General features: G+C 43.8%; 1 protein-coding gene across 1 annotated transcript; it reads left to right on the forward strand.

Moving 5' to 3' along the window:
- Positions 1–8,991: 8,991 nt before the first annotated feature.
- On the forward strand, positions 8,992–59,230 carry LOC141127992 (E3 ubiquitin-protein ligase RMND5A; the record flags this gene model as incomplete). The annotated part of the gene is made up of 8 exons (XM_073614996.1): positions 8,992–9,174; positions 13,801–13,935; positions 27,763–27,863; positions 28,149–28,315; positions 40,891–41,056; positions 43,171–43,273; positions 48,397–48,551; positions 57,046–59,230. Coding segments are annotated over 8 exons (1,074 nt in total), but the record flags the coding sequence as incomplete, so codon positions are not given.
- Positions 59,231–72,089: the final 12,859 nt, after the last annotated feature.

Consider the following 72,089-nt stretch of genomic DNA (forward strand, 5'->3'; position numbering starts at 1 on the left):
GCATCTCCTCCGCGGCGTCTTCTATCTTCTTCTCCTCGGGCCGCTCCGCACCCATGGCATGGGGGGGAGGCTCCCGCTCTTCTCTTCATCTTCTTCTTCATCTTCTTCTTCTTCTTCTCTTCTTCATCTCTTCTTCCTTCTTCATTTCTTCTGCGGGCCGCTCCGCATCCATGCATGGAGGGAGGCTCCCGCTGTGTGACGGCGTCTCTTCGTCTGACGGTTCTTAAATAACGGGGGGCGGGGCCACCCGGTGACCCCGCCCCCCTCTGACGCACGGGACATGACGGGACTTCCCTGTGGCATTCCCCGTGACGTCACAGGGAAGTCCCGTCAATTCACCGTGCGTCAGAGGGGGGCGGGGTCACCGGATGGCCCCGCCCCCCGTTATTTAAGAACCGTCAGACGAAGAGACGCCGTCACACAGCGGGAGCCTCCCTCCATGCATGGATGCGGAGCGGCCCGCAGAAGAAATGAAGAAGGAAGAAGAGATGAAGAAGAAGATGAAGAAGAAGAAGATGAAGATGAAGAAGAAGATGAAGAGAAGAGCGGGAGCCTCCCCCCTCATGCCATGGGTGCGGAGCGGCCCGAGGAGAAGAAGATAGAAGACGCCGCGGAGGAGATGCTGGACGAGAACGCCGGAGGAAGAACCAGAAGAGCCAGAAGAACCAGAAGAAGAAGAAGATGAAGGAAGAAAGAAGAAGCATTTAAATAAAGGAATTGTCAAAAACTGTCTCTTGTCATTTTTAACATTTTTGACAGTTTTTTAGTGAAATGGTAGGGGTAAGTAACCCCTTACCATTTCACACAGGGGGGGGGGCCGGGATCTGGGGGTCCCCTTGGTAAAGGGGGCTTCCAGATTCCGATAAGCCCCCCGCCCGCAGACCCCCACAACCACCGGCCACGGTTGTGGGGATGAGGCCCTTGTCTTCATCAACATGGGGACAAGGTGCTTTGGGGGGCTACCCCCAAAGCACCCTCCCAATGTTGAGGGCATGTGGCCTGGTACGGTTCAGGAGGGGGGGGGGGCCGCACTCTCGTCCCCCCCTCTTTTCCTGCGGCCTGCCAGGTTGCGTGCTCGGATAAGGGTCTGGTATGGATTTTTAGGGGGACCCCACGCCGTTTTTTTTTTTTTTTTTTGGCGCGGGGTTCCCCTTAAAATCCATACCAGACCTGAAGGGTCTGGTATGGAATTTAGGGGGAACCCCACGTCAATTTTTTTTTTAAATTTTGGCTGGGGTTCCCCTTAATATCCATACCAGACCCGAAGGGCCTTGTATGGAATTTAGGGGGACCCCCACATCATTTTTTTTTTTTTTATTTTGGTTCGGGGTTGCCCTGTGGGGAATTCCCATGCCGTTTTTATCAATGAACTTCTATGTGTATTGTCGGCAATGCAATAGCCGCGGGTAGTTTTAAATGAGTTTTTTCCTTCCAAATGTCATTTTGCTGTCAGACTGTTCTAAACACAGGAAACATGCGCCCCTTTACAGGCATACTATAGACACCCCCCAGGTACGAAATTTAAAGGGATATTACACTTTTATTGTTTGACTTTAAGCATTAATAAAATCACTGCTCCTGAAAAAACGTCCGTTTTTAAAACTTTTTTTTTTGCATTGATCCATGTCCCCTGGGGCAGGACCCGGGTCCCCAAACACTTTTTATGACAATAACTTGCATATAAGCCTTTAAAATTAGCACTTTTGATTTCTCCCATAGACTTTTAAAGGGTGTTCCGCGGAATTCGAATTTGCCGCGAACACCCCAAATTGTTCGCTGTTCGGCGAACTTGCGAACAGCCAATGTTCGAGTAGAACATGAGTTCGACTCGAACTCGAAGCTCATCCCTACTGATGACGGGTGCTATGCTTTCCAGGCTCCTAATTGATAAATAAAATTAAATGCACTTTTTTTTTTTTCTTTAAAAGGCGAACTTATCCTTTTTAATTTATTAACACATCTCCTCCCCCCACACTCCCCTACTTCTTGTTCTGCTGCTGTTTTACCAAACAGAAAATGCTCAGGTGACAAATATCTGACGGGAAATCAAATATCAACCAGGAAAAAAAAAAACATTTATTTTTCTCTGTGCTTCCTTCGGAGATTTGTCCTTACCTGCTGTCTGAAATCGCTGTCAGCTGAACAGGAAGTGAGGGGAAATCTTTATAATGTTTTTCTGGATAGCAGTAAAACTGGACAGGGGTTCTAACCCTTCCTTCGTTTACACAGTTAGCTATTACTTTCCATTTGTCCCCAATAATTCACTTAGGCTCCATTCACACCTGATTTGCGGGAGGAATCTCCACGATTCCAAATCACTGCAAAACCCGGGACACGCTTGCGACGCCATTACTTCTAATGGCACCCCAATCGTGCCTCAAATCGTGCTGCAATCGCAGCAAATCGCAAACACTGTCACACAAAAGAAGCTCATGTTCCTGTGAAAATTTTTGCGCGATTGGGGTGCCATTGACAAGTATTGACATCGGAAAAGCATCCCGTGATTTGGAACCTCATTCAGAATCGTGGCGATTCTGCCCACGATCGTGTGTGAATAAAGCCATATGCCCCGTACACACGGTCAGATTTTCCGACGGAAAATGTGTGATAGGACCTTGTTGTCGGAAATTCCGACCGTGTGTACACAAATCCGACGGACAAAGTGCCACGCATGCTCAGAATAAATAAAGAGATGAAAGCTATTGGCCACTGCCCCGTTTATAGTCCCGACGTACGTGTTTTACGTCACCGCGTTCAGAACGATCGGATTGTGTGACCGTGTGTATGCAAGACAAGTTTGAGCCAACATCTGTCGGAAAAAATCCTAGGATTTTGTTGTCTGAATGTCCGAACAAAGTCCGACCGTGTGTACAGGGCATTAGAGTGTGTGTGTGTGTGTGTGTGTGTGTGTGATTTTAATATATATATATATATGTATGTATGTGTTTATAAGCACCAAAATGCATATTACACCTGGTGATCCCACAAGAGTCCTTCATTAACACCCCTTTTTTGTTTCCTTCTGACCACACTAGCTACTTCAGCTCTGAAAGATTTACCCCCCTTCATGACCAGGCCGTTTTTTTTGGCGGTGTGACACTGCTTTCCTTTATCTGACAATTGCGCAGTTGTGCGACATTGTAAACAAAATAATTACATAGAAAATACCTCGCTATAAACCAAATGAGTGAAATAAAAAAAATATAGAAAATATTCTTGGGTGGTGAAAATATTGTGGGAAAACAATAATAGGAAATAAAAACTATAAACCAGAAGCAGCTGCTAGAAAGGAGATACACACAATAATAGTTTGGAAAAGTTGGTAGCAGATCTAAAAATAAATAAGCTAACTAGTAGCAGTGATATTTGACACCAGTGCTTCAATATAAACTGTAATGATTACCATAAAAGTACATGAATTATAGAAAAAAACGTCCATCTATATATAATCAAATAGTGCTCAAAATCGTTAACCAAATGTGGATAAACTTCATATACATTGATTGAATAAATCCTCCACCGCAACCACAGTGATGACACCACACAGAATGCTCGCTTACCCTAAGGCAAGCTCTATAAGCCTGCGACCTGTTACCCGGCCAGGGCCTTTATCCTGGAGAAAATCAGGAGGGTGATATATCCCAGCAAACCCTACGGAAGTGGTCAGCATATGGCACAGATCTCGCCAATCACGGGTCAAGCGGGTAGCCAGATTAAATACCATTCAGATGTTCCCCAAATGGGAGGAGCTGACGTTTCGCGTGTGCCGTTCGTGGGATTGGTGTTTGCACTAGCCGGCCGGCTGCTTTGCTTTTATACTTCCTTGATATCTGTAATGCCCCGTACACACGGTCAGACATTGATCGGAAATTTCGACAACAAAATCCTTGTTTTTTTTCTGACGGATGTTGGCTCATACTTGTCTTGCATACACACGGTCACACAAAGTTGTCTGAAAATCCGATCATTCTGAACGCGGTGACATAAAACACGTACGTCGGGACTATAAACGGGGCAGTAGCCAATAGCTTTCATCCCTTTATTTATTCTGAGCATGCGTGGCACTTTGTCCGTCGGATTTGTGTACACACGATCGGAAATTCCGACAACGGATTTTGTTGTCGGAGAATTTTATATCCTGCTCTCAAACTTTGTGTGTCGGAAAATCCGATGGGAAAATGTGTGATGGAGCCCACACACGGTCGGAATTTCCGACAACAAGGTCCTATCACACATTTTCCGTCGGAAAATCCGACCGTGTGTACGGGGCATTAATGTTATTCTATTCTTAAATAAATGATGGTTATCGGTATTACGCTATGGTGAACCTTTTCATTCTGGGGAACATCTGAATGGTATTTAATCTGGCTACCCGTTTGACCTGTGATTGGCAAGATCTGTGCCATATGCTGACCACTTCCGTAGGGTTTGCTGGGATATCACCCTCCTGATTTTCTCCGGGATAAAGGCCCTGGCCGTGTAACAGGTCGCAGGCTTATAGAGCTTGCCTTAGCCCCGGTTCACACTGGGACGACTTGTCAGGCGACCTAGTCGCCTGACAAGTAGCGTCCCGTTCTGTACAATGGAACCGTTCTAATTGCGTCGCTCCGACTTAGAAAAAGGTTCCTGTACTACCTTGGGGCGACTTGCATAGACTTCTATACAGAAGTCGTTTTGCAAGTCGCCGTGGCAGTCGTGTGCAGGTCGCCTCTGTGAGGCGACCTGCAAGTCGTGCCGCCCCTGTGTGAACCGGGGCTTAGGGTAAGCGAGCATTCTGTGTGGTGTCATCACTGTGGTTGCGGTGGAGGATTTATTCAATCATTGTATATGAAGTTTATCCACATTTGGTTAATGATTTTGAGCACTATTTGATTATATATAGATGGATGTTTTTTTCTATAATTCATGTACTTTTATGGTAATCATTACAGTTTACATTGAAGCACTGGTGTCAAATATCACTGCTACTAGTTAGCTTAATTATTTTTAGCGCTGCTACCAACTTTTCCAACTATTATTGTAAACAAAATGTTTGTCCTCTTTTTCCCACAAATTGAGCTTTCTGTTGGTGGTATTCGATCACTTCTGCAGGTGTTGTGTGTGTGGTGTGTGGTTTTTTTTTTTTTTTTTTTTTTTTTTTTGCGGTGTAAACCAGAAAAGACCGACAATTTTGAAAAAAAAAAAAAAAGCAGTATTTTTTTACTTTCTGCTATAAAACACATCCAATAAATTGTAAAAAATCGAATTTCTTCATCAATATGTATTCTACATATTTTTGTTAAAAAAAAAAAATCTCAATAAGCTTATATTGATTGGTTTGCAAAAAAAGTTACATTGTCTATAAACTATGGGATATTTTTTCTTTTATTTTCTTCATTTTTTTTTTTTACTAGTATTGGCGGCGATCAGCAACTTATAGCGCGATATTGCGGTGGACAAATCGGACTCCTAACCTGCCACTTTTTAGGGACCAGTGACACTAATACAGTGATCAGTGCTAAAAAAAATATGCACTGTCACTGTACTAATGACACTGGCAGGGAATGGAGTTAACATCAGGGGCGTTCAAAGAGTTAAATGTGTCCCTAGGAAATGTTTGTTAACTGTGTGGGGGAGGTGCTTTTAACTGTGGGAAGGCAAAGATCCGTGTTCCTGCTTAGCAGAAACTCAGGATCTCTGTCTTCCCCACTAACAGAACGGCGATCTGCCTTGTTTACATAGGCAGACCGCCGTTTTTGCCTGTCTCCCGAACAATGCTGATTGGCTCCCACTGTGTCCAGTCACAGCGGGAGTGGGTCGCCGGCGGTGTGCCCCAGACCCGGAAGTGTCAGATCATGTACTGGGTATGTGATCTGGCACAGAGCGGTTGCCCCACCACAGTATATGTGCGTGGGGCGAATGTACGCTCCTTGCTATTTTATCAAGTTGTTATTACTGGTAAAGTTCTGTTGTAAACTTGTGTGTAGTGGACCTTTTGAAGAGTGCTGCAATTTTCTACTACTCCTGATTACTTCTCACCCCCCCCCCCCTTTTTTTTTTTTTTTTCTTTCTTCTCTTTGGCTCTGCAGATTTCCAATTCAAATGTTTATAAACTAGGAAAATAGTATTTTGGAAATTGGGCAAAGTACAGAAAAAGTAAAGGATTATTTTGCTGATCTATATACAAAGCTGTCATTGAACACATCACAGAGCGGCCTCTCAGCTGAGCGCAGTCTCCCGCCTCCAGCAAATAGTTCCTATAATAAGATTGCACTGTCTAGTTGGGGAAGGGGGTGGGGATTGGTGGGGGGCGCTGCAGTCCAGGGCTGGATGACAGGTGGCTCTGTACACTATTATGGGAAACAGATGGTCGGGAGTATGTAGAAAAACATGCAACATAGGGGGGAAAAACTGAAAATAAAGTGCAAAAAATATTTTTGGGTCTCTTGGACATTCATGACCCTGCACTACATTACTGCTCAAACAGACCATATTTAGGCCACATGCAAACTGGACGTTAAAAAAAGCCAGTAGTGTTCCCTGTAGAAAGCTGTAGAATTATTTTTTCAGCATTTTTGCAGTAGCATTTTTAAGTGTGGTTTCTTTTTGTTAAAAAAAAAAAAAAAAAAAAAAAATTATACTCCCACAAAAGCTTGACTCAATGCAGAATAGCTGCGGGGTTTTTTTTTCCAGCATTTTTGAGAGTCTGGGCTGGTTCACACTGCTGCGTGGCGCTTTATCGCATGTGATTTGTACTGCAGTTTGGTGCCATTCCACAAGTGTGCACAATTTTAAAGCATGACATGTTGGGTATCTATTTACTCGGCCTAACATCATTCACATTATCTAAAAAAATTGGGCTGACTTTACTGATTTTTTTTTTTTTTTTTTTGGTTTTGTTTTGTTTTTGTTTTTTTTCCCCAAAAAAAGTGTTTGAAAAATTGCTGCGCAAATACAGTGTGAGATAAAGTTGCAGCGACCACCATTTTATTCCCTAGGGTCTCTGCTAAAAAAACATATATAATGTTTTGGGGTTTTCAGTAATTAACGAAAAAAAAAAAAAAAAAAAAAAAAAAATCATTTTTACATGTAGGAGAGGAGTGTCAGAATTGGCACGGTAGTTAAAGCGGAGTTCCGCCCACCGCCGGAAAAATTTTAAAGCCAGCAGCTACACATACTGCAGCTGCTCACTCTTAATAATGGGACACACACCTGTCCTGGAGTCCAGTGATGTCGGCACCGCAGGCGATGTTTTCATTAGCTGCCACCGCCATTGCGGGTAAGGGAACCCGGCCGTGTAGCATTACGGCATTATTATTATTATTATACAGGATTTATATAGCGCCGACAGTTTACGCAGTGCTTTACAACATTAGGGCAGACAGTACAAGTACAATACAATTCAATATAGGAGGAATCAGAGGGCCCTGCTTGTTAGAGCTTACAATCTAGGAGGGAGGGTCAAGTTATACAAAAGGGTAATAGCTGTGGGGGATGAGCTAATGGAGAAAATAGTGCAGTTGTTAGATGGAGGCAGGATAGGCTTCTCTGAAGAGGAAAGTTTTCAGGGATCGCCTAAAAGTGGATAAAGTTGGAGACAGTCTGACAGATTGGGGTAGGGAATTCCAGAGGATGGGCGAGGCTCGGGAGAAGTCCCGGAGGCGGATATGGGAGGAGGTGATGAGGGAGCTAGAGAGCAGGAGATCTTGGGAGGAACGGAGATGGCGATTAGGTTGGTATTTTGAGACTAGGTTAGTGATGTAGCTGGGGGCACAGTTGTGGATGGCTTTGTAACTTATTGTTAGTATTTTTAATTTAATTCGTTGGGCGAGTGGTAGCCAATGGAGGGATTGGCAGAGAGGGGTAGCAGACACTGAGCAGTTTGTAAGGTGGATGAGTCTGGCAGCAGCATTCATGATGGACTGAAGGGGGGATAATCTGTTTAAAGGTAAGCCAATGAGGAGTGAGTTGCAGTAGTCAAGGCGAGAGATAACCAGGGAGTGAATCAGGAGCTTTGTGGTTTTATTGGTTAGAAAGGGACGTAGTTTAGAGATGTTGCGGAGGTTGAGGCGGCAAGCTTTGGAAAGTGATTGGACGTGTGGCTGAAAGGAGAGTTCAGAGTCCAGGATAACACCTAGCACCCTGACATGTGGGGACGGGTGGATGGTTGTGCCATTGCTCTTGACAGAGAAGTCGGGGGAAGAGGAACGTGGGGGAGGAAATATTATAAGCTCGGTTTTGGACAAGTTGAGTTTGAGGAAGTGGTGTGACATCCATACAGATATGTCTGTTAGTAAGTTAGTGATGCGTGAGGAGACTGATGGGGTGAGTTGAGGGGTGGAGAGCTAGATTTGTGTGTCATCAGCATAGAAATGATATTGAAAGCCGTGAGAGGCTATCAGCTGACCCAGGGAAGAGGTGTAGATTGAAAATAAAAGAGGTCCAAGAACAGAACCTTGGGGGACCCCGACAGAGAAGGGAAGAGGAGTGGAGGAAGTAGAATTGTAAGTGACACTGAAGGTGCGTTGGGATAGGTAGGCATCACTCCGGGTCCCTACTGTGCATTCGCGAGAGGCACCGCTGCACTCTCCTACTGGCCCAGCGGCAGGGGAAGGAGGAAGAGGGAGCAGAGCTTTGACTCCCAGAAGTGGGGACAGGATCCACTATCCCCCCCCCCAAATATGGCACCGGAGGGGGGAGGAGACAAATGAGCAGAAGTTCCACTTTTGGGTGGAACTCTGCTTTTAATATTTAATGGTGGATTTACTGTTATTAAAGCCAAATAGCCTGTTCACTTTACAAGGGAACTTCCCAGAGCTTTGTGAATGTAGTGAAATGTCACTTTCCAAAGCATACACGTGCGAGGAAGGAGGAAAATGTAAAAAAAAAAACAATAACCCAAATACAGTATTTTTGCTTGCACGTGCAGAGCTTCACCTCATTCACTTTAATTCTGGGGGAAAATTACTTACAAAGTCTAACTTCGCTTAGTAAACCAACCCCTTTGTTTCCTATTGTGGTGTTCCTAAAGTGTTGGCACCTTCTTTCCTAGACCAAGATGGTGAATTATCGGGGACGTTATCGCTGGTCTTAACACAGTGTTGTAAGAGGATAAAGGACACTGTGCAGAAGCTGGCCTCTGACCATAAAGACATCCACAGCAGCGTGTCCAGGGTGGGGAAGGCCATTGATAAGGTATGTCTGTATTCTTTGTGCTTTATCTCTCTGTGGTCTGTATTAGAGCCGAACGCCATGTTTTAGTAACCTTTTAAAGGGGTTATAAAGGTTTGTGTAAAAAAAAAAAAAAAAAAAAAAAAAAAAAAAAAAAAAAAAAAAATTTTTTTAATAACAAACCATGCCATACTTACCTCCTCCTGTGCAAGGGTTTTGCACAGAGTGGCCCCCATCCTCCTCTTCTGGGGTCCCTCAGTGGCCTTCCTAGCTCCTCCTCCTTCTTGGGTGCCCTCAAGGAGAGCCGCATTCCATGGGGGCACTCATGCAGGTGCACTCCCGAGTCCTGCTGCGTCCATTGAGACAGACAACAGGACTCAGCCCCACCCCCGGCTCCGTGTCACTGGATTTAATTGACTGCAGCGGGAGCCAAATGGCTGGGCTGCTATCAGTCTATTCACCAAGGACCCGAGACATCGGCTGGATCTGCTGTGCTTGTCCCCATCGCTGGAACGATCCGGTTCAGGTAAGTTAAAGGGGAGCTCTGGGGGACTGAGGTTTTTTCACCTTAATGCATACAATGCATTAAGGTGGAAAACCTTGAGGGTTTACAACACCTTTTAACTGCTTGCCGCCCGCCCGCCTGCCCGCCCACCCACCGTCAAATGACGGTGGGGCGGTGCGGCTCTCATTCTGGGATGACGTCATATGATGGCGTCCAAGAACGCCTGGTCTCGCGGGGGAGCGCAGCGGCCGCGCCGGGTTGTTAGGACACGTTGCGACTCCTATCTCTGTAAAGGGCCGCGTCCGCTGCTCTTTAACCATGTGATCGGCTGTATCCAATCACAGCCAGTCACATGTAAACAAGGAGATCCCGGTAATCTGCTCTGTTCGCCTCACACTGACAGAATATGAGGAGAGCCGATCAGCGGCATCTCCTCACAGGGGGACCTCTAGGGATGTAATCAGGGGACATCAGTCTCCTGATCACAATAAATAAATACAGTGTCGCAAAACAGTGCCTACCAGTGGCAGCAATCAGTGCCCATTAGCGACGCCAGTCAGTGATGCCCACCAGTGCCACCCAACAGTGCCTCCTCATCAGTGCACATCAGTTAAGGCGAAAAATTACTTAGTTACAACATTTACTGAGAGAAAAAAAAGTAAAAAACATATTTTTTTCAAAATGTTTTGTCTTTTTATTTTTTACACAAAAAACCCAGCGGTGATTAAATACCACCAAAAGAAACCTTTATTTGTGTGAAGAAAATTATAAAAAATGTGTTTGGGTACAGTGTAGCATGACCGCGCAATTTGTCATTCAAAGTGCGACAGCGCTGAAAGCTGAAAAATGGCCTGGGCAGGAAGGGGTTGTAAGTGCCCTGTAGGCAAGTGGTTAAAGAGGTTGTAAACCCTTCCAGTGAAGTGATTGGCCTCAGGTGATACACAGAGAATAAACAATTAAAGAGATCCTCCTACATAAGTTGAACCTGTCCTCCCCCACCTCCCCTACCCCTGAGTGATCGTATCCATCACCATTGTGTGACATTCAGTTGGCATTTTGCTTCCCTTGGGCCTATGCTGTGTGAAAGGAGGAAAGTAGAATAGTCATAAAACCATTGGAGCTCATGCATGCTGGACATTATAAAAACACCAGTAGTTTTAGCTGTAGAATGCTGCGTAAAAAAATGTTAGTGTTTTTTTTTTTTTTTGTTTTGTTTTTAGCGTTTTGCAGCGTTTTGCAGCATTTTTCGCATTAGCATTTTTAACTATACTCCCACTAAAGCTTATGGCTCAAAGACACTAATAAACGAAGAATAAGCCGCATTTTTCAGAGTTAAAGCATTTTCCAGCTGAAAAACTCACTAGTTTTGGTGTGTGTGTTTTTTTTTTTTTTCCCAGCCAAAAAACACTGATAAAGCACCTGTGTACGTGGACACATAGGATATACATGCTGGGGAATTTACTGGCTGTAGAAAAAAAACGCCTGAAACCAAAAACAGCAGCTGTAAAAACGCCCAGTGTGCATTATACATTCTATTTAGGCAAACAAAGCATACATTTGGAAAAGCTTGTGTTCTCCTTAAGATGGCTCTCTTCGCAGGAAGTATGTCACCGGGTCATTTATTTTCATCAAGGAGTATCTTTAGCATACACCTGTAGGGTAAATATTTACACGTTGGTAAAGGAATGATAATTCTATGGTATTATTTTAGAAGTGGTAATTGCTAGTCATGTTGTCAGACCGGTATCTGTGGGCGGTACACATTATTATGGAGGAAGTATTGTGTTTGTGCCACGTGTATAAGGCCAGCTCTGTTAATGTAATCACACAATTTGCCTAGTTTATAAAAGTTGTGGAGGAGCAGCTCATAGCAACCAGATCAATCCATCCATCAGGTTATTAAAGCTTGTATGGGGTGTTGCTTTGAGCACTTTTTTTCTTTTTTTTAAATCTGCTTAATTTTTATTAGTAAAATGGATTTTTTTTTTTTTTTTTAAATTTGCTTTCTTCTGGGGTTTTAGGGTGACGAGTTACCCATTTCAGGACCTAGGAGTTTTAAAAGGCCATTGATCATGTGATTGCATATAAAGCAGAGATGAAATAAATCCTTCTATCCTTTAGACCTGGTTCAAACTGGTGCAATTTCAGATGCAACTTGAGTGCAGATTTGCATGACAAGGAAAATCAAATTTTTTTTTTCAATGGTGTCCGTTCACATCAATGCATTAGGGCTGGGAGATTTTCTTAAAAAAAAAAAAAAAAAAACTTGATTCACGATTTTTTTTTTTTTTTTTTTGTGGACACCGCGCCGGTCCCGAGGAGCTGCAGGCAGGAGTTTTTAGGCGAGGCCGCGGCTTCGGCCTAATCCGCGACGTCCGATCTCACGGACTAGGCCGAAGCCGCGGCCTTGCCTAAAAACTCCTGCCTGCAGCTCCTTGGGACCGGCGCGGTGAAAAAAAAAATCGATTTGCTTAAATTTTGAATAGATTTGACCTCTCAACTCGATTCAAGATTTAAATCGATTTTTTTTTTCCCCAGCCCTACTCACCATATAGTGATTTTGGAAAAGGTTCCTTTATGACTTTGGTGCGATTTCAGTGTCATTTTGGCCCTGTAGAATAAGGAAACCTTATCAAAGGTGCATCCATGTAGCACTACATAATCACACTAAAAGTCTGATCTAAATCGTATCGCAGCATTGTGAACCTAGCCTTACAGCTGAAGACCTCATCCTCATAGCTTCTCTTTATTAATACTAGGTGTTTATGTAGCACAAACCATTTACCTGCAAGCATGTCAAGTGTGGAAGGAAACCCATGCAAGCACAGGGAGGACATAAAAACCTCATGCAGGTAGTGGAGGCAGGTCAAGGCAACGTCCTCCTTAGCTTGCGAGGATTGATGAAGTGGCAGCGGTTACTGACAAAGTAAGACTTGTCCCTATTCACTGAAGTCTATGGGGGTTATTTACGAAGGCCAAATCCACTTTGCAGTAGCTGTAAATCTGAGGGGAAGATCTGAAATGAGGGGAAGCTCTGCTGATTTTATCTTCCAGTCATGTGCAAGCTAAAATGCTTGTTTTTTATTTTCCTTGCATATCCCCCTCAGATCTACAGCGACTGCACTTCCAAGTGCACTCTCAGTGCAATTTCAAGTGCACTTTGCACTTGTAGTTTGCTCTTGTAGTGCAAAGTGGATTTGCCTTTCATAAATAACTCCCAATGTGTCTATGCCTCACCATTTGCATTACAAATGTGGAAGTTCCCCACAGCCCCCTGTAATACTCACATGAGCCCCCTCTCAATCCAGTGATGTGCACAGGAGCCTCGGCTGTTTCGGGTCTCTCACTCATTGGCTGAGACATAGCAGCTGGAGCCGTTGGCTCCCACTGCTGTCAATCATAGCCAGTGAGCTAATGAGTGGAGTGGGGTGGGGCCGAGCCGCAACTCTCTTATGGATGCATAGAGCAGGGCTCGGGAGCGAGCGCACAACACCATTGCCCTCATGGCAAGCGACTTACTATTGGGGCACTGGTCAAGTTGGAGGAGTCAGTAGTGCCAGTGGGGAACCTGAGAAGAGGAGGATCGGGGCTGCTCTTTGCAAAAATGTATTTTAAAGCCCTCCATGTATGTGCATATGTAAACGTGTGTTGAATACGGCTGTGGATAAAAACAACTTGCAGTAAGAGTTTTTAACTGTAATCTTTGTATAGTCTGGAAGTGTTTTCGTTCTTTCAACTTCTGATGGAGTTATATTTTTGGTCTTATTAGAGACCTCCCTCAAAATGAGGCAGAACAGCTTCAGCTTCACTAATTTTGAAAGTATGTCTGTGTATCAGGAGTTGAAGCTGATCCACTTCCATCTAATACTTTTCCTGAGCTGCATTATAATCGTTTTAATATAACAGCTGATTAGAGTTACAAGCACTTTCAGGAAACCGTGTCCTTGTGACATGTACATGTATAAATTCATTTATATGTCGGTGTAAAGTGAATTAATAATGTGCAAATAGCTGTCACCTACAGAAAACCATGTATTCATCCTTTCAAATTGTCAGAACAATGAAATCTAGCCATTGGATGGATTGTTGATGAATCGTTCCTCTATAATGTCCGTATACCATCATTTTATCCTTCTTTTATTTAGAATTTCGATGCGGACATCAGCAGCGTGGGCATTGATGGCTGCTGGCAGGCCGACAGTCAGCGTATCCTTAATGAAGTAATGGTAGAGCACTTCTTCAGGCAAGGAATGTTGGATGTGGCTGAAGAACTGTGTCAGGTATGTTCATAGAACAGGACTTCTTCCTTTATTTCCTTAATGTGTGTACAGAGTATGTATAGATAAATGTGAATCCTGTTTATTTGCATGTTAATTTATTTTCAGTATCGGGCATATGTGATGATGGTGTCTGAGGGGGAATGTATAATGTTTGTGTGCTTTAGAACCACCAATGAAATTCTCAACTTCTGTCAAATTCATGCTGTAGAGGCAGACTATAGTCTCCCCTCCCAAAGTCATGTCAGGGCTGGGCTCCTGCTATTTACGAGCAGCTCTTCCTTTTTTTTTTTTTTTTTTTTTTTTCTTTCAGTGCACAGGAGCTGCTCAGCTGTTGGTTAATTACCTGCCTCATTAATCCAGCCTACAGCCATACCCTTTTGGCTATTTAAACAGCTTAGCTCATTTCTTCCTTGCCCTTGTGTGGTCTATGATCTCCAGTGTGTTCCTGTGTCTGACTTGGCCTGGCTGACTTCTCTTTCGACACCTGCTTCTGTTTTATGCTGACTTCTGGTTTCCTGACCCCGGCTCATCTGATTACCCGCTCTCTCTGCCTGGTTTATGGTTTCTGACATTACGCAAGGGCTTTTAATTCAGAATTAGTTGTAATATTTTTCCCAGATTGGATGAGCAGGACCACCGCATGGATCAGTTTGCCATAGGGTTACTAACACTCCCGATTCAAACTGCTTATCTGGATCCTCCCACTCTGGCTGCTCTGTTACAACCAGTGTTGTAAGCCATTCCTGCTGCTGCTCCTGTCTCTGTTCAGGCAGCCGCCTCTAATACTACCAATGTAAAAGATATGGCAGGTTCTGCTCCACTTCCCCAGCGTTTTGGGGGAAATCCAGCTCACTGCAGAGGGTTTCAGGTTTCAGTCAGGTTGAAATATATTTTAGGATGCTGCTCCAGACGTTTCCTACGGACAGAACCAAAGTAGGCTTCATTATTTCTTTGCTTTCTGAGAGCCTTGGCTTGGGCAAACCCTCTATGGGAGACACAAAAACCTGTTGTCCAGAATTACCTTGAGTTTGGGGCTTACTTTAAAAGGGTATTTGGTATTCCCACTTGCTCCACCTCTTCTGCCAAAAGCCTCATGTCCACTAAACTGAGTACGAGAGCTGCTGCCGACAACACAATTGATTTCTGTTTTCAGCCAGCAGAGGTTAGTTGGAACAATTGAGGATCTTGTGGCTTTTTCCCATGGCCTCTCTGATAACATTAAAGATGAGATTGCAGTTCGAGATATAGCTAGGAATCTTGAGTTGATATCGTTTGCCATTCTCATTGATACCAGACCTCTGAGAGAGACCTTCACACGTCTCGCTTCTGAAGAGAGGGCCTTTAGGAGGAGGGTGAGATTGTGCCTTTATTGTGGCCAGGCTGGTCCTTTTTTGAAGTCTTGTCCTACCTGTCTGGGAAACACTTGCACCTGAGGTCCTGTAGGGGACAGACCTTAAGTGGCGTTGTTATATCCCCAGTTACCTGAAGAATAAGCCTCTAGTTCCGGTTACGCTTTCTTGGTCTGAGTTGTCCATCGATGCACAGGCTCTAATCGACTCTGGGGCTGCAGGTCTGTTCATAGATAGTGCCTTTGTGTCTAAGCAATGGATTCCGCTGCAGCTTCGTGCCACTCCACTTGCCATTGAGGCTATTGATGGGAGACCTCTACAGCCTGCCAATGTGACTCATGAGACTGCTCCATTGACCGTGGCCGTAGGGAACTGTGGCCAGGCAGGTCACTTATTAAAATCTTGTCCAACCCACCTGGGAAACGACTGCACCTGAGGTCCTGTAGGGGACAGACATTAGGTGGCGTCTTTGCTATCCTGAAGGATTAGCTTATAGTTCTGGTTAGCCTTTCCTGGTGTGATATTATTATTATTATTATTATTTTTTTTTTTTTTTGCATCAATACCTAGGCACTAATCGATTCGAGGGCTGCAGGCTTGTTGATTGATAGTGCCTTCGTGTTGAAGTACTCAAATCCACTACAGCCTCTTGCCTCCCCACTTGCCATTTGAGGCTATTGATGGGAGACCTCTACAGCCTGCCCATGTGACCCATGAAACCGCTTTGTTGACCATGGATGTAGGAGCCATTTACCATGATATAATCCAATTCCAAGTCATTTCCTCCCCCTCCGTTTAATGGGGCCGCAGAACGGGCCAACCGAGCCTTGGAGCAGTTCCTACGTTGCTATATTTCTGACCACCATAACTGGTCAGACCTGCCTTGGGCGGAGTTTGCTCACAATAGCGAGAGAAATAGACTCCATGCTGACCACCAATGCCTACCTACCCCCTCCAACCAATTTGGGGCGAGGATCTGGCTGTCTTCCTGTAACCTCTGACCCTGTGTTCCCGCACTAAAACTGGCGTCTCTGTACATTGGGCCTTTCTGCATACTCCGTAAGGTTAACCCAGTGGCCTACATATTAGATCTTTCTTTCAACATGCGTATTTCCAATCTATTCCATGTTTTCTTAAAACCTTTTTTGGTGCGCAACCGCTGTACCACCTCGGTACCACACCCTCGCCCAGTTCAGGTTGACAACCATGGGGAATATGAGATACAGTTTTTATTTAGCTTTTTCTATACTTGCCTCGGAAGGGAGTGGAGAACTTGACAGTACAAACGATTTTTATGCCCTGTACACACGACTGGTTTTCCCGTCGGAATAAACTCTGAAGGTATTTCCGACGGAATTCCGCTCAAGCTGTCTTGCGTACACACGGTCACACCAAATTCCGACTGTCAAGAACGCAGTGACATACAACGGGACTATAAAACTGAACTTCAATAGCCAGTGCGCCACCCTTTGGACTCCTTCTGCTAATCTCATGTTAGTAGAAGTTTGGTGAGAGACGATTCACGCTTTTCAGACTCGTGACTATAAAAAATAATTCTAAACATTATTATGGAGATCTGGCTTTAAAAAAATAAAAGATTATTCATGAGATGACGAGAAATAATAAAGAAATAAGTTTGTCAGAACTCTGTGTGAATATCAGCAGCAAAACAACTTCATTATTCTAGCATTATAAAGCACAAAAGAATGCGCTGCATTAAAAGATCACAGAATTTGCAGCGTGAGAAATGTGCTATCTCCATTATAAATGCTAGTTTTACCAGACCGAGTGCTTCCGCCTCGTACTTGCTTCAGAGCATGCGTCGTTTTTGGTACATCGGAACAGCATACAGACGAACGGTTTTCCCGATAGGAATTTGTTCTGTCGGAAAAATATAGAACATGTTCTCTATCTAAGTCCGTCTGAATTTTCGACGTAAAAAGTCCAATAAGGCATACACACGGTCGGAATATACGATGAAAAGCTCCCATCGGACTTTTTCTGTCGGAAATTCTGACCGTGTGTACGGGGCATAATACTGTGAGATGACGTCTTATGTCCTTTATCAGTATTTTGTTTACGCACATATGTTGATATGCAAATCAGGATATACTACATGCTCTTTTATGGCTCCCTACTGTATGCAATTGTAGTGATATATACATGTCCCACTACTGTTGTATGACTGTAAAAACTTGTTTTACTAAACCCAGGACCCTGCATTCACTATATCTGGTCTCCCACAGTACATAGAAATGTCATTATTTTAGTAAATATAAACTAAATACCTTTTCTCATCAGCAGTATATAGAAGTCACAAAGACTGCTATCGGTGCCTGGTTAAAGCTTGTAGTAGGAGTTTTCATTCTCCTCTGACTGTAATATAAGGCTGCATGACCCCTGACCCTCTGTCTGGACAGTGCTGATTGGCCCTGTGCTGATCACACACACTCTCCAAAAAAAAAAAAAAGCAACTCTAGCAATACACACCAAACTGAGCATGTGCAGAGTGCCTCCTAGGGCTCTGTTCTATCAGCAGATGGATTGGGGACAGTAAAAGGAGGATCAGGGAAGACAGGATCAAACAGTCTTTTTACACAATGCAGAGGATTAACCCCTTAGGTTCCACAGTGGGTATAACAAGCATGCTTTACTGCATGCAAACTGATTTTACTGTTGTGGTTTTAGTAACGCTTTCGCAAGGGAAAAAAAAAGGTGCATGTGTCCTCAATTCACTAATGTAACAAAGAATTATGCTGCCCACCAGGGTAAGAGGTCTACCTTTTTGTTTCCTTGCTGGCCATAATTATTTTGATTAATTTAATTTTGTGAATGTGACTTAAAACCATTTAGTCTAATAGAGAAGGGGCATGATAAAATATGATCCGCCTTGGGTGTCAAATACTCTGGGTATACCACTTTTATTTTTCTCATGGGTTTTATTTATTTATTTTTGGTATATCTACATCTTATGCTGAGGATGTGATCGTTTTTAGCATGGTTCCCTAAGGCCCCATTCACACCTGCCAGTTAAGGGAACGTGCACAGAAATGCGTGTTTCTAAATGTGTGTCAAGGATAAAACCAATTTTAATGCCTAAGCACAATGTTGCAATTTTGATACGTGTTGGTAAAACTGTACAGTTCATTTTCTTGTTCATCTTCTTGCGCAAGGAAAACTGGCCCAAAATAGTAAAAATCCATCCAACATTTTACTGCTGCCGTAACCTTCCACCAAATAACCCAAAATAAATTCTCCTGCTCCTGGCGATTACCACATATGTGTATGTTAGTTGTTGGTACTTCTCCCTTTTTTTTTTTTATCCTACCTAAAAGACACGGATACTAACTATATATATATATATATAACTCCTGTCCAAAAAAATACTCGCCCTTTTGACACAAACACTAACCCTGGCACTGACCTAGCCACTTAACAACCGGCCCATAGCCAAATGACGGCTACAGGGCGGTTGTTTAACTCTGGGAGGACGTCCAGGGACGTCCTCCCAGAATTCTGCTCTCGCGCGCCCCCTAGGGCGTGCACTCGAGAGCATCCGTGATCGCCGGGTCCACAGGACCCGGCGCATCACAGATCCCGGTAAATGGCCGCTGATCGCGGCCGTTTACCATGTGATCGCTCCGTCAAATGACGGAGCGATCACATGTAAACAAACTGGCGTCATCTGATGACGCCGGTTCCTCTCCTCCCCCTCTCCTCCTGTGTACCGATCGGTACACAGTGACCGAAGAGGCGGATGGATGGATGGCTGCAGCGTTGTGGGCTGCATCTGTAGTGCCTACAGCGCTGCACAGAGACATCCAGCCATCCATCCATCCATGCTCAGCCATCCCTACTACTCTGCATGCCCTGCAATGCTGTGCAATACTCTGCAATTCCCTCTGCAATACCCCGCAATACTCTGCCATACCCTGCAATACCCCTGCAATACTCTGCAATACCCTGCAATACTCTGCCATACCCCGCAATACTCTGCCATACCCCGCAATACTCTGCCATACCCTGGAATACCCCACAATACTCTGCCATACCCTGCAATACCCCAAAATACTCTGCCATACCCTACAATACCCCGAAATACTCTGCCATACCCTGCAATACCCTGAAATACCCCGCAATACTCTGCCATACCCCGCAATACTCTGCAATACTCTGCCATACCCCGCGATACTCTGCCATACCCCGCAATACTCTGCCATACCCCGCAATACTCTGCCATACCCCGCAATACCCCGCAATACTCTGCCATACCCTGCAATACCCTGAAATACCCTGAAATATCCCGCAATACCCAGCCATACTCTGCAATACTCAGTGATACCCAGCCATACTCTGCAATACTCAGTGATACCCAGCCATACTCTGCCATACCCAGCCATGCTCTGCAATACCCCACAAAAATCTGCAATACTCTGCCATAACCCGCAATACTCTGCCATAACCCGCAATACTCTGCCATAACCCGCAATACTCTGCCATAACCCGCAATACTCTGCCATACCCAGCCATACTCTGCCATACCCAGCCATACTCTGCAATACTCGGTGATACCCAGCCATACTCTGCCATACCCAGTCATACTCGGCGATACTCTGCAATACCCAGCCATGCTCAGCCATACCCAGTCATACTCGGCGATACTCTGCAATACCCAGCCATGCTCAGCCATACCCAGCCTCTGTATGTGGCCAGGCTGTGGAAGTCTCACACAATCTATTTTGGGGTGTCATTTTTGGTATGTACATGTTATGTGTTAGAAATATTGTATAAATGGATAACTTTGTGTTAAAAAAAAAAAAAAGCGTTTTAACCACTTCCCGCCTTCCGTCATACGACGTCCTTGACTTTGTGCGGGGATATCTGAATGATGGGTGCAGCTACAGGCATCATTCAGATATCATCTTTTTCAGCCGGCGATTCCCTACACCATAAGAATGATCGTAGCGGCTGTTACACTGCTTGATCGTTCTTACGGGAGGCGAGAGGGGACGACCCCCCCTCCCGCCGCCCTCCGGTGCTTCTACCGACTCACCGCTACGATCGAAGCCAGGATCTTTTTTTTTTTTTTTTTTTTTTTTTTTATTTCAGGAACAGCCTAGAGGTGAGATGTGGGGTCTTATTGACCCCATATCTCACTGTAAAGAGGACCTGTCATGCCATATTCCTATTACAAGGGATGTTTACATTCCTTGTAATAGGAATAAAAGTGATCAAAACATTTTTTTTTTTGGAAAAAAGTGTCAAACTAAAATAAATAAAGTAAAATGAACAATAAAAAAAAATAAAAATTTTTTAAAGCGCCCCTGTCCGTGTGCTCGCATGCAGAAGCGAACGCATACGTAAGTCCCGCCCACATATGAAAACGGTGTTCAAACCACACATGTGAGGTATCGCTGCGATCGGTAGAGCGAGAGCAATAATTTTGGCCCTAGACCTCCTCTGTAACTCAAAATTTGTAACCAGTAGAAAATTTTAAAGCGTCGCCTATGGGGATTTTTAAGTGGTGAAGTTTGGCGCCATTCCACAAGCGTGTGCAATTTTGAAAGGTGACATGTTAGGTATCTATTAACTCGGCGTAACTTCATCTTTCATATTATGCAAAAACATTGGGCTAACCTTACTGTTTTTTGTTTTTTTTTAAAGCAAAAAACTGTTTTTTTTCCAAAAAAAACGCGTTCCAAAAATTGCTGCGCAAATATCGTGCGAGATAAAAAGTTGCAATGACCGCTATTGTATTCTCTAGGGTCTTTGCTAAAAAAACATATATAATGTTTTGGGGTTCTATGTAATTTTCTAGCAAATAAATGATGATTTTTACATGTAGGAGAGAAATGTCAGAATTGGCCTGGGTGCTCCAGAACGCCTGAAGGTGCTCCCCTGCATGTTGGGCCTCTGTATGTGGCCACGCTGTGTAAAAGTCTCACACATGTGGTATCGCCATACTCGGGAGTAATAGCAGAATGTGTTTTGGGGTGTAATTTGTGGTATGCATATGCGGTGTGTGAGAAATAACCTGCTAATATGACAATTTTGTGAAAAAAAAAAAAGAAAAAAAAAAAACTTGATTTTGCAAAGAATTGTGGGAAAAAATGACAACTTCAAAAAACTCATCATGCATCTTTCTAAATACCTTGAAATGTCTTCTTTCCAAAAAGGGGTCATTTGGGGGGTATTTGTACTTTTCTGGCATGTTAGGGTCTCAAGAAATGAGATAGGCCGTCAGTACTTCAGGTGTGATCAATTTTCAGATATTGGTACCATAGCTTGTGGACGCTATAACTTTCACAAAGACCAAATAATATACACTAATTTGGGTTATTTTTACCAAAGATATGTAGCGGTATAAATTTTGGCCAAAATATATGAAGAAAAATTACTAATTTTCAAAATTTTATAACAGAAACGAAGAAAATTTTATTTTTTTACAGATTTTTCGGTCTTTTTTCTAAAAATAAAGAACCCAGCGGTGATTAAATACCACCAAAAGAAAGCTCTATTTGTGTGAAAAAAAGGACAAAAAATTCATATAGATACAGTGTTGCATGACTGAGTAATTGTCATTCAAAATGTGAGAGCACCAAAAGCTGAAAATTGGTCTGGTTATTAAGGGGGTTTAAGTGCCCAGTGGTCAAGTGGCTAGATCAAGCTTTGATCAAGGTATTATTATTTATTTTTTTTTTTTCTCTGCATGGAATATGAGAGATACGATGATAGAAAACATGAGGGCAGGCTTCACAGTGACTGATCACTGTGGTAGCCAATCAGAGGCTATCACAGAGATCAGGTGACCCAGAATCTGGCATTCTGGGTCCCGATCGTTAGTACGGTCCCCGGGGCTCTTGATGAGACCAACAAATATGCGGTCCCACAGAAAAAAGCCCAGTCTAGTGGGGTCGCATATTTGTGTAAGGTCGGTGTCAAGGGGTTGATGACACCCCAACTGGGGACTGGGCACATTAGTTTTGCTTGCCTGATCCTCCGCTCCCGCAGGTTCCTCTGCTTTGCTACACTGGTCCCTGAAGCCTCTACTCCCCTGCGCTCTTGTGGTCTAAGGTCCTTTTGAAATGAGCCCTACATTGGAAATGAGGACCCCAAAGGACAGTTCATTGCCGGAGTATAAGGGAGCGCTGTCTGGCGTGACAGTAGAGAATCTGGTAAGTGCTTTTCCTGTCCCTGGACAGAAACCAGCAGTTAGTGATCGTAAAGTCTCGTTAACAAACTTGTTATACTTGCCTCCTCCTGGGCAGTTGGATTTGCACAGAGCAGCCCGGATCCTCCTCATCCCACTTCCCTCTTTGCTGTTCCTTGCCCCCACAGTCAGCAGCTCCCTATGGGGGCACTGGAGCTGAATCACAGCGCCGTTCTCCATTCAGACACAAAGCCCGGCCCCGCCCCCTCTCTCCCCTGATAGGCTGGCTCACTTTGACAGCCACAGGAGCCCATAGCGCCACTGCTGTGTGTCTCAGCCAATCAGGAGGAGTGTCCCGGATGGCTTAGACATTCGTGGACATCGCTGGAGTGAGATGGGGCTCAGGTAAGTAATTAGGGGGGTGCTGGGCCATCTTTAACGCAGGGCAAAAGGGGCTGCTGCCCTGGGCCCTGTCATGGTCAGGGGGCTTGCCAAAGTAACTGCCCCTTGAGCCTGCACCGCATGCAAATTGGGGTCCCCTGATAACCCCGCCGAGCACAGAAAAACATTGCTCTATTCCCCGGGCAGCAGTGTGGGGGGCAGGGCCAGGAGCTCTACTGCAGCTCTGACCCCGCCCCATGCAGCCTGTATGCTTGGAGCTGAGATTGGTGTAGGAGCGCTGAGAGCCCCGCCTCCAGACCTCTTCGAAACCCGCCCCCAGACCTTTGAGAGCCCTGCCACCGGACCTCCTGAGGGCCCCGCACCTGGACCTCCTGAGGGCCCCGCACCTGGACCTCCTGAGGGCCCCGCACCTGGACCTCTGAGAGCACCATCCCTGAATCAATGCGAGTGGGTGGTGAGCCTGGCTGGCTAGGTAGGTCTTCTCCCCATAGACTGCTTGTTGACTGTTATCCTAGCCCTGACCTGTTTATGACCAGTATAGCTGTAAACTGCTGATAGGTAAAATTTTATAATGGTTACTTAGTTGATCACCTCCTGTACTCTGGTTATCTGCTGTATTAGATTTGCAGTCTCTGGTCGTCTCCTGTATTAGATCCGCAGTCTCTGGTCGTCTCCTGTATTAGATCCGCAGTCTCTGGTGGTCTCCTGTATTAGATCCGCAGTCTCTGGTCATCTCCTGTGCTAGATTTGCAGTCTCTGGTCATCTCCTGTGCTAGATTTGCGGTCTCTGGTCATCTCCTGTAGTACATCTCTCAGGGAGCAGTAATGATGTGCAGTAACCTATAGCAATGAATGAGGAAGCAGAAATTATGTGTTGTAACCTCTAACAACCAGCCAGTGATTGGTAATAATATGCTGTATCCTCTGGCAACCAATTGCAATTGCTGCCTGATCTGCTGCAGTAAACCGATTTTGAGTCTTATGCCCTGTACCCACGGTCAGACATTGATCGGACATTCCGACAACAAAATCCATGGATTTTTTTCCGACTGATATTGGCTCAAACTTGTCTTGCATACACACGGTCACACACAGTTGTCGGAAAATCCGATCGTTCTGAACGTGGTGACGTAAAACACGTACGTCGGGTCTATAAACGGGGCAGTAGCCAATAGCTTTCGTCTCTTAATTTATTCTGAGCATGCGTGGCACTTTGTGCGGATATGTGTACACACGATCGGAATTTCCGACAATGGATTTTGTTGTCGGAAAATTTTATAGCAAGCTCTCAAACTTTTGTGTCGGAAATTCCGATGGAAAATGTGTGTTGGAGCCCACACACGATCGGATTTTCTGACAGCAATCTGACAACCGTCAGAAAATCCGACCGTGTGTACAGGGCATTACTGCTATTTTGTTATATGTCTAAGAGCGGTTGGGGGGGCCCAAGAAAATGTTTGCCCAGGGCCCAGTCAATATTAAAGACGGCTGTGCTGGGGTGGCTGATACACACAAGGTTTTTTTATCTTAATGCACAGAATGCATTAAGATAAAAAAAATCTGCCCTTCTCAGCCACCCTGCTAGGAGGGTCTTTGTTTCTTCTGAATTTGTGTCTTAAACCTTTTTTTTCTCTTTGTTTGAGAATAACAAACACCGGCTAAAGTTCACTTGGCTGCAGCCTAATTGCAGTCAATACTGCTTGTGTAATAAACCACATTACACATTGTTGTTGGGCAAAACTGCAAAATCTGCGTGAGCGCCGGTTCACATTAGAAGCGGCACGACTTGCAGGTCGCCTCACCGAGGCGACCTGCACACGACTGCCGCGGCGACTTGCAAGACGACTTCTGTATAGAAGTCTATGCAAGTCGCCCCCAAAGTAGTACAGGAACCTTTCTTCTAAGTCGGAGCGACTTGCGTCGCTCCGATTAGAACGGTTCCATTGTACAGAACAGGAGGCGACTTGTCAGGCGGCTAGGTCGCCTGACAAGTCGCCCCCGTGTGAACCGGCTCTGAGTGTGTGTGTGAAATTTTATATAAAATGTATTTATTTTTTTTCATAGTTTTGTAGGCTCTACAACTCTCACACATACTAAAAATTATACATATTTATTTTTTTTCAATTAAAGAAATGTAACAGAATGTTTGGTGTTTTTTTTTTTTTTTTTTTGCCTAAATTCATGAAGACGGTTTATTTTATGTGCAACGTTTTACAACAGAAACAAAGAAACCTTTTTTTTTTTTTTTTTTTTTTTTCCATTTTCATTTGTTTCCTTTTTATATTGTTTCCTTTTTATATAGTAAGAAACACAATGTTAATTAAATACCACCAAAAGAAAGCTATACATGCTGGTCTCACTTGGTTAGGGCTAGATTTAAGCTGGGGAGGAGCTATAAGCACCGATCTCCCTGTATACTTCATTTTTCAATAAAGCAGCTGACAGCCAGTTCTCCTCCCCCCGCTGCTTTCAGCTGCTTTATTGAAATCTATACAGGGAGATCAGTGATTTTAACTCCCCCCCCCCGGGCACTGATCACCCCTGACTGTCCCCCATATCCTCCCCCTCTGTCCTCTATCTGTCAGGATTGAGAGCGGAGGAAGAAGCCCGTAAATATGTCATTTACTGGCTCCTTCCTTTTTCGAATGCAGTCAGAGATCACTGACTCTGTTCATTCATAACTGTCATTGAGCATCATAAACTGTCTACGATGCTTCAGTTTAGAGAGGAGCCACTATCTTATCTTCATCATAATAAAAAGCACAGATACCGTCTTTTTTTTTTTTTTCTTTTTTAAATAAACATATCATACTAACCTCCACTGTGCAGTTCGTTTTGCACAGTGTGGCCCCAATGATCGTCTTCTGGGGTCCCCCAACGGTGCTCGCGGCTCCTCCTTGCATCGGTAAATCCCCCTGGGAGAAGCGCTCTCCCTGGGGGTTACCTTGCGGGCTCGCTTCCAAGTCCAGCATTAGCGTCCATTGACAAAGAATCCTGGACTCGTCCCGGCGCCCACGCCATTGGATTTGATTGACGGCAGCGAGAGCCAATGCCTGCGCTGCTATCAATCTATCCAATCAAGAGCCGAGAACCCCATGCAAAGAGGTACAGTGCATCTCCACCGAGGGAACGAATGTGCTCAGGTGAATAAAACGGGGGCTGGCGGGCCGGTCAGTGTCAGAAGTTTTCACCTTAATGCATAGGATGGATTTAGGTGAAAAAACGCGAGGGTTTACAACCCTAATGACATGATAGATATTTTTTGCCGCAGGAGCGAAGCAACGTGACCACGGCATGTAAACACCCCTGTCCAATGGCATTACGGGGGTGAGGGGGGCTTAGAAGCAACTCCCCAACTGCATGTCTAAGCGCTAGAGCTGCACGATTCTAGCTAAAATGAGAATCACGATTTTTTTTGCTTAGAGGATAGATCACAATTCTCTCACGATTCTCACGGCGTAACATCTTTCACATTAAAACAAAAAAAATTGCGCTAACTTTACTGTTTCTTTTTTTTTATTTATTGAAGTGTATTTTTCCCCAAAAAATTGCATTTGAAAGACCGCTGGGCAAATACAGTGTGACATAAAATATTGCAGCAATTGCCATTTTATTCCCTAGGGTCTCTGCTAAAAAAAAATTAAAAAAAAAAAAAATATATAATGTTTGGGGGTTCCAAGTAATTTTTTTAGCAAAAAATATTGATTTTAACTTAAGAAAGAAGTGTGAGAAAAAGATTTAGACTTTAAGTGGTTAAACTTCCTGCATTTACACGTTGTTTAAAGCTTGGAAGATTGCCCAGGTTATTTGTTTACACAGAGAAGTTTATCCCTTTGATCTAAGAAGGAAGTTAGATACAATGTTTCAAGTTCTAAACTTGGCAGACTGCCTGGATGTTTTCTTTTGACAGCTAAGTGAGCAGATAATCTCTCCACTTGTTTATATGAAAGAATCGTCAAACTCAGCAGGAGAGATCATCAGGGGAGGTGAATCGAGATCACGATTTTTTAAGGATTAATTGTGCAGCTCTACCAAGCCCTAAACCTCTAGATTTGCAGCAGCATTGGGAGCTGGCTATGTTTACTACTTCAGTTGACCATTGAGCTTGCTAACAGTTTTGCAGGAAGCATGAGTGGACCTGATAATCAGCCCAGTGGCCTTGCCCTCTTTTGGTATCAAGTTTCACCTCTGTCATAACTCTGTGAAATACCAGAGCCTTTATTGTCCACTGAAGTTTTGTCAATTGACAACTGAATGACGGGGTGGGATTGGTCAACAAAAGGTTGAGGGTTATAAACTGATTTTAGGCATCGAGGTCCTATGTACAGCATAGATCTAGTATCCAAGAGTGGAAATAATCAACATTTAGTAATCACTGGTCCCTAGAGAAAACATGAGTGTTTATATTATATGGTGCCACAGATCAGAAATTAATAATGTATACTAGAAGAATGTAGAACAAGAAGTGACTGAGCATGCTAGACCCTATGGGGATCTGCCTCTGTAATCATCACACCAGATTATAAATCAACAGTTGGCACTTCGGAGCTCCTTACCCCCAGACTGATTCATAAAGGATATGGACAATATTTTTCTTGATCTTTACAAATAAGCAAAGTCACTCACAGGTTCATTGTCAAAATCTTTCAGGGGCTCATTTCACTCCCTCCTTGCAATGTCCTCTTTCTATGGGGTAAGAGAAGAAATCGCTGTGAGAAGGGTTTAGATCAATCCACTCCACTGAAGGATTTTGACAGTAAACTTTGCTTCTTTGTAAAATTAGCAGAAGAGATTGAAGGTATCCTGTATGAATCAACCTGGAGGAAGCAGCTCTGATGTTCTTACGGTTGTGATAATAACCTATGCTAATACTTTCCAGCATGTTTTTGGCTTGCTAACTTTGACTTTTTTTTTTCTCCTTTTCAGGAAGCCGGTCTCTCTATAGATGCAAGCCAAAAAGAGCCATTTGTGGAACTTAACCGAATATTGGAAGCATTGAAAGTTCGAGTTCTCCGACCAGCCTTGGAGTGGGTATTTTATGAATTTGATGTATAGCACTTATCAAGTCCATATGATAAATGTTGCTTCTAAAATAGTTCTATATATTTCTTAAATATATTGCTTAGTTCTTTTTTATTTTCTTTTGCCAAGCTCTTTTATGTGAATTGTAAGCTACACCCCCCCTTTTTCCAAAGAAAAGAATCATCCAGTAAAGTAACTTTAAAAAAAGGAGAAAAAAAATCTACTTTCAACTCTGTTTCCAATAATCCTCCAATTACATTTTTCAAAGTGCTCCATTTTTTTCTCCTCAGGTGGGCAGTGTCAAACAGGGAAATGCTAATGGCTCAGAACAGTTCATTGGAGTTCAAGCTACACAGGTTATACTTTATTAGTTTATTGATGGGTGGAGCAGCCAACCAGACGGAGGCGCTGCAGTATGCCAAAAATTTTCAGCCCTTTGCTTTAAATCATCAGAAAGGTAAATATGTAATCCCAAACTCATTCCTTGTGTTATTTTCAGAGCTTATTTAAAGGACTTTCAAACATGGATGCACACTTGCTTACATGTGCTACAATATAAAGTGCTTATGCGCTGCTATGTAAATGATCTATAAAGTAAAATGTAAATGAACTGCTGAACCATTACTGCTGTACCACTCAAAAAAACAAAACTCTATCTCTATCATCTCTATCATCTCTATCTACAGTGGGGCAAAAAAGTATTTAGTCAGCCACAAATTGTGCAAGTTCTCCCACTTAAAAAGATGAGAGAGGCCTGTAATTGTCATCATAGTTATACTTCAACTATGAGAGACAAAATGTGGAAACAAATCCAGACAATCACATTGTCTGTCTGATTTTTGAAAGAATTTATTTGTAAATTATGGTGGAAAATAAGTATTTGGTCACCTACAAACAAGCAAAATTTCTGGCTCTCACAGACCTGTATCTTCTTCTTTAAGAGGCTCCTCTGTCCTCCACTCATTACCTGTATTAATGGCACATGTTTGAACTTTTTATCAGTATAAAAGACACCTGTCCACAACCTCAAACAGTCACACTCCAAACTCCACTATGGTGAAGACCAAAGAGCTGTCGAAGGACACCAGAAACAAAATTGTAGACCTGCATCAGGCTGGGAAGACTGAATCTGCAATAGGCAAGCAGCTTGGTGTGAAGAAATCAACTGTGAGAGCAATAATTAGAAAATGGAAGACATACAAGACCACTGATAATCTCCCTCGATCTGGGGCTCCACGCAAGATCTCACCCCGTGGGGTCAAAGTGAGCAAAAATCCCAGAACCACATGGGGGGACCTAGTGAATGACCTGCAGAGAGCTGGGACCAACGTAACAAAGGCTACCATCAGTAACACACTACGTCGCCAGGGACTCAGATCCTGCAGTGCCAGATGTGTCCCCCCCCTGCTTAAGCCAGTACATGTCCCAGCCCATCTGAGGTTTGTTAGAGAGCATTTGGATGATCCAGAAGAGGATTGGGAGAATGTCATATGGTCAGATGACACCAAAGTAGAACTGTTTGGTAGAAACACAACTCGTTGTGTTTGGAGGAGGGAGAATGCTGAGTTACAACCAAAGAACATCATACCTACTGTGAAGCATGGGGGTGGCAACATCATGCTTTGGGGCTGTTTCTCTGCAAAGGGAACAGGATGACTGATCCGTTTACATTAGAGATCTGCAATTAGCGAACCTACAGCTGTTGCAAAACTACAAGTCCCATCATGCCTCTGCCTCTGGGTGTCATGCTTGTGGCTGTCAGAGTCTTGCTATGCCTCATGGGATTTGTAGTTCTGCAACAGCTGGAGGTCCGCTAATTGCATATACCTGGTGTACATGAAAGAATGAATGGGGCCATGTATCGTGAGATTTTGCGTGCAAACCTCCTCCCATCAGCAAGGGCATTGAAGATGAAACGTTGCTGGGTCTTTCAGCATGACAATGATGCCAAACACACCGCCGGGGCAACGAAGAAGTGGCTTCGTAAGAAGCATTTCAAGGTCCTGGAGTGGCCTAGCCAGTCTCCAGATCTCAACCCCATGGAAAACCTTTGGAGGGAGTTGAAAGTCCGTGTTGCCAAGCGACAGCCCCAAAACATCACTGCTCTAGAGGAGATCTGCATGGAGGAATGGGCCAACATACCAGCAACAGTGTGACAACCTTGTGAAGACTTACAGAAAATGTTTGACCTCTGTCATTGCCAACAAAGGATTTATAACAAAGTATTGAGATGAACTTTTGATATTGACCAAATACTTATTTTCCACCATAATTTGCAAATAAATTCTTTCAAAAATCAGACAATGTGATTGTCTTGATTTGTTTCCACATTTTGTCTCTCATAGTTGAGGTATACCTATGATAACAATTACAGGCCTCTCATCTTTTTAAGTGGGAGAACTTGAACAATTGGTGGCTGACTAAATACTTTTTTGTCCCACTGTATATATATATCTATCTCTCGAAATGGTGCGCTGTTGAACAAAGAAAAAAAACATATAATGCTTATACTGATCTCTTATGTAGATCCTACAAACAATTTAAAGTGCTGTTGTGAACATATACAATGTGTAAATTGAATACATCTAAGCACAACATCCAATGGTCAAAATATGAAGTGGACTTTTAATAAGTTTCACAGGTGAAAAATGTGACATGGGCTATCCATCATTCCAAAGACAGCTATGTGTCAATTGCCATCACCAAAAACACCTTTTAGATGCAATGCCCGCTCACCTCACTCTATGACCCACCACAGGTCTTACTGCGCTTTTTGACAAATCTTGAGTTGTTAGCTTAATATGCCTCCAGATAGATGGCCTCCTCTTGTACTCTGCCCTTTTGTTAATGCAAAACTCCATAAGGGTTGAGTGCACTATATCCAAGGGTACTGGGTCCTGAGGAAGCTGTCAAAGTGAAACACGTCGGCTTCTGATCTCTTGGTAAAATCTCCTGTCAACACATCCCTCAGTCTATCCAAAATAACCTGGGGAGTACGACAACACAAACAAAAACTCCTTGAGTCAACTGCAATAGCTGTAGATTGAATTTCCTGGATATAGGGCATCCGACCCCCTTGTGGAGTTTTGACCAATTGGATGTTGTGTTTGGATGTATTCAATTTATTCACTGTATATGTTAACACCAGCATTTTAAATTGTGTTTGGGATCTACCCAAGAGATCCGTATAAGCGCTATAAGGTGTTTTTTTTTTTTTTTTTTTTTTGTGGAACAGCACACTGTTTCCTTCGTGTGTATAAATACACTTGCTTACATGCTGCTATCCACTGCAGTGTTTACATTCTTCTGTAAAACCATCTTTTCACTGGCTGCATCTATGCAATCAATCCCCATAGACTTTTATATGGAGCCATCGCTCTTGGAAGAAGACTATCTTATAGAAGTCACTAAAAATCGACTGTGCACACCCAGCTAATGCAAAGATCTCTCCTTTGTTCATTGACAACTTCAGCTCTCATCTTAGTCTTGACAAATGGGTTATAGTGGCATCTGCAGGAGAAGAACAAAAGATACAAAATTAAGCTCAGCCTGTGGGTAGCCATGCTGGTGGTCAAACCCCCCTCTCTGCTAGAAAGACAGGTTTTTTTTGTGGTCTTGCATAAGATTAAGGTCCTTCACCTGAACCCTCAACCAAACTAGTGTCCTCCTTTCATTTGAATAAGGATATTGTGTTTCTATTACTTTGCCTTTTTAAACTGGTTCTTCACAATAAGAGGGCGCTCCTGTGCTTGGCCTTGGTCATGGCTGTTTACATTTATTTAAATTAGCATTATAGTTTTACAAATTTTTTTTTTTTTCTCGCCATCTGTTTGCCCATTGCAGAGATTTTCTTCACTGCCTGTCCCGTAGCCAAACAGGAAGTGAGAAGAAATCCCTACATATTCAGGGAATTCTTTGGGGACCCCCAGGTCATCAGAACTGTGTACCCCTTGGAAGATTTTTTTGCTATTGTTTTTCTGGGGGCAACCCAAAATTTGTGATTTTTCTTTTACATTCATTTTTAATGATGGTAAATGACTTTTACCTTTTTAAAAACCAAAAAAAGAGATCTAGGGTCTTTTTGGAAAAATATAAAAAGTAAAATTAATAAGAGAATTGTTTTTTTAAAGTGCCCCATCCCTCCGAGCTCGTGCACGAACGTGAACACATACGTAAGTTGTGCCGGCATATGTAAACTGTGTTCAAACCACACATGAGGTATCGCCCCGATCGTTTGAGCGAGAGCAATAATTCTAGTGCAAGACCTCCTCTGAAAATTTTTACAGGTTACCTGTTTAGAGTTACAAAGTGTTGCCTATGGAGATTTTTATGTACATGTTTGGTATTTATTTACTCGGCATAACATCTTTCACATTATACACATTAGGCTAACTTTACTGTTTTCTTTATCGTACATCACAGGACACAGAGCAGCCATAATAACTAACTGGGTTATACGCCACCTATTGGTAAATGGACACTGGTAAATCAATCAAACAATCCCCTATATAATCCCTCCTACACTGGAAGTACCTCTAGTTTTTTCGCCAGTGTCTGTTAGGTGGATGGTCACTAATGTGACATGCACTCCTTGGAGCATGCTTGGAGGTCTGGATGGTTCTATTAGGAATCATGGACTTCAATCGGATCCATTCGAAAAAGCTATCAGTCAAAATGGATGGTACCCAAGCCTCATTGGAAGGAGAGAAGATTCTTTTGAGGTTTTATGGCCTTACGGCGCTGGACCCTGCGTAATGGAAACCTGTGCAGTGTTTGTTCTGACCAAGGTATTTTCCTGCAGGGTGCTATACAGTTCCAGGGGAGTGGACCCCAGATTAAGGGGGACCCCGTCTCTGAAGGTCTTTTATGACAAAGCTTGCTGTTATGGGTGAAGATTGGACTCCTGTTTTATGTTCAGAGTCCTGCAGCAGGAATGGCAAGTCTGCATTTTTGCAGTTTTCTCTTCTATAACACCAACCCATGGATACTAGTGAAGTGTGAGTACTTACTATGGGAGAAATGTGTGGCCAGACAAGTCATGATTATATACTGCTTACTTACTGCTTAATCCAGGGGACCTATACAACTGAAAGTCGATACACCCCTAGCAGTGCACTATAAAGTGTTGGGTCTCCAGAATACTGTGCATTTGGCACAAAAATAGTATGGGTCCTGGTGCAGTTGAACGGGTGCATACTTGCAAACTTCAGAATAATGTGCATTTGGTCTGCAGGAGCTTACTTTTAGGCTGAAGCAGGAAAAGGCTGCGTGGCATGCATATGTGCTAAACTAGTAAAAACTTGCTTGCAAGCTTGATGCCTAAACTCATGCTTGAATAAACGCATGTCTTGCATAGATGTTGCATACATACTTGTGACATAAGCATATGTTTGGAAGAACATGGGCATCGGTGCACTTGAAGAAGTTGTGTCTCCAGAATAACATACATTGGGTCTGCAGTAGCATAGTTTTGGGCTCCCTTTTCACAATTGTGCGATTTAAAAGTTGTGCATTTTGGCTGCAACTTTAATGCGATTTTTCAGCGACGTGAAGCGGTGCCTTTTGTAATCTTGACGTCTATGGACCTCAAGTTGCGCCATGGTTGGACCGGAGTGGTGCAGGGGCTGTTTTGAGGTCGCTGCGATTTGATGACGCACGGATGTGAAGGGTACTCATTGGAAATTATGGGGTGCGATTTGTCAGGCGACCTTGTAGTCCCAAGTCGCAGAGGTATGAAGGAGGCCTTAGGCTGTTGAAGCAGCATAGAGGCTGCATTGGATGCCTGTGTACTTGGCTAATCCTGACTATAACTAGTATGGGCCCAGGTGCCGTTGAACATGTGCAGCATAGTATACTTGCATAGGCACATGTTTCGCAGAGAGCGCCGCGCCGACAAGTGGGTGGCGCTCAGCATGCAGCCCCCCAAGGCTGGCCGCGGCGGTGCGTCTGTGTGGACCCTTGTTGCGTAAACGCAGGTTTTATAATCGCATGTTTATATAGATGTGTATGCATGTTGCATAGACGCATGTTTGCATAGATGCGTGTGGCATAATATATGTTGCATAAACACGTTTAATAAACGCATACTTTCTTATTCCGTAAATGCATGTCTCCATGGGCATGTATTGAGTAAGTGCATGTTTGCATGGACACTCGCTTTTGTGTTTTTGCCTAAACGCATATTTACTTAAACACATACCTATATGCTTCCATAAATGCATGCCTCTTAAATACATATTACTTAATCGCACGCTGGCAGGTTTTCATTTATACTGTAAACATATGTGCTTAGTTGCATTAAATGGTATACATATGTGCTTTTTTTGCCTAGGACTACATTTATATGTGTTTATTTGCCTTGGGATACATACATATGTGCTTATTGCCTTAAGCTGCATACATAAATGCATGAAGGGCAAGAATACTCGTATATCTGCATGTTTGCATAACTTGGGTACCTACATAACAGCATGCCTGGGTAACTGCATACTTGCATACATAAGGGATTGCATAGCAGTAAACCAACATTGTTTAGGTCTGCATACTTGGAGGATTGTGTATTAGGTTGGCTAATATAGTTGCTACGTTATTTACCTGTTCTACCAGTTAAACGGTTCCAGAAAGGAGAGACAGCCGGAGGAGGCAGGTGCACGGCTCTCAGGTTCAGTGATCTGGTGGTGTCCACCCCCCCCCCCCCCCCCCCCCAAATGGCCAGTGGTTGCCGGATGCATCTGAGCCACTGTGGTGTTTGGCATTGCAGCATTTTCCTGACACATTCATTTTTCATCAGATGGACTGCGGCCGCATCACCTTGATCATGCCTGATCTGTTGATCGAAGCCTAAGCAGGATCAAGCCTGGTTAGTATATGGATGTGAGACTGCCTGGGAATACCAGATGCTGTAAGCTTTCCCCCACCTGTGCGAGGGAGGCATCTGAGGCTGCTGTGTTTTGAGAGGCCAGAAGATCTTAGGGCAGTCTCTGAGGTGTTTTTGCTCTATCTTTAGCCAGCAAAAGCTTCGGTGTCTGCCACAGAGTTGTCAGTCTTTTTTGCTTTGCTCTTGGAGCAAAAAAGTATGGGCTCATTATTTAAAAAGAAAAAAACCTCAACCATTAGCGGTCCCAAAACCAAATGGGGACATAAGTTCTAGCTTAGATCTTAAGCCGCTGGACATCCTTCTGTTTCAGATTCTGAACATTTAGTGTTGACCTCTGCGAGAGGCAGATTTTGGGGTCCATAGTCATCAATAACGCATATCTTCATGTGCCATTTTTTTTTTTTTCCCAGGCTCTTCAAGGGTTTTTGCAAATTGCAGCGCAAAGTTGTCGTTTTTTTAATTCTATTTTTGTGACTCTACTCTTTGGGCTAGCCAGAGCTCTGAGGGTTCACAAAGCTCCCAGCCCAGTACTGGACTCGCTGAAAACACAGGTGTGCCAATCTCAGTTACCTCAATCTTTGTTCAGGAAGCAGTCTGTTCCAGATTTTAATTTTGATACATTTCTGCAGGAGGAAGTTGTTTCTAGGTCAAGGCACATTCTCTACGTACAGTCCTACTCCAGATCTTTGGTAGAGGATCATTCTCTCTGTCTGGAACATGAAGTTCCAGGCATTGGATTGCCAGAGGGCTCTGTTCCCGGGGTATACAGAACTAAGATTGCTGATTGATGGTTCAAGATCGGGAGAAGTGATGGGCAAGATAACCTCTGATGCCAGCTGCTCTAGTTGGTTTGAAGGTGGCTATAGTTCAGTGGACTTCCCACATGAGAAATTACCGCCCATCGATATCTTGGATTGTTGGCCAGTACGCCTTGCTAACGATGTTGGGACAAACCAGTTGTAGGTGTAATCCGGTAATGCTTCTGCAGGCATATATATCAACCACGGGGAGTTATATGGCTCAGGAAGGTGAACAACATTCTGTCTGAGACAGTACAACAAGTGCTGTCTATATCACTAGTATATACTCCAGGTATAGTATAATGGCAGTGGGAACTCTGCAGATGGATCTCCTAGATTCCAAGTTCCACAAGTTGGAACAGGTTGTGTCTGGGACGAAAGTCCCACTGGCAATAGGGGCAGATGCACTGGTAACACCTTAGGGACCAGTTCTGGCTTTATTTGATGCTTTCTCTGTTTCTACTTTGCCCACGTCTTTGCGAAGAATCCGGGAGATGGTAACACTGATCGTGTTAGCCGAATTAGCCTAGGAGGGCTTGGTACGCTGTCATAGCGAGTCTTGCGGGGGTCGCTCCTTGAACACTCCCAGTCCAGCAGGACCTAATGGTCTTGAGTCCTGTATCTCCACACTGTTGAGCCCTGGAAGCTGGTTACAGGCAACCTCGATTACAGGACTTGGAAATATTTTTTTCCTGGAGGAAGCGGCACTCACAGGAATATGAGTGTGAAGTTTTCTTATCTTTCTCCAATCGGTAGGGGAAAGGAGATTGGCCTTTTTTAAGGGTTCGAGTTCATCCCTGTCCATTTTTTTCAGAGGCCATAGTTTCTCACTCCTGGATTCATACTTCATACAGCGTGTAGCGTAGATGGTCCCACATGTCAGGCCACTCTTGTGTCCTTGGGACTGGGATTCGCTCTTGGCTGTCTTTGCAGAGGCTATTTTTGAACCAATTGGGAGACTGTTAGTCCCTTATCTCGGAAGATGGCTTCTTTGGTTGCTATCACTTCACAAAGTGGAGTGTCAGCGCTGTCAGCCTTTCTTGCAAGGAGCTGTTCTTTGGTCGCACATCGTAAGGTGATGTTGCGTCCTAATCCATCTCTATTGCCTAGAGTGGTTTCTAGTTTTCACTTGAATCAGGACAGTGTCTTGCTTTTATATTTTTCTTCTAATCCGCAGTCGGCAGGAGAAAGATCGCTACCTACTCTAGAGGTAATTCAGACGCTCCGGGTCTACTTGAGTTGTCGGCACAGGTCAGGAATCCTGATTTTGCACAGCCAGAAGAGTTCAGGAAGGGCAGGCGGCATCCAGGTTGAATGTTTAGCAGTGGATCTGCCAGTTTATCAATAATGCGGAAGACTGATGTTCTGCTTGTATTGCCAGAAGGTCCCAAGAAGGCAACATCTGTTGACCATTTCCGGTAAGTGATTGCTCAGGCGTATAGAATAAGGCTCCGCCTTTTCCAGTAAGGGCACACTCTACCAGAAGAGTGAGTGCTTCATGGGCAGTTCATCATCAAGGGCTCAGATTTGCAAGGCTGCTACTTGGTCTTCAATGCATACATTCACTAGGTTTTATCAAGTGAATGTTAGGGGGATGTTGCATTTGGATGCAGTGTACTGCAGGCAGCAATATAGATCCTGTTCTAATGGTGTTTCTTTGGTCATAATGGGTTCCCTCTCCTCAAAAGCATTGCTTGGGGACATCCCAGTTAGTTATTATGGCTGCTATGTGTCCCGAGATGTACGATAAAGAAATGTAGGATTTTTTTTTTCTACAGCTTACTTGTAAAATCCTTTTCTTGGAGAACATTACGGGACACAGAGATCCCTCCCCTCTTGTTTGGGAAGTTTATTGCTTGCTATAAAACTGAGGTGCTTCCTGTCTAGGAGAGGTTATATAGGAGAGGACTTCTTGTCTGATTTACAAGTGTCCATTCACCAATAGGTGGCGTATAACCCAGTTAGTTATTATGGCTGCTCTGTGTACCGTGATGTACTCCAAGAAAATGATTTTACAGGTAAGCTGTAGAAAAAAATCCTAATTTTTTTTTTGTTTGTTTTTATTCCTTTTTTAAGGTTTTTTTTTTTTCCCCAAAAAATTGTGTTTGAAAGACCTCTGCACAAATAAAGTGTAATCTAAAATATTGCAATGACCACCATTTTATTCTCAAGGGTCTCTGCTAAAAAAAAATAAAAAAATAATGTTTTGGGGTTCTAAGTAATTTTCTAGCTTAAAAAAACGTTGCTTCTACAGGACTTTTGTGTTCTGCCTGTAGAGGCAGCTCAGTGTTATCTTATGTGTCCAATGCACATTAGGACGATTACAGGCATATGATCTAATATGAGCCTTTTTTTTACTGCCTAGAGAACAGACGTGTGTGTGTGTGTGTGTGTGTGTGTGTGTGTGTGTGTGTGTGTGTGTGTGTGTTTTTTTTTTTTTTTTTAAGCCCAGTGGGCATGGAACCTTAAAGTGGTTTAATAGTTTTTGTTCCAATTAGTGGGACTGCTATAGCAGTCCCACTATTATTCGTTTTTATTTATTTTTAATTGTGAATAAGTGAATGAGAGCATGCTTCAAATCCTTAAAATCTTCTTCCGCTCCCAAAAGTTTCAGCTCCTACATACTTTCACCTACAGAGGCCAAACAAACTTTAAAATGTTCACAAAATATTCAGCTATCTGGCTATATCTTTTCAGTTTATGTTTTACAGTTTTTGTGAAAAGGCTGTTTAAGTTTAGTGATCATTTCAGGAAATTTTATGGATCAGAGTGTGTATTGGGCAGCTTAGAGTGGATGATGTCATAGCTAGAGCACAGAGCCAATTATCTTAGTTCCTTCTCTATAAATTGCTCTCACGCCCACAAGATCTACTTGTCGTATACAATTTATACATCAAAACGTAGGTATTTTTGTCTAGTTTCAGGCAATGTGCTCAGTTTTGTGATACGCCTTTTACTTTTGGCTGGTTGAGCTTCCAAATGACAAGAGTTCTACACTTTCATCCATTGACTGTCCTGTATAAAATTCTTCACATTTCCCAGCGAAACGCACAGCCAGCTTCTTTTTTAAATCGCTGTCATGCCCACATTTATGTTGATAAACTTAAAAATTTTATAACAATACGTACACAAAGGCCGTGTGTCTCTAACTGTGAAGTCGCTGTTTTCATAGCATGTACTGTTGTGGATTTATTAAGGCTTGTTTTGAAGGGTTCTCTCACACTGTCTCTCACTCATTAGGTGTGGGGATTAATGATCAAAAAGATTTTCAAAAAAACCTTTAAATATTCCACATCTTTCATACATTAGTGCTGTTAAACTTTTTTAATGAAATTCATGTTTATTTTAAAACCATTCCTACTTTTCCAACTATTATCACTTCTTCAACTTTTTCTTACAGATTTAAGCTATTCATCCAGTTCGCTTTAGCAATTCAGCTATTCAGCATTCCCACACATTTTCTCCAGGAAATGAATTTTCTAGCTTTATATTTTATTTTTTATTTTATTTTTTTTGTATAGTAGATATGAGATACTAATTTTATGCTTTCATTTCTCCTCATTCCCCGTGCCACTTGACAATATTATCAGCAGGACTGAAAGTGAAGGGAAAATTTCCAAGGGGAATACAGGCAGCAATACAATGTGGATGATGGTTCCAGACCTCCCTTTCTCTAATAAAAATGATTATTGCCGTCTGTGTCCGTCTTGGAGATTTCCCTTTGCATACTGTTTTGCTGTCAACACTGTTACCGGCATAGAAAGTAAAGGAAAAAAATGAAATGTATAGAAATCATCTATTTCCTATTTAAATTCTCAGGGGGTGGAGCATTAACTCTCAGGCCTGGCTTGCTACAAGCTAGTTCTCTTTTGGAGAGGGTTATTTGCATACATTTCCTAAGGAGGATCCACAAAGTTTACCTGTTTGTACTCCAGTGAAGTCACTTCCATGGTGCTTCTGTTGTTGACAAGAAGCCTAGTGTTAATCTGTCCACTTTGGCCACACTGTCCACACATGTAAAAATAGCATTTATCGTCCCATGACAATGCCTTCATCTGATTTGGCTCTTGAAGGATCAAGCCATCTTTATTCGGGCACTGTCTGGGTTCGGCATCCACTACCCTGGACTGAGATGATGGCACAGATCGGCCCCTGCTGCAGCCTCTTACCTTGTCTCTAGCTGCCAGGTTACAATGTTGGAGAGCGCTTTTAAATAATAAAAGGTGGAGCTTTTTTTTTTATTTTCCCCCTCTTGCCACCCAAGGTACATCCTGGGGTTTGAGTGGTGATATCTGAATGATGTCTGCAGCTACAGGCTACAGCTCCCGCCGTCCTCCAGTGCGTCTACCATCTAGCCCGTGCAGGAATCTGCTGGTGCCAGAAAGTTGCCATAGATTTTTTCTGTGACCAGATGGTCCCCGGCAGTCTCCATGACCTTCGAAGGACCGGGCGGGACGTTGTGATGTTACGTCTGACTTAGCGGAAGTAAACATTGCCGAGTACTCAGTAGTTTTTTTTTTTTTTTGTATCTTGGCCTTTCCTGCCTAGAGGAGAGATGTGGGGTCTTATAGATCCCACATCTCCCCATAAAGAGGACTTGTCATGCACTATTCCTATTACAAGGGATGTTTACAAGGCAAAGTGTAAAAATAAAATAATAAAATAAAATAAGCGTCCCCACGTGCTCGTACACAGAAGCGAACGCATACGTACATCATGCCCACATAAGTAAACGGCATTCAAACCACACATGTGAGGTATCCCTGCGAACATTAGTGCGAGATCAATAATTCTCTCCCAAGACCTCCTCTGTAACTCCAAACATGTAACCTGTAAAAATAAATTTAAAGTGTCGCCTATGGAGATTTTTAAGTACCAAAGTTTGGCGCCATTCTATAAGTGTGCGCAATTTTAAAGGTTTCTATTTACTCAATGCAACAGCTTTCACATTATACAAAGAAATTTGGCTAACTTTTTACTGTTTGTTTTTTGTTTTTTTCATGAAACCGTTTTTTTTTCCCCCAAAAAAAACGCGTTTGAAAAATTGTTGCGCAAATACCGTGTGACAAAAAGTTGCAACCACCGCCATTTTATTCCCTAGGGTAGGTACATTATAAAATGTATATAATGTTTGGGGGTTCCGAGTAATTTTCTAGAAAAAAATTATGATTTTTACATGTAGGAGAGGAGTGCCAGAATAGGCTTGAGTGGCAAGTGGTTAATAGTATACTGTTACAGTATATTATGACATCTCAAGAGATTATGAAATAAAGTTTCTGAAAGGTCAGCTTTTATATGTTGCTTAATATTATCAGTTGTGTTTTTTAATAATCCTGCTTATCTGTGTTCTGTTAGACATTCAGGTTCTTATGGGAAGCTTGGTGTACCTGCGGCAGGGTATAGAGAACTCGCCTTACGTTCATCTGTTGGATGCCAACCAGTGGGCGGACATCTGTGACATCTTCACCCGAGATGCCTGTGCCCTGCTAGGTCTTTCTGTAGAATCTCCTCTCAGTGTTAGGTAAGTGTTGTTGGTGGTGGTGTTGTTGTTGTTATCCACTTGACCTCGAAGATTTTTACCCCCTTCATGACCTTGCTATTTAGCATTGCACTACTTTAACTGATAATTGCACAGTCATGCGGCCCTGTACCCAAACAAAATTTATAAAAAATAAATAAAATAATTCACACAATTAGAGCTTTCTTTTGATAGTATTGGATCACCACTGTTTTTATTTTTTTATTTTTTGTGATATATAGATTAAAAAATCGAAAATTTTGAAATTAAAAAAATATTGCTTACTTTCTGGTACAAAACAAAACATTTTGGTTAGCATGAAAGGTATTGCGTCTACAAACTGTGGTGTGTATGTGAATGTATGTATGTGTAATAAATAAATAAATATATATATATATATATATATATATATATATATATATATATATATATATATATAATATTAGTATATGGGGCGGCAGACAATCTGACACTAATACAGTGATAATATTATACACTGTCACTGTACTAATGACACTGACTGGGAAGGAAGTAACATCTAGGGCGATCAAGAGTTTAAATGTGTGCTGCTTTTACTTATGGATCTCTAAGTTTCTCATCCCTGATTATAGCTCTGGGCTGTAATTGGACACAGACGATCAGCTGGTCTCGGGCGTGAACCTTTGGCAGGGACTTGCTGAGAGCTGTGCCCTAAATCCTGAAGCAGGCAGCAACGCACGGGTACGTTGCTTTGCCTGTGCGGGCTGGGCAGCCTGTTAGCAGTACATTGTGGGTGGGCGGTACACAAGTGGTTTACTATATTTTTGAAATACGCACGCACGTTGAACTGGATGGACTAGTGTCTTTTATTCAACCTTACCAACTATGTAACTTCTTACTGACCTGGAGTAGTTTTATGCCACTGTGATGGAATGTATGGGCCAGAAAGTTTTTTTTTTTTTTTGTTTTTTTTTTAATCGACAGGTGGGGGTCAGAGCACTGGGAGCATAGCTATCCTTATACTTCCGGAGCTCAGACGCTGGACCTTCTGGTCTCAGGTCTTTCAGGTGTAGAGTCACATGCAGCTGCTGTGCCTGCTCCTCTTTTCTTCCTGCCCAATCACAGAGTGCTTTGTATTATGTGAACTAATTCACAGATCCACCAGGCTCCACCCACTGCAGGTTGCCTATACAAAAACTACATTAGGGGGTGGACACAAGACCAGTCACCCTGCATAATGGGAGGGAGCAGCAGTGACTGGTCCTTTATTACAGGAAGCTCCTGCACAACATTTACACTGGATTACTGCACAGATGTGGAAGAAATACACAAAGTACACCCAGATTCAAGTAAGAACAGACCTGATTCTTGTATTTAGATGTTGTTTTCTTACCCTGGAGTTCAGCCTTGATCGACAACTTGCGTGTAGTGGAGAGGTGCTTGCAAAAAACTTTAGTAGTATTCGGTTGTATCTTGGGCCACTTTAATCTGCAATGCATTAATTTTTCCTGGTAGTGTTGAAGGTTAGCCTGTCCTCTCCTGTATCTTCCTATTGGCCCATCTCTAGTTGCATGCATTAATTGCATACCAGTGTAGCAGTTTAGTTTTCTATTAACTGTTAAGGGAGAAGTCCAGCCTGAGCTTTTTAGGCTGAGCTTCTCCTCTGGGTCACAGGAGTGCAATTCGTTTTGCACTCCTGTGACCCTTTTTCGGAGAGTCTGCTCTCCGCTGACGTCACTCCCATCAGTTGAGGCTTCCAGGTCTGGATCCGCCAGCTGCCTTGATTGATGGCAGTCCCAGCGAGCCCCTGAGACGGCCTCTCCCCGCCCCTCCGCAGCTCAGCGCTCCAGTGAGTGTGGAGAAGCAGAGGACTGACAGTCAGCAGCTCTCCTCTCGGGGATCTGTGAAAACCGAGCTATCGGCGATGTTCGGTGGCTCGGTTCTCAGAGATGGCAGGGGACAAATGCAGCATCGGTCTGATGCTGCTTCCACCTAGGTAAGTATCAATCTTTAATAAAAACAAAACAAAAAAACATACTTCTTTTTTTAAGTGTATTTTGATGGATAGTGATGTATGTTTATTAAATGCATGTCATGACCATTGTCTTTAAATGTTTTTGTTACTTTATCCTGTTTAGCTTCTCTGCTGGTTGTGTGGCTCTTCCAGCCTTAATTAACATAAAAGCAGTAATTGAACAACGGCAGTGCACAGGAGTTTGGAACCAGAAAGATGAATTGCCAGTGAGTACAATTTATCCCCCTAAGGAAGAACACTACATTGTGTATATTCGGAGAAAATTGTCTGCAACAGAGTGCGTATAGGGGACGCCCCTTTGGATTTTATAGGCAGAGAAAAATAGAGAAAGTATTAACCATAAAAGGCAACAACAGTGCCAACTTTATTGATATACAAAAATGGAATAAAAATGTCTAAAAGACAAGACCAACGTATACAGTCAATATAAAGTAGGTTTTAAAAATAATATTAACAAAGACATATAGAGCATACATGAATATTATCACCCAATGCCAGCAACCCCGAACCATCACCTAAGTGAGGTAGATCTGGTGGGGGTAGGTGGCTGATGCATATTTCCCAACATGTTTCGGAGAGGACCGTAGTCACATTGGTATATTCCTTCTTCAGGGGAATTGTTTTACATACAGATGGGTGGAGGATAAATATTTCTTGTCTCTAGAACATAGATGTAAACCTCAATGAATAACATAGCAAAGAAACAGAACCATAAAAATGGTCTATTTTATAGCCATCGTTTATATCACAGAAAATCATCAAAAAAATAGTAATAATAATCATAGTACTTACAAAATAAAGCCACGGGTGACAGAAGGGACGCCAAAAGAAAACACGCAGAGCCGCAAGGGCATCTTCACAAGGTACGCCTGAACCACCCTGTAGCGAACAATGTCAGCATTAGGGGGAAGAAAAATTGCACATAGTGAGAGGCCAAAGAGAGCATGTAATTAAAAAGGATCCATAGGTATATATAAACTGACCCTATTAAGGTGTCAGTTGGATGAAGGACACACAAGATTCATACCTGAATTAGGATGGTAATCAAAGACCATTACTGCTGACAGTCTGATGTCCCTCAGGTAGAGAGGTTGAACCAAGAGTAACAGCTGCTGACAAAGATGTTGGATCAAGAGTGTCTGCTATTAACAATCCGGTGTCTGCCACTGTGCTGGCATAAGACATCCAGATATAAGCCAGAACAGCAGCTATATATAGGGAGATGTAACGCTGAAAGAAATGACGCGATGGCGTCACGCGTCGACGTGCCACCGGCGGGAAGGCTTCGCCGTCGTCATGGAGACGGGGGCGAAGGCATGTGAGCGCTCCACCCCCCACAGCCAGTCCAGGACGGGAAGGAAGAACCATCACCATCCTCTGCTGCGGCAGGGGGAGCCCACCCGCCGGGTGTCAGTGCACAAGCAGCGCCACGGGAACCACAGGCGCCCATGCTCGCCACCCAGTGGACAGATGTAAAAACAAACAAGCCAGCTTGTTGAATAGAAAAGTTTTGATAGAAAAAAAAAAGGATGGGTATATGCACATAGTGGAGGAGAAGAAGGAAAAAGGGAAAAGAAGAAAGGCGAGATGCATACATAAAAAAATATATATACAGATGTGGAGTGGGGGGGGGGGGGGGGGGGACAAAACAAAACAGAATTCCATAACATTGCACAACATGGGGACAGCAATAGTGCAACATCAAACTTGGATCAACAATCAGAAAAATTACATCAACACTGAATATCAAGAGATAAAATCGTGTATGATTAGAAAAAGAAATGAAATGAAATAAAAGTAAATATAAATGTAGGATCTAAACTGAGAGGGTGGCCTACATGTTGAGTTTGCATACCCCTGACGAGAAACCTGGGAGGAAGGGTCTAAAGTTGAAAGCTTCATTCAATCCTGGTTGAAACGTAGCTCGTAAACTATGAATCCACTTGAGTTCACGTTGGAGGAGGCTTTTATTAAAATCACCACCTCGTGAACTGAAGTGGATACGATCTAATCCCAAAAACTGAACTTTAGGGGTCGAAATGGGGTGTGCTTGGGCCATATGTCGGCCAATCGTGACATCAGGGTCACGTTTGGAAATGGTTGAGATATGCTGGTATATCCTCTTCCAGAAGGGATTGATAGTCTTTCCAATGTAAAATCCTCCACATTCGCATGTGAGCAAGTAAACCACCCCGGGGGTTTTGCAATTAATAAAATGTTTTGTGTTGTGTATATTCATGAATGTCCACAAAATTCTGCAGCATCTTTGTGTTTTTAGAAATGGATCACTTTTTATGTCGGTCTGTGTTCAGCATTGGTCCCATCCGTGGGGGATTCTTTTCCTCTGCTTCTACCTGTTTGCACATTGTGATCAGCTGCACCTCCTAACTTTTTATGCTAAAAAAAAAAATTTAAAAAAATTTGCATTTTGAAAATCAAAACTAGCTCACTAACGTTTCGAAAGTCGAACGATCGACCGTATGGAACGCTTTTTCAAACAAATTTCTAACCATGTATTGCCAGCTTAACTGAGAATAACTGCTCTGATTGCATACAGCTGCATCATAACATTAGTTTATTTTATAATACTGACTTTGCTTGCATTTGTGGTATAGTAGAAAAGAGTTGTTCAAACTTTTTTTTAAATTATAATTATGACATTGCTTTATTATGTAGGAAGACCTTCCATGGCATAGCCAGTTGGAGTTTCCCGAAGCTCCTTTTTTTTTTTTTTTTTTTTTTTTTTAAAAAAAAAAAAGGTAAAATCCTCTTTCCTCCACAAGCTACTTATGGCACTCTTGCCCATTGTAGTCTTTGGGATAGAAAAAAAAAATCATTGTTATCGTCATATTTAAAAGGGTTTTTTGTTTGTTTGTTTTTTATTTACACATTCATCACATCTAAGGCCAGGTTCACACTGCTCCGACATGGACGTCGAACGATTTTCAATCTGACTTTGCCCCACGACTTCATGTCCGACTTCCACGTGACTTCAATGAATGGGATCCGAGCATACCAGGTCCCTTGAGTCTGGTATTTAATCTTGAGAGGTAACCCCCCCCAAGGATCTGGTATGGATTCTAAGGGGAACATTTCCTGACATGCCAGGCTGCATGCTCAGATAAGGGTCTGGTATGGGTTTTAGGGGACTCACGCCGTGTTTTTTTTTTTTTTTTTTTTTTCCATTTTGGCGTGGGGTTCCTTTTCAAGATCCTCAGAGTACAAGTTGCATGCCACAAGTCAGATCAGTTAAGATGATTCAATGTTATTCAATGGGCTGAAAACTGACCAAAGTCAGACCAGGGTAGTGCAGGAACCTTTTTCAAAGTTGGACCGACTTGTGTCAGACCAGTTAAGACGGCTCTCAAAGGAGACGATTGATTTGTGCACGCCATGCGACATGTGTGCCCAAAGTCGGAGTGTATGTCGCACCATTGTGAACCCAGCCTAAGGCCATACATGTTACTATTTGATTGTACATTGATGGTCTAAAACTAAGTTCTGGGAGGGCCTTCTTAACCACTTCAATACTGGGCACTTTCGCCCCCTTCCTTCCCAGACCAATTTTCAGCTTTCAGCGCTCTCACAATTTCAATGACAATTGCGCGGTCATACAATGTTGTACCCAAATGAAATTTCTATAATTTTGTTCACACAAATAGAGCTTTCTTTTGGTGGTATTTATTCATGACTCCGTTTTTTATTTTTTGCGATATAAGCGAAAAAAAGAGCGGAAATTTGGAAAAAAAAACAATATTCTTTCTATTTTTAATAAAAATCCAATAAAATCGAATTTTGTCATACATTTAAGCCAAAATGTATTCTGTTACATGTTTTTGTTTAAAAAAAATCCCGTTAAGTGTATAATAATTGGTTCGTGTGATTACGGACACATGCGCAAATGATCATGTACAGATGTGCGCAGGTGATCACGGACATATGTGTGCAGATAATCATTGGGACATGTGATTTTACTGGGACATATGTGGGGACATGTATTTTGGGGACGTGTTTTGGGGACATTGTGTGTTTACTTTGTGTTTTTTTTACATTGTGGGGACACTAGACTGGTGATCAGTGAGTAAAAAGCTGTAAAAAACAGCTCATACTCACTGATCACCAGCCGGCGGCAGCGATCTGCTCTCCTCTCCTCACTGACAACTTCCGTGTGAGGAGAGGAGAGCAGATTGCCTAGCAACTGACTCTGTGTTTACATCACATGATGGCTGTGATTCGACACGGCCGTCATGTGATCAGGAGGGCCAATCGCAGAGCCCTCCTACCGATCGGAGATGCGCCGTGTTCGGGTGACACGAGCGCATCGCGGGCGCGATCCCGCTCCTTCTGAGAGACGTTCCTGAACGTCCACTCAGAAGGAGAGATAGCCCACCCAGCCGTTTATGTGCAGTGGCCGGGTTGGAAGTGGTTAAAGCTGAACTGTAGGCAGATATAAAAAAAAAACCCATACGATAACTTCATCTGTCCGCAACTAAAAGCACAATTCTATCCGCCCGTGTGAAGGGTGCCTAATCCTCTGCATTGTGTAAAAAAGGCTGTTTAATCTTGTCTTCTCTGATCCTCCCCTTATTGCATTGCCCCCATAACATGTCTGGATAAGACACAGTAAATGGAGTCAGGCTGCATAATATTCAGTTTGTTTTTTTTTTTTTTGTTTTTTTTCTTGGGAGAGTCCATGTGATCAGCAGAGGGTCAGGGGTTCTGCATCCTGATAGGACAGTCAGTGCAGTATGAAAACTACTCCTACAAACTCTATTAGTGTCTAGTTAAAAGGCACAAGACTGCCATGTGCTGCTGATTAGAAAAGGTATTTACTAAAATAACTGCACTTCCCTGTACTGTAGGAGACCAGTTATAGTGAATGCATATAAAAATGCCGGAATAGAACGAACAAAAAAAAAAAATTAACTTTTTTTTTTATTTATTCATTTATTTATTTTTTGTTGCCACCACATGGTGGTCTCTTATTTATTTATTTTACTTTTTTTTGCCACATATTTCTGGATATTTGGAAAAATGGAACTGTCCTACAACATTCAAACAAGTCTCTCCCATGCTCCCAATTACTTTGCTCAGGCAGCAGCTTCCACCCTTTCTGCAAAGGTTTGGTAAATTGTTACCGCCTTCCATAACTTGCCTTCTTAGACACCAAGATTACAGCTCTGTTTTATACAAACGTTTTAGTAAGGCACACTTGTTGCATGATTATGACCACCTTGTTATCGACTGTTACCATTTCAGTGATGCAGTGCATGTTTTCAGTGTTTTTGTCTTTGTTTTTAACCATTTTTTTTTTTTTTTTTTTTCTCAGATTGAAGTGGACCTTGGAAAGAAGTGTTGGTACCATTCTATATTTGCCTGTCCAATCCTTCGTCAACAAACTACAGAAAATAATCCTCCTATGAAACTTGTTTGTGGACACATAATATCCAGAGATGCTTTAAATAAAATGTTTAATGGTAGCAAGTAAGTGACTTTTTATTTACATAGCTACAGCATGTGCTTGGTGTTACTCACAGGTCCTTGACGGTGCAGCACTGTAATAAAGGTTTAAAACGTTACTACTTGTTTATTAACAGGTTCCTGTGCTTAACCTTTCAAATATGTGGATGTGGTGCCATAATTCAAACAACGTTAAAAATAGTATAATAATAAGTGGAGTTTACTTAGCTTGGTATAAAGATGTATTTCAGATGCTAAAGATATATTCAGCACCATTCCAGTCCAGGGGAGTCCATCATTTCATTTGAAATTCCCAGGAGACAGTCCTCTTTCCCCAGGCACTGTGTCCGTCAAGAGTCCTGGGTGAGCTCAACTAGTCTTTTTTGTTTTACACACAGATTATATCTCTATAGCTCACAAAAGTGAGTACACCCCTCACATTTTTGTAAATATTTTATTATATTTCTTCCTGTGACAACACTGAAGAAATTAAACTTTGCTACAATGTAAAGTAGTGAGTGTACAGCTTGTATAACAGTGGAAGTTTTCTGTCCCCTCAAAATAACTCAACACACAGCTATTAATGTCTAAACTGCTGGCAACAAAAGTGAGTACACCCCTAAGTGAAAATGTCCAAACTGGGCCCAAAGTATCAATATTTTGTGTGGACAGCATTATTTTCCAGCACTGGCTTAAACCTCTTGAGCATAGAGTTCACCAGAGCTTCACAGGTTGCCACTGGAATCCTCTTCCACTCCTCCATGACTACATCACGGAGCTGGTGGATGTTGGAGACCTTGCTCTTCTCCATCTTCCGTTTTGAGGATGCCCCACAGATGCTCAATAGGGTTCGGGTCTGGAGACCCGCTTGGCTGGTCCATCACCTTTACCCTCAGCTTGTTTAGCAAGGTAGTGGTCATCTGGGAGGTGTGTTGGGGTTGTTGTTATGTTGGAATACTGCCCTGCGGCCCAGTCTCCGAAGGGAGGGGATTATGCTCGGCTTCAGTATGTCACAGTACATGTTGGCATTTATGGTTGTCAATGAACTGTAGCTCCCCAGTGCTGGCAGCACTCATGAAGCCCCAGACCCTGACACTCCCACCACCATACTTGACTGTAGGCAAGACACACTTGTCTTTGTACTCCTCACCTGGTTGCCGCCACACAAGCTTGACACCATCTAAACCAAATAAGTTTATCTTGTTCTCATCAGACCACAGGACATGGTTCCAGTAATCCATGTCCTTGGTCTGCTTGTCTTCAGCAAACTGTTTGCGGGCTTTCTTGTGCATCATCTTTAGAAGAGGCTTCCTTCTGGGACGACAGCCATGCAGACCAGTTTGAAGGAGTGTGCGGCGTATGGTCTGAGCACTGACAGGCTGACCCCACCTTCAACCTCTGCAGCAATGCTGGCAGCACTCATACGTCTATATCCCAAAGACAACCTCTGGATATGACGCTGAGCACGTGCACTCAACTTCTTTGGTCGATCATGGCGAGGCCTGTTCTGAGTGGAACCTGTCCTGTTAAACCGCTGTATGGTCTTTCCCACCATGCTGCAGCTCAGTTTCAGGTTCTTGGCAATCTTCTTATAGCCTAGGCCATCTTTATGTAGAGCAACAATTCTTTTTTTCAGATCCTCAGAGAGTTCTTTGCCATGAGGTGCCATGTTGAACTTCCAGTGAGCAGTATGAGAGAGTGAGAGCGATAACACCAAACTTACCACACCTACCCCCTTCACACCTGAGACATTGTAACACTAACGAGTCACATGACACCAGGGAGGGAAAATGGCTGGCTGGGCCAAATTTGGACATTTTCACTTAGCGGTGTACTCACTTTTGTTGCCAGCCGTTTAGACATTAACTACTTCCCGACCAGCCACCGTCATACCGCAGCAGGTCCACTCAATCCCACGAATCGCGGTAGCTGTACCTCAGCCCTTCAGCTATAGCATGCTCATGCCCCCAAGAGCCAGAACGGGGATATGTCAATGTAAACAAACAGATCCCCGTTCTTTCAGGGGAGTACAAAGTGATCGTCTAGTGATTAGGAACAGCGGTCTCTCTGTACTTCGTCAGTCCCTTCCCCCCCCAAGTTAGAAACCCCTCCCTCAGGAACCGTTAACCCCTTGATCGCCCCCTAGTGTTAACCCCTTCTTTGCCAGTGACATTTACACAGTAATCACTGCATTTTTATAGCACTGATCGCTGTATAAATGTCACTGGTCTCAAAAAAGTGTTAAGTGTCCGCTCTGACCACAGTAATGTCGCAGTCCCGCTAAAAATCGCTGATCACCGCCATTACTAGTAAAAAAAAAAAAAAAAAAAAAAATGAATAATAAATATTCCATAAATATATCACCTATTGTGTAGACGCTATAACCAATCAATATACGCTTATTTTTACCATATTGGCCTAAACTGATGATGAAATTTGTGGGGATGCATAGGATGCATTAAGATGAAAAAACACGAACCTTTACAACCCCTTTCAGTTCTTTCAGGCACAGCGCAGTGCGATGAGTGGATTGTAGAATTGTAGGAAAAATTGCTTTGTCTTGTATTGGGACTGTGCTGGGTGCCCAGCTCTCTTCCAGTGTATCTGGTGGGAGCGGGCTCTACTCTTTTTTTTTTTTAAATCACCTTCAAACTGATACTGGGCTGATTTTGTGTTGTCCTATGAGTTATTTGTTTTGTTTATTTTATTATGAGAGATTCACCAAAACAACAAAAGGCTGCCATTAGTAAGTAAACAAGTTTGGTAAGAAATGCAATCCATGTATACATGGCGTCTGATCAGTATAACGCTAGAAGTGATGATGTAATGCGTTTAGTGAAACCCATAGATTTCTGTTCTGTTTTATCTGGGATAACCCCTAAACACAGGAAGAGGGGTGTAAAGGGACTAAATAAGGAGTAAGTGAGATGAGGGAGTTCTGAAGGGGGGGGGTTGAAAATATAGCACTGTACTTAGACCCCTTTCACACTGAGGTGCTTTGCAGGCGCTATAGCGTTAAAAATAGCACCTGCAAAGTGCCCTGAAACAGCGGCTCCATTCACTCCAATGTTCACTCCGCTGTAGCAGCGCTTTGCAGGCAGTTTTAACCCTTATTCGGCCGCTACCGGGGGTAAAAGCACCCCGCTAGCGGTCGAATAGCGCCGCAAAAACGATGGTAAAGCGCCGCTAAAAATAGCGGCGTTTTACCGCCGACGCCCGGGGGGGGAGGGGGTGGGGGTGATTCAGTGTGAAAGGGGTCTTAAAGTGGAGCTCCACTCAGATAAGCGGAGCTTCCCTTTTGTCTCCTCCACCCCTCTGCTGCCACATTTTGGGACCTTTTAACACTAGTTTGCCGCGGCAAAATGAGCCAGCAGTTCGGCCCCCTCCTCCTTCCCTGATCTCGGCAGCCAGCCCATTGAGCAAGCGCAGCGCAATTTGCGCGTGCGCAGTAGAAAACCGACTGTGAGACGCAGGGCTTCAGTGCCGATTTCCCTTAACCAAGAAGATGGGGACAGCACCCGAGAGCTAATTCAAGAATCTGCCTAGGTGAGGACACTGCTGGATGCCTGGACAGGCGAGTGCCCTAATAGTTAAAATCAGCAGCTACAGTATTTGTAGCTGCTGACTTTTAATTTTCCTTTGGGGTGGGGGCCTGCGGTATTCCTTCCTTTTTTTTATTTTTTTATTTATTAAGGCATGTTATAGTTCTGACCAATTCTTAATTCTGTTTGGTTGAGACAGTGGTACTTTTCCCTTAAATATTTTTCAGATGTCTTGTTTTGTTACTCTTGGTTTTACCCCTTTCTTTTCATAAGATGTGGGGAGTGATCAGCGTTATGTATAATTTTGGACTATATTGCTCATTTCAACTGTCTTATTTCCATCCCTGAAGTAACTGTACTTTGCTGTATAACATTATTTTGAGTCTAAGTGCTGCTCACGGCCTAAATTCTGTGGGAATATATGCTACTGTGTTTACTGTGTATTTTATGGTCCCTTTTCTATAACGACAGAACCCTTAATAAAAAGCTATTTAATGAAGAATAAAAACAGCGAGGGCGGGGGGGGGGGGGGGGGGGGGGTTTAGCATTAACCACTTGCCCACAGGGTACTGCCCCCCCCCCCTCCTGCCCAGGCCATTTTTCAGCTTTCAGCGCTGTCACACTTTGAATGACCATTGCGCAGTCATGCAACACTGTACCCAAATGAATTTTTTATCATTTTCTTCACACAAATAGAGCTTCCTTTTGGTGGTATTTAATCACTGCTGGGGTTTTTATTCATTACAAAAAAAATATGAAAAAAGACCGAAAATTTTTTGGGAAAAAAAGGTTTTCTTATTTACAAAATTTACTGAAGGAACAAAGTCATTTTTCTCATTCATTGATGGGGCGCACTGAGCACTGATGGGCGGCACTAATATGCCACACTGATAGGTGGCACTGATGGGTACTGATTAGGCGGCACTAATATGATGGGCGGCACTGAGCACTGATGGGCGGCACTTATGAGCAGGCACTTAAAGGCAGCAGTGACTGGCATCACTAATGATCACTGATTGGTGTCACTGATGCGCACTGATTGGTGACATTGTTGATCAGTATAATTTTTATTTATTTTTTCCACCATCAATGTCCCATTGCAGAGATTTCCCTTCACTTTCTGTACCATAGCAAAACAGGAAGTGAGAGGGAATCCCTGCAAATTGAGAGAATTCCTTGGGGACCTTCAGGTCACCAGAACTAGTGTCCCCATTGGAGAATTCCCCTCCTATTACTTTTCTCGGGACAACCCAAAATCTGGTATTTTTCTTTTAAATTCACTTTTAATGATGAAGGTAAACAGGAAAAAATAGAGTTGGTGAATCCTTAAAGGAGGCACAGACTGCAATAAAAAGTGTTAATGGCTGCCACACAGTGCTGTAAACCAGGGTTAATTTTTATATCAAATTTCGTTTTGGTCTTTCGACTAAAATGCTGTTTTAGTTTTTTAGTCATATTAGTCATCTGAATTGTTTTAGTCGACTAAAATCTCCAGTACATTTTAGTAGTCCAAATTCTAATGGGTTTAGTTAGATTTTAATGCATTAGTTCTTTAGAATTTCCAAACTCATTATATACTCCTGGAGTAAAAATCTAATGGCGTTATTTATGGTATGGAGGTTTGAACATGGACTACAGACACAGATTTAACCATTGCAATATATAACGTCTTTATAAATAAAACCAAGTTTAATAAACAAATCTATTGCTTTTTACAAGCAGAAGTAAAACTTGAAACTATAGAAAACACCAAAAAACTGTAAACTCTATTGGCTGTAATGCCACATTGCACATATTACCTGAATAAATTACCAAAATTAAATATTCGGAAAAAAAATAAGAAAAGCCTTTTTCTTATATATATATATATATATATATATATATATATATATATATATATATATATATATATATATATATATATATATATATATATATATATTTTTTTTTCTTTTAGCAGCTCAGTAGATTCCCCCTACATATTATGTGGTAGCGCAGTGTTAATTTTAACGTCAAATTTCAATTTAGTTTTAGTCATAGTCTTCTGACTAAAATTACATTTTAGTTTTAGTCCTCTCAAATGTTTTAGTCATATATAGTCGACTAAAATAGTATTAATTTAGTCAACGAAATGAACACTGCTGTACACACCCAAAGTGGCGTTGTTGTGTCTTGTTAATAATTAAGCAGCATGTCGCTGTGCCAGTCAGAGCTACAGAGCTGCCCCTGTGTGTCTGTGTAAATCCAGGAAGTGAACAGGCAGCAGCTTCAGCTGCCCACAGCTAAAATGATTGCAACCAGGCTCAGTGGAGGGAGATTTCTGCAGCATATTTGTCAAGTAAAGAATCACAGTATATATAAAATAATATGCAAAGTGGTTGGAGGGAAGCTTCAGGATGGCAAAGATGTTTTTATTACAAATTATGTGAGCAGACTGCAGTTCCGCTTTAAGAAGTGTGATAGTCCACAAACCTTTGCACGTGTCGTCTAGTTAGTTTTGTTTGTATGTGCTGACAGATCACTTGCTGAAGAAGCTATAGCTGGCCAGGAACACAGAAGGTGTGTACACCTATCTTTTTATGATGTCTGCATATTTGTGTGTGTGTGTGTGGGTGTGGTCCTTTCAACCTAAGGTAGTTTCTTCGTTCGGCTGCACTTCTATGGATCACAGCCGAAGCTCGCTGTTGGCTAATGCCAAAGAGGCAGTCCAGGCTCGGACAAGATCGTGACAATGAAGTATGGATCCGCCTCTGAGAGCCTGAGCCGGTCGCTCCCGCCCACTCCACAGCCCAGCCCAGTGATTAAGGGAAGGGGGGGGGGGCAGAGCAGACGGCGGTAATTGAAAGTCACTAGCTCTCTGCTCAGGGAACCCAGTGTTTGATCGCTTGGCTCTCAGTGTTCGGGCTAGCGGGGGACAGATGCAGCATCAGAACGATGCTGCATCCACATAGGTAAGTATGATTCTGTAAAAAAAATAAATAAAAGGCCCATACTTCTTTTAACCAGGGTATTGTGTTTCCTTCACTTTTTAACTAAACCTCAGATGCAGGAGGATAAGGTTCTTGATACCTTTTGGATGTGGTTAAGGTTTACCAGGCGTCCACTGCTGCAATTTTTCAGTCTGATTCCCCCTTTGTGCTTTCTGTAGGCTCATGCAGCTTCCAAATCTACCATTTCTCATTTGGATAGGTCAGCTTTATTTCTAAAGCCCACAGTTTTAAAGACAAAGTTGCCCCATTCTTGGTGATCACTCATTCTACCAGGAGTGTTGGTGTTTCCTGGGCTATTCAACATCAGGTTCTGATAGCTGAAGTTTGTTAGGCTGCTACCTGCCCTTTTATTTTTATGACGTTGTACCAGGTGGATATTTGGGCCTCTGTAGTCGGGACCTTTGGTCATCGGGTATTGCAGGCTGCTGCATGAGGCTTTAACTTGTTCTTGTTTATTTGGGGCCTGTTGGCATGTTCACATTTTGCCCTCCTCACATATTCAGTGGTTGGGGACATCCCTATCATAATGGATATGAAGGTACCCTGTGTCCTAAGATCAGGGCAGCCATCAGAAATTTAGGGGCCCCTTACACAGCTTTAGGCCTGGGCCCCCCAGGGCCCTACCCCCAACATTCTCCAGGGCCCGCCCACGGGTCGTCCCACTGAATCCGACCACAGGCCATCCCACCGAGTCCTTCGGTGCACCCACTTTTATTTTACCAATCTTGCACCTTTGGAGACTGGAGGGATGGATGGTGCTGGGCGTGGGTGGGGATGCATTGTGGAGACTGGAGGGATGGATGGTGCTGGGCATGGGTGGGGATGCGTTGTGGAGACTGGAGGGATGGATGGTGCTGGGCGTGGGTGAAAAAAAAAAAAGTAGTTTTTTGTTTTTCTCTCTAATATTGTTCCCAATATAAATCCAAAGTCAGTCATGTACAGCGATATAGATCCACATAAAACATTTTGAATGAACCTTCTGAACACTGCTATACACCCTTTCTAGCACAATTTACATAAACACAGGGATTTTTAGTTCACATATATTGCAATACATGTTTAATCTGGCCAGCTGCACCAAAGTAATCCCTCTTATGGCCAGTCCCTACTTTACTCTGCAAAATGCAAATGCTCCAGTGAATATACTCCCAATATGTGGTAAGTTGAGACAAGTTGTAGGAGAGCTACAGGTTCAGATCCGGCCACTGACCTGTACTGCAAATATATACCCAGGTGCTAAAAGATTTTGAGCACGTTAGTATTAAAAATTTGGAATGAAGCCCCCCCCCCCCCCCCCCCCCATACCCTTTCTAGCAAACTTTGCACAAAAACAGTGATTTTTAGTTCACCTACATTGCAATACAATAGATCCACATAACTCAAAATGAGTGACACCTAACTGTTAACTCGCTGCCACGACAACAGGCTGAATACAGTGGTTCTTCGCTGCTACTCCCGTTACAAATCATGGATCCATATTTTATACTGCAAACCGGCTGAGTTCAGGTTGAATTCGTGGTGAACCCAAATCTCAAGCTCACCCCAGTTGGTGACAACTCAAAATTGTGGATTTTCCTTCAGTTTTAGTCCCATTGACAAGGGGAAATAGAGAAGGCAAATCTCCCTAACAAGAAGACCTCAAGTAAAAAGTCCTGGCTTGTTCTTATGCCGCTCTGTTCTATCCAAAACGAAAAGTTTTGGCTTAAGATACACTTTAATCCGTGGATTAGTGGGGGCCCCAATGGACAAGATCCTTATAGCAGTCAGCAGTGGAAAGACAGGAGGACTTGCTTTCTAACAAAAAGCAATGTGTTAGAAACCAACTAATGCATAGTAGCTAATCGGAATTCTTTTGCTGATCTGTAGATTGAAGTCTGACTGCCTGCTATGGCTTACTGTTCTTTTCTGTTAGTAACACTTTATTGAATAAGTTATTTTGCTCCAATATGCTTTATAACTCAATACTTAAAATGTCTCTTCCTGCAGATTAAAATGCCCGTATTGCCCGATGGAGCAGAGTCCAGGAGATGCTAAGCAGATCTACTTCTGAAAACAGGGACTTGTTCCTATAGTGCTGGATGGCCTCATGGTTTTTTTGTTTTTTTTAAATATGTGCATTTGAGAAAAGACGGGAAGATAAAATTATTATTCCCATGTTCCTAGAGAATGCAGAAAACCAAGATCCTCCTGAAAGCCAATGCCACCAAGACACTACTGAGATGTACAATCCTGACAATTAAAATATCTTGAACGAACCAGGAATTTTCCTGTCCCTGTGGTCTCCATACCTGACCAGTCACCAGTACTGGTCAAGTCATGCAGGTTTTTGTACCTTCTAAGCAAAAGATGATGTAAACCTTTTTTATTTTTTTTTTTATTTTATTTTTTTTTTGTTTTTTCCCAAAATACGCTTGATCCTCTCCTCCATTCCTAGGTAGGTTCTTTAGGTAAAACATCAACGTTTTTTGGTATGCTGCAGAACTTATTTTTTTGGTCTTATTTGTGCATTCAGCTCAAGCAATGGTCATCTTAAGCCTAGACAGCTTCATCCAGACTGTCTTATGTGCTCACGCAGAAGGCAGACCTGCCTTAAGCCGGCTGTAGATAGTTCGAATCTAGACCGGTTCAGCAGGGATCGGCAGAGATTGGAACCATGTATGGGCAGGCTGAATTGTACCCAAGTTGATCGATCAACTTGGATTTTGCATTTGATTATTGCCAGCAGCAATCCCTGTTCTCTCTGCGGGGACGGCCTCCCCCGGCTGGAGAACACAATGGCCCTGTGAGAGGGATTCCTCCATCAATGGCCGGCTTTAGTGGAGAAAGCTATCGGATGAGTTTCAAAGCATAATCCAATCCTTGTTCTTCAGATAAGCTGGAGACAGGAGCTGTCTGTTTGCTCTTCCCGACTGCATTCAATTGAACATGTAGGCATATATGTTTATAGATCAGCCAGTGGGACTGCATCTGGCAGGAGTCAGATAGTGCCTGCAATTTCTTCTGACCTTGTGTCTATGCCTAACTTTAGGTTTTTAGAGCTTATTTTTCACTGTTTACATTGTTGTCCATACACGTTGGTCACTGGGTGGACATATTGTTAGCCTTGCCAATGGTGTATTTTAACAATTGTATTGTAACACATTCACAATGAGAGGTGAAAGAGACTGCAAACAGACAAACAAGGGGTCATTTGCATTGGCACTCGGCACCATGCAGCCTGAAAATATGTTCATTTATTTTTCTGTGCTAGTGATGAGCTGTGTCCAGGCAGCCCCTATAAGTGAATGAATATGCATCGGCTGTACGGACTCCACCACACAGCTAAATCTGACAGGTGCCCAGACCTGAATACAGAGCTTGTGCATCCCAGTCTCTGCGTACCAGTCAAACTTGACTGTGCAAGTGAGTTCGTATAGCCAATGGGAGTCCCTTAATTTTATATTGACTGCCTGTGCTAGTACAGAAAAATATGTGACCCTTCAGGCTGTATGGGTCTGAGGTCCCGTGTGATCGATCCCTAATTTAACTGAGTGATGCAAAAGGTAGTAAGTAGCATGAGAGATACTCTCTGATCAGAATACATGCACACTGTTCATTCTGTGTATGTTTATTTAGGTCCCCTTCAGAGGACTGCATTATCTTTAGAAAGGTTTGATAAAATAATTGTATATTTCTGCCAGACCCCTGTATACTTTCTATTCCCTTCTGGTCTGGTCCCATTTGTTGCCAGATAAAATGACAAGTTGAACTTTATTGTTCAGCCATTCAAACCTTTATATTAATTCCCTTGTTCTCTAATTGTCATTATAGAACTACGGTATGTTGTGAATTCTATTCCCTTGTATGTTGTATATAACTAAACAATACTACAGAGGTGTCTGGTAAAGACCATAGCCAATAGAAAGTTTAACCTGTATTTTTTTGCTGAGAAAAAAAATTTGCTGTAATATTCAGAGTTTCCTTTTTGAAAGAGTTTTCCCCCTCCCTTTTTTTTTTTTTTTTGCTGTACTTAAAAAACAAGAGACTTGTAAATAAACCCAATGTCTATAATTTATATAAGAGTGAGATGCTATTTGCTGCTAGAATATAATGGGGAGTTATATTGTGCTTTTATTGAATTAAGAAATGTTTGTGTGACAAGAATATTCAATAAAAAAAATTATGACTTTGGCGTTCTTGGTGTTGGGTCGACCAGTATAAAAAAAAATTATGTTAACAGACACAACATACATAAAAGAAACATAAAAATGTCAATGGAAAAACATACATGATTTAAAGTGCTTAAAGTATTCATAGCCCTTGCAATTTTCCACATTTTGTCATGTTACAACCAAAAACGTAAATGTTTTTTATTGGGATTTTATGTGATAGAGCAACACAAAGTGTTTTACAAATAAATATCTGAAGTGTGGCGTGAATTTATATTTAGCCCCCTTTACTCTGATGCCCCTAACTAAAATCTAGTGGAACCAATTGCCTTCAGAAGTCGCCCATTTAGTAAATAGAGTCCACCTGTGTGTAATGTAATCTCAGTATAAATACAGCTGTTCTGTGAAGCCCTCAGAGGTTTGGTGAACAAACGGCATCATAAAGGCCAAGGAACAAACCAGACAGGTCAGGAATAAAGTTGTGGAAAAGTTTTAAAGCAGGGTTAGGTTATAAAAAAATAAATAAATAATTCCAAGCTTTGACCATCTCATGGAGTACTGTTCAATCCATCAGAAAATGGAAAGAGTAGGGTCGGGTATGGCTCCACGAGCTCTATCAGAAAATGGAAAGAGTATGGCACAACTGCACACCTACCAAAACACGTCCACCTAAACTGACAGGCTGGGCAAGGAGAGCATTAGTCAGAGAAGCAGCCAAGAGGAGCTGCAGAGATCCACAGCTCAGGTCGGAGAATCTGTCCACAGGACAACTATTAGTCGTGCACTCCACAAATCTGGCCTTTAGGGAAGAGTGGCAAGAAGGAAGCCATAAGAAGTTCTGTTTGCGAGAAGCCATGTGGGGGACACAGCAAACATGTGGAAGAAGGTGCTCTGGTCAGATGAGACCAAAATTGAACTTTTTGGGGGGGCGTGGCCTGGAGAGCAATGGAGTAGGACACATGTAGTGAGAGCTCCACTTGCCCACACTGCTGTACTTACCATCCTGCATCAATCCTGCTTACCTTTCAGCATATGCACACCTGCGGACCCCCCCTCTGTCCAGCGCCATCCATAGAGCCTACCAGCTTGTCAGAGCACTGCTCTGGGCCATCATCGCAGGCCCTCTTCACCATCCTGCATCAGCTGCCAGGAAAGACTGGGGATTCGTCCTACCTCCTGGAGCGGCGGCCATCTTGCTCCACCCGGCGGCAGCTCTCACAGGTCTGCCTGCCCTCCCTGGATGCTCAGAGCCTGGCCTTTGCTTCACACAGCCACCGGACTGCCTGGAGCCCCTATAGCAGTGACTCTTTCCCCTGTGGATGCCTGAGGGACAGTCTGTGGATTTGGCCTAGCTCCTGGACCGGCGGCCATCTTGGTACACCCTGCAACAGCCCTTGCAAGTATTCACAGGTGTTCCTGACTATTCTGAGTCCAGTTTTCTCCATCTGCAGCTGCTGGACCTTGTAGCTGGCTGACCACTGCCTGCAGAACACACTGTGTTGCTCCTAAAGCACGGCGGGAGGAAGACACTGAGGATCTGGCATAGTAGACAGCGGCCATCTTGGTATACCCGGGGACTCTCCTGTCCACCTTTGCAATATGTCCCCACCAAAAAAAACCTCAGAGGCGGCTGATAAGCTTGCTAAATACCGCAGGCTTGGAGAAGACCAACAGGCTAAAGATAGTGCTGGCACCTCCCCGGACATGGAACAGTCCGAGGCGGCCACTAACAAGGTGCTTGATGCCATCGCCCTGTGCCAGAGCACGCTCGCCACCAAAATTGAGGAGGTCAAAATTGATGTATCCCTTATCCGGCAGGACCTCTCTACTCTGAGAGACCGCGTTGCTGAGACGGAGACCCGTATAGGTAGAGCGGAGGATATCCTGCACCCCTTACAACACACTACTGACGAGGTACGCCGTCAGCTACAACAGCTTAGTGCGAAGCAGGACGATATGGAAAATCGCCTTCGAAGATGTAATCTCCGCTTTATCGGCCTTTCCGAGACTGCTGAGGGCAACGACCCGGCGAGCTTTCTCGAAAACTTCCTGATATCCAACTTCGGCAGAGACGCATTCTCGGTGATGTTCGCGGTGGAGAGAGCCCATCTAATCCCTGCCCGTCCTCCTCCCCAAGGAGCCCCACCGCGTACCCTTATAGCGAAATTCCTAAATTTCAGAGACCGAGACAAGATCCTCCGTCTAACTAGAGAAAAGGGAAATATCCCATATACCAACACGCATGTGGCCGTCTTCCCGGACTTTTCCAATGAGGTACAGCGACAACGATCCAGGTTCCAAGATGTCAAGCGACGCCTCTGCGTTTTACACCTCAAATACGCTATGCTGTACCCTGCAAAGCTTCGCGTGGAGTGTGATGGCCGGACCCATTTCTTTGAAGACCCCGAACTGGCATCCACTTGGATCGATCAGAGGGACCGTTCAGCCTGACCATGCCATGCTGTCCATAAGGTGTGAGTACTTTTCTCTCCCCCCATCTGCTCCCCCCCTATACCCACAATGCTGTACATTTTCATCCTAATGTTTCGCCCCTCAGTGGGTGTATTGTTTGCGTATAACCCCTGGTGGAGCATGGGGACGAGACTGGAAATCGTTCCACGTACTACCCTGGTCCTCACAGTAGGCCTGCTGCCTCCGGGTGATTTCACGGACTTGTGGTCCCCGCTCTCCCCAGGACCAGTGGAAGATAGTACACTGATCGTTGCTGAGACTTCCTCCTTTACTTTACTAACTCTCCTGATGGCAAGAGGGGCCCCCCTCCTACATAGCTACAATGGCGTTGTACCCTTGTGGCTCCTACACCCCATGCACTTCTCAGAGAAGAAGTCACCCCCATAGGATGTTCATGAACTTTCTCACCCCCCGTTTACCGGACTGTTTTTTTTTCCCCCTTTTTTTTCTCTTTTCATTATGGGTATCTATGCTTCCTTGCAACTAAGTCCCTTTCCTCCATTGGGTCCTACCCATTGGATGTCCCCAGTTGATACCTGGTTATGGGGTACGATGTCCTTGCCGAGTTGGGGTGGCAGTGGACTGGGTGGGGGGAAAACTGTTATGGGTATTTGTTCCTTTACACCAACGTATTTCCAAATGCCTGTTTATGCTTTAGGTACTATGCTATTGCCATACATACATTATCGATGTTGGATGTCACTGTGTTTTATGTTATCTGATGTGTTTATCTCTGCTCTGCTGGTCCTGGTACAACTGCGGTCTATTATACATGCCTTATATCCACCATGAGTTCCCTGAAATTTCTTACGTGGAACGTCAGAGGCTTGCACAATAAGATCAAACGTACAGCCGTCCTGACATTCCTAAAATCTCAGCGTGCTGACATTATCACGCTAGTTGAAACTCATGTTACGGGCCACCTACAATCCTCTCTTAAAAAGTCTTGGGTAGGTTGGGCCTATCACGCTACCCACACCTCATATTCCAGAGGGGTGTCGATCCTGGTTGCAAAAAGGGTTCCCTTCGACCTAGTGTTGCTGCAAACGGACCAACAGGGCAGATATGTGTTTATACATGCCACCATTAATGGATCCCCTATTCTGATACTAGCTTGCTATGTCCCTCCCCCATACAACTCGCTTGTAATTAAGGAGGGTCTTGCTTTTATGACGCAATATCCCTCTATACCGGCAGTACGGATGGGGGACTTTAATATGACCCTCACCCCCGCTCTAGACCGAATGGGCACACCAGACCCTCCCCTTGACCCACCGACCCATACCAGACTATACCGCATACTAACTGATTTCGCTATTGTTGACACCTGGCGTCACAAGCATCCGCACACTAAAGCTTTCTCCTGCTTTTCAGCCAGTCACAACACAATGTCACATATCGATTTCATTTTAATTTCCAAGTCCCTGACACCTAAACTGGGAGATGTGGGATTTGCTCCGAGAATACTTTCTGATCACGCCCCCTACTGGATCACGCTCCAGCTCCTGAAAGCCTCCCCTGCTCCATCTTGGCGGTTGAACCCATTTTGGCTGACGGCTCTGACGGACCAGGAGGATATCCCTGCAGAGCTACAATATTATTTCATGGCCAACAGGGACTCAGCCACTTATGACCTTGTATGGGAGATGTTTAAAATCCACGCCCGCTCCCTCCTTTCCATGCGTATTAACAGAGTCAAAAGGTCATCGAAAATTATTGTCCAACAGGCTACAGAGCATCTGCAGGTGTTGGAGGAGGCGTTCCATCGGGACCCCTCGCCCAGCACTGCTAATGATCTTAAAATTCAGGCGCGACAAGTTTCCCAACTACACATTGAAAAAGCTAAACAACACATTTTTTTCTGTAAACAAAGGGTGTTTGAATATGGAGAAAGATCGGGCAAACTGCTTGCGTATCTTGCTCATTTAGATGCGCGTCCCCCTGTGGTGGTGTCGTTGACGGATCTGCAGGGGAACGACATCACTGATCCCCAACAAGTGGCGGAGGAATTTGGGAAATTCTACCGTACACTCTACACTTCCCGTGTCACTCACACTCCCCAAGAGACCAGGGACTACCTAGCGGGAGTTAAATTCCCTAAACTGACCAAAGATCAGCTTGACCTTTTGGAAGCCCCTATCACTAAGGAGGATATTTCTGAGGCTATCTCCTGCTTGGCCGCATCTAAGGCCCCAGGATCAGATGGCTTACCACTTGAATTCTATGCCACCTACTCTGAAATTCTAATCCCTAAACTTTATGACCTGTACAAATCCATATTTGATGCGGGCATTTTACCCCCCTCCATGAGAGAGGCCCAAATTGTGGTAATCCCTAAGCCTGGTAAGGACCCTAAATACCCAGAATCGTATAGACCTATTTCCCTGCTACAGGTCGACATAAAGATACTGGCCAAGATTTTAGCCTCCCGCCTTAACCAGGTCATTCTGTCACTGATCCACCCTGATCAAACTGGCTTCATGCCAGGAAAAAAAAAATGGAACTTTTTGGCCCAAAAGCAAAATGCTATGTGTGGTGGAAAACTAACACTGCACATCACCCTGAACACACCATCCCCATTGTGACACATGGTGGCAGCATAATGTTGTCTAGATGCTTTTCTTCAGCAGGGATAGTGAAGCTAGTCAGAGTTGATGGGAAGACGGATGAAGCCAAATACAGGGCAATCTTAGAAGACCTGTTAGAGTCTGCAAGAGACTTGAGACTGGGGCAGAGGTTTACCTTCCAGCAGGGCAACAATCCTAAACATACAGCCAGAGCTACAATGGACCTAAATCCAAATGAGAATCTGTGGCAAGACTTGAAAATTGCTGTTCACAGACGCTCTCCATCCAATCTGACAGAGCTTGAGCTATTTTGCAAAGAGGAATGGGCAAAAATGTCACTCTAGATGTGCAAAGCTGGCAGACAAAAAGACTTGCAGCTGTAATTGCAGTGAAAGGTGGTTCTACAAAGTATTGACTCAGGGGGGCAGAATACAAATGCAAGCCATGCTTTTCATATATATATATATATATATATATATATATATATATATATATATATATATATATATATATAATATAATATAATTTTCCTTCCATTTCACAATTGGACCAACACTAAGTGGCATATATCATAATAAAATACATTTTATGTTTTTGGTTGTTTCCACTAAATGTGGAAAATTTCAAGGGGTATGAATACTTTTTCAAGGCACTGTATATGTCGTTTCCGAGAAACGAATGCCTGTGTTGACTCTTCAGCATTTGTTTGCTAAAAGTAAACCCTGTTTTCTCATTCATTCACTGACAGACACAGCCTTCTATCTTCATAACGATAGGGTTATATCGCCTCCGCAGGAGTAGGACTAGGCAGAACTAAAAAAAAAAAACTCCCATGGCCGTCCACAGTCAGTATGTAACCCCCTCCCTGCTCTAGGTATTCAGTTTTTTTTTCCTGCCTAGTCAGAAGGACTTTGTTCCCTGCTGGGATCTCTAGTCCTGGGAATATTTGTTTATTTTCTCTTTTTCCTGGATTTTTTTTCTGGTGAGATCTACAATCAACTGCTGGGCTGGGCGACTGACTGGATACTTATATCCAGGGGTCACCCCAGTCTGGCCAGTGAGCGCGTGCAGACCTCAGCTATGCGCTAAGTTGGCCGCGACATAGCCCCACTGGACAGGGGCTGGCCCTGCGAGTTAAACGTCTTGCGAGGTCGCATACGGCCGGGTCTCGGCTTGTGTCGCAGTGTTCCTCCTGGCCGACAGCCCCTCACTTCGGGGGTGAGGAGGATCTGTCTGGGAGCGTTACCCGTGCACTTCGCTGGATCGGTAAGTAAGGGGCCCCCCGCCTCTCCTTCCCTGGAGGGGTGGGGGGCACGGGTACTCCGTGGGGTGGTCGGTCCCTCGGGGGTTCTCCTCCATCCCCCCTCTCCCTCCTTTCCTTCTTTTCCTTCCTGAGTAAGGCCTAGGCTTCTGGCCTAGGGGCTTTGTGGACACACTGTCCCCCCCCTTTCACCTTTGCGTTTGGTATCCCATGGGCCCAGGATGTGCTTTTGGGTGCCCAGGAGGTGAGTGACCGGATGTCTACGTTCGGGTGACTAGGCGCTACGGGGAGGCCGCCATTGTTTGTTTGGGGTCCGGGGTCCGCACACTTGCGGCGGGCAGCTGAAAATTTAGGCTTTGCGGCCTATCGGCCAAGTAGCGGGTGGGGGGCCCCGCTGCTCCCGAAATCTAGGCCGCGGCTTGCGGCCTACAGGCGGATTGGTCCGTTCCCCCGCTCGCAGCAGCCGGACGAAAATTTAGGCCGTGGCTTTTGCAGCCTACTGGGCCTTGTGGGCCGTCTCCTGTCAGGGGCCTTGGTCTGTGGTCCCTATGAGGGGCCTTGGTCGGTGCCCCCTGTGGGGGGCCACGGTCTGTGCCCCCCTGTGAGGGGCCCCCGGCTCTGTCCTCCTTGTGAGGGGCCCCCGGCTCTGTCCTCCCTGTGAGGAGCCCCGGGTCTGTGCTCCCTGTGCGGGGCCTCGGTTGAGGGGCACTGGTTTTCGCACTTATTGCATCTGTGCGGGAACCTTTTTAAAATGGGGGGATGCAGCGGTGGCTGCGGCGGAGGGCCGGTATCCCTTTTGTATAAGCGGTTTTGCGCGGCAAAGGAGTTCCCTTCTCCCTCTTATTCTGACAAATTTGTCCATGTGGACTGGGAGTGTCCAAAGTGTTTTGGGTGTTTCCAAGAACACTTGCTGTAAGGTACCCCATTGGGGAGTCCCCCCTTCAGTAGTGGACTGTTCCACCAGTAGTGGACCCCCCTTTGTCTAGGCTGCTTAAGGCAACCATGGTTCCAATAGAGGAATCTTTGGCTTCTAAAGGTCCAGCTGACATACCTTGAGGCATGTATTTTGGCATCATGTCACGTCTTGATCTTATCTGGTTACAAGATCTCCGGCTGTGTTCCTCCAAAAAGTTTTTTTTTTTTTCCCCAAGGGCGTTTGTCGCCAGACTGCTGACTTTTCTCTGCGGGGGGCTGTGCAAGCCCTGTTGCTGTAGAGTGTGATGGTCCCGGTTCTCGTGCTGAGAACGGTTTTGGGGGTTTTATTCAAACCTGTTCACAGTCTACAGGATTGAGGGCATGGTACATCTAATTCTGGACCTCATGGCCCTGGCCGTTCTTGTGGGGGTACAGTAGTTTAGGATGGAGTCCGTCCGCACAGCGCTGGCATTCCCTCATCATGGGGATTTTCTGACTTCTATCGACATCACGAATGCTACTTACGCATTCTGTTATGTGCCCGACTCCTCCGTTTTTTGCTGTGGGTGCAGAGCATTATGAGTGGTTGCCACTTTGGGTCTGGCCACCGCTACTCCTCGAGTGTTCACGAGGTGTTGGCCCCGGATCTGGCGTGGTTACGTCGGTGGCGGTTTGCGATGCTGGGCTGCCTGGACGATCTTCTTCTCAGACACCTCGACTACTCAGAAGAGCAACGTAGTTCTTATACAAACCTTGACTGATTTCAGTTGGAGTCTATACTATCAGAAGTCTGCTTGGCCCTGCCAGATTGTTGGATTATCTGAGCCTGACCTGGGCTTCAGCTCTGGCCAGCGTGTTTCTTCTCCTGGACAACATTCTGGAAGTTGCATGCTGTGTTTTTTCATTTACTGTCCGGCAGGTGTGCTCCTCTGTGGATCTGCATGTGGGTGTTGGGTCTGACGTTATCTATTTTTTTGAGGCGATTCCATTTGCACAGTTCCATACAAGTTCCTTTCAGGGAGATTCTGGCATAATGGGACAAATACCCAAGGTCTCTGGACAATCGGATTTGGCTGAGTCAGGAAACCAGTGTTTCCCTAGTCTGGTGACTTCGCTCTCTGGTTCTTCCGTGGGTTAAATCCTTTCTCCCCTGTATTGAACAGGGTGACCACCACGGCCAGTCTGTCTGGGTGGGGAGAGGTCCTAGGACTGAGCTCTGCTCAGGGTAGTTGGACGTTGGTGGAATCTGGACTACCGAATAATATCTTTGAGCTTCATGTGAACAGACTAGTTCTGAATCATGGACAGATCAACTTTGGGGGCTCCCGGTACGGATCCAATCGGGCAAGGCAATGGCGGTGGCTTATGTCCTTCATCAGGGTGGGCCAAAATAGGCTGTTGGCGGCACTGGCTGTTTCCAGTATCCTCTGGTGGGCAGAGCGTCTCGTTCCGGCTCTTTCTGGCATACGCTTTCCAGGAGTAGAATACTGTAAAATGGATTCCTCAGTTGGTTAGGGTTGGACCATGGGATGGGCCCTTCGCTGGGCCGTGTTTCATCGTATTTGTCTCCACTGGGGCACGCCTGTGGTAGATGTGTTTCGCGTTCTGGCTCAACAGCACGGTACCAAGGTTTCTGGCAAGGTCACAGGATCTTCTGGTGGCTCTAGTGACCCACGTTTACTCTATGCCGTCCTCCTCTCCAGCCTCTGCTGTGGCTTTTTGGCAGGATCATGGCTGCGGGGATTCAGGTCATTTTATTGGCTCCGGATGGGTCCCGGTGCTCTGGGTACGCCAACTGGGTGCGCCTGGTCGCCAATGTTTCCTTGGCGACTGCCTCTCAGGAAGGACCTACTATCCATCCTGTTTTTAGAGTTGCTGGTTTTTAACAGCCTGGCTGTGATGAGCCAGGTGCTGCAGTTTCCAACACTGCTGATAGGGGGATAGAAGAAATGGGCCTCGAGTACCAGCGAGGTCTGGGATGTCTTCTTCAGTGTCTCCTGGTTTCGCACTTCCTGGTGCAAACCTTTTTATTCCGAGGTTAGACGTCTGTTTCCACCAGTGCGGTTCTTCTACCGCTGTGGGATCTGAACTTGGCAAATTCGGCTCTCCAGAAGTCTCTCTATCTCGTGATATTCGGGAGGTTCTAGTACTTACTCTGTCTCAGAAGGTGGCTTCTTGGTGGCTATCACCACCGCTCACAGGGTGTCAAAAAGGGTGGCGTTATCTTGTCGTTCACCTTACACAGGTTAAGGTGGTGCTTTGGCCCTTTTTTTTTACATAGTTCCGTCCTTGGATTTCCATTTGAATAAGGACATTGTGTTGCCTTTCTTGTATTCCTGGTCAGCACATTCCAAGAAATTTGCCTTATCTGCCCTGAATGGGTTTTTGCAGACGTGCCGTGAAAAGGGCTGTCTGTTTTTTTTCTGCGACCCTTTTCTGGTTGGAGGGCTATTCTGTCAGGGATCGGTGCCTCCATCCCTGTTACGGCGCATTCTTCTCAGGCACTTAGTGCTTCTTGGGCCTTCTGTCATCATGCGTCCGCTGTGCAAGTTGGCAAGGCGACCACTGGTTGTCGGTGTACATTTTCACAAGTTTTACGAAGTGGATGGGTTGGCATCTGCAGATGCCTCTTTTGGCCGCAAGTTTTTACAGGCTGCTGTTTAGAGAGTCTATTCCCTCTTGAAGGGGTAGCGGTTAGGTTGCGTTCCAGCTGGTCCTGTGTGAAGCTCTTGTTACCTGGTTGGCTCTTGTATTAGCCTTGCGATTTTTTTTTTTTTTTTTTTTTTGTTTTCCCACCCCTCATGTTGGCACTGCTTTGGGATGTCCCTATCATTCTGAAGATAGAAGGCTGTGTCTGTCAATGAAAGAATGAGAAAATAGGATTGACTGACACAGCACCCACCCCTCAATGGAGTTCTTTTGATACTTCAGTTTAGTAGCAAACAGTAATAGAATACCTAGAGCAGGGAGGGGGTTATATATGCACTGTGAACGGCCCATGAGAGTGGCCAAGTGTTTTTTTTTGTTTTTTTTATAGTTCTGCCTAGTTCTACTCCTGCGGAGGTGATATAACCCTATCGTTATGAAGATAGAAGGCTGTGTCTGTCAGTGAACTCAGAGAAATTGATTTTACGGTAAGTAAAAAAATCCTATTTTTGGGGTCTGAGAGAACAGTGACCCTTCAGCCTCATAATGGGCAACCCCTAGACCTAAATGGTGCCTTTTTAGATTTTCCGCTACAAGCTATGTGAAAAAAACAGCAGTAAAAGGAAAAGCTCCATGCACTGAGAAAAAAAAACAAACATTTTTTTGCAGCAAGTGTAAATGGATACAACAAAGACTTCCTTAACCACTTGCTTACTGGGCACCTAAACCCCCCTCCTATCCAGACCAATTTTCAGCTTTCAGTGCTCTCATACTTTGAATGACAATTACTCAGTCATGCAACACTGTACCCAAGTGATTTTTTTTTTGTCCTTTTTTTCATACAAATAGAGCTTTCTTTTGGTGGTATTTGATCACCTCTGGGTTTTTTATTTTTTGCACTATAAATGAAAAAAGACCGAAAATTTTGAAAAAAAAATGAATTTTTCTTAATTTCTGTGATAAAATTTTGCAAATTAGTAATTTTTCTTCATAAATTTTGGCCACAATTTATAATGCTACATATCTTTGGTAAAAGGTGTTCTAGGAGCGTAAATTACACATCACATTTCTCAACCACCTATTACACTGTTGAAGGCCCTGGAGCACCAGGACAATGGAAACACCCACAAAATGACCCCATTTTGGAAAGTCTGTTTATAAGATATCTCCAACACACAAAATTTAGATAGCAAAAATGACACCCCAAAATACATTCTGCTACTCCTCCTGAGTATGGCGATACCACATGTGTGAGACTTCTACACAGCCTGGCCACATACAGAGATCCAACATGCAAGGAACACCGTCAGGTGTTCCAGGGACACATAGCATGTACATACCAAGAATTACACCTCAAAAGACATCATGCTGAGCAAAGCGTAAACAAAAGATTACCTGTGGTTGTAGTAGCGCAGTTGTACACAGGAGGATAGCACTGGTCCAGGCAGCAGGCAGGGACTTGGTCAGCAATGGCGAACACAATTGTCCAGGCAGCAGGCAGGGTTACTGTCCATATAAGGTCCAGGGTCAGTGCAGGCAGAGATATTGTCAGCAGTGCCAAAAATATTGGTCCTGGTAGTAGGCAGGTCTATGTGGTGTGGTCCGTGCGACAGGCAGAGGCATGACGGCAGTAAGTCCTACAGGCAGAAGTAGGGGACTTGTTCAGGACAGAATGGGGACAGGGGTAGAGGCTTCTCCCACCCAAATCTCTTTGAAGCCTCCGAGTCTCCAGACCCTAATCTAGGATTGAGAAAACAAAAAAAAATTGTTTTCTTCATCCAGAAAAACAATTCTGGAGCCCCTCACATATGTGAGACCCCTGTGTTGAATCCCACTAGTCCAGTTGCAGGGTACAAGATCAGTCCAAGAGGCAGGCAAAAAACATGGTCAAACAGTCCAAGGTCAGTTCCAGATTAGGCAGAGGTATGTACAGAATCGTCAGACAGAAGCATGGTCGAATAAGAAGCCAGGGTCAGTTACAGAGCAGGCAGTGGCATAAGGGGTGTGAGGGTAAATTGCAGGAATTGAGGCTTACGTTTACCATACTCCACTAATAATTTACTGAAGTATGGTAACGGCGAAAACATTCACCTATGCAGAGGCCTGGTTCGGAAGGACATTGTGCACAATAAAAAGATGTGTCTCTTCTGAATCCTGCTCTGGTACACACCTTACATTTTTTTTGCCGTCATTGGCCTGTTGGTTTGGGAGGGATTTTATCGGGAAAGTGGCGTTCGGAGAGTCGACTTAGAACATCTGATCGGATATTTTCTGGTGGGCCGTTCGGGAATATAAGGGCAGTGAAAACTTCCTCCTGGTAGCCAAGGAAGCGTTTGGGGTTTTGGGTGGAGTTACGATAAATTACATATGAATTGTATATGGCCAATTGAAAAAAAAAAATTGCGACTTTTTTTATACCAATGGTATGTCCGTCTTGTGGCAAGGTATGGTTCCAGCATTTGGTCATTGAAGTCGACTCCCCCATAAACAAATTATAATCATAGATGCATTTAGGTTTTTGTATGGGGCCATTGCTTCTGGGGATTTCCACGAAGGTATCATTGTGGATTGAAGAAAACATGTAGACATCTCTTTTATCCCTCCACTTCACTGCCAAAATCTCATTGTTTCGTAGACTTGCCGTTTCTCCTTTTCTCAATTTCTTATTGACAAGACTTTGAGGAAAGCCCTTCCGGTTCTTTTTTACGGTGCCACATGCTGGCGTCTTCTTCCGGTGAAGGTTTTGGAACAGGGGCAGAGATGTGTAGAAGTTGTCTACGTATAAATTATAGCCTTTTTCCAGTAGGGGGTATATGAGGTCCCAAACAATTTTCCCGCTTGATCCCAAGTAGTCTGGGCAATTAGGGGGTTGCAGCTGGGTGTCCTTCCCTTCGTACACTTTGAAGGCATATATGTAACCTGTGACTCTGTCACATAATTTGTATACCTTCACCCCATAGCGGGCCCTTTTACTGGGAATAAATAGTTTTATTTTAAGCCTGCCACTAAATTTAACAAGGG

Source organism: Aquarana catesbeiana, linkage group LG01, assembly GCF_042186555.1.
Source record: "Aquarana catesbeiana isolate 2022-GZ linkage group LG01, ASM4218655v1, whole genome shotgun sequence".
In the NCBI taxonomy this organism is placed as follows: domain Eukaryota; kingdom Metazoa; phylum Chordata; class Amphibia; order Anura; family Ranidae; genus Aquarana; species Aquarana catesbeiana.